Below are 71,907 nucleotides of genomic sequence, written 5' to 3' on the forward strand. Positions count from 1 at the left end.
TAAAAAAATCAGCGCCGTCTGTCTGTTTCACCTTGTCCTTTGTCCGTGTTCGTAAGCGCTGGTTTTTGTACGATGGATCACCACCAACTCGCCCAATCCTCAGTTCTTCTGTAGTTCATTTCTTTTACCTGGGCTTCTTTTATGTGTTGCAACCTGAACTTTTCAAACCCAGCTGTGATGTCTCCACTCATAGCCGTATGCATATGCAGAGCGCGCACTGCTTCTTGGCACTGCCGCTATAAAAAATCAGCGCCGTCAGTCTGTTTCACCTTGTCCTCTGTCCGTGTTCGTAAGCGCTGGTTTTTTACAATGGATCACCACCAACTCGCCCAATCCTCAGTGTTTCTGTAGTTCATTTCTTGTACCTGGGCTTCTTTTATGTGTTGCAACCTGAACCTTTCAAACCCAGCTCTGCTGTCTCCACTCATAGCCGCATGCATATGCAGAGCGCGCACTGCTTCTTGGCATTGACGCTGTAAAAAAATCAGCGCCGTCTGTCTGTTTCACCTTGTCGTCTGTCCGTGCTCGTAAGCGCTGGTTTTTGTACGATGGATTACCACCAACTCGCCCAATCCTCAGTTCTTCTGTAGTTCATTTCTTTTACCCGGGCTTCTTTTATGTGTTGCAATCTGAACCTTTCAAACCCAGCTGTGCTGTCTCCACTCATAGCCGCATGCATATGCAGAGCGCGCACTGCTTCTTGGCATTGCCGCTATAAAAAAATCAGCGCCGTCAGTCTGTTTCTCCTTGTCCTCTGTCCGTGTTTGTAAGCGCTGGTTTTTGTACGATGGATTACCACCAACTCGCCCAATCCTCAGTTCTTCTGTAGTTCATTTCTTGTACCTGGGCTTCTTTTATGTGTTGCAACCTCAACCTTTCAAACCCAGCTGTGCTGTCTCCACTCATAGCTGTATGCATATGCAGAACGCGCACTGCTTGGCGTTGCCGCAATAAAACTTCAGCGCCGTCTGTTTAATCTTGTCCTCTGTCCGTGTTCGTAAGCGCTGGTTTTTGTACGATGGATCACCACCAACTCGCCCAATCCTCAGTGCTTCTGTAGTTCATTTCTTGTACCTGGGCTTCTTTTATGTGTTGCAATCTGAACCTTTCAAACCCAGCAGTGCTGTCTCCACTCATAGCCGCATGCATATGCAGAGCGCGCACTGCTTCTTGGCATTGCCGCTATAAAAAAATCAGCGCCGTCAGTCTGTTTCACCTTGTCCTCTGTCCGTGTTCGTAAGCGCTGGTTTTTGTACGATGGATCACCACCAACTCGCCCAATCTTCAGTTCTTCTGTAGTTCTTTTCTTGTACCTGGGCTTCTTTTATGTGTTGCAACCTGAACCTTTCAAACCCAGCTGTGCTGTCTCCACTCATAGCCGTATGCATATGCAGAGGGCGCACTGCTTCTTGGCACTTCGGCTATAAAAAAATCAGCGCCGTCAGTCTGTTTCACCTTGTCCTCTGTCCGTGTTCGTAAGCGCTGGTTTTTTACGATGGATCACCACCAACTCGCCCAATCCTCAGCGCTTCTGTAGTTAATTTCTTGTACCTGGGCTTCTTTTATGTGTTGCAAACTGAACCTTTCAATCCCAGCTGTGATGTCTCCACTCATAGCCGTATGCATATGTAGAGCGCGCACTGCTTCTTGGTATTGCCGCTATAAAAAAATCAGCGCCGTCAGTATGTTTCACCTTGTCCTCTGTCCGTGTTCGTAAGCGCTGGTTTTTTTACGATGGATCACCACCAACTCGCCCAATCCTCAGTGTTTCTGTAGTTCATTTCTTGTACCTGGGCTTCTTTTATGTGTTGCAACCTGAACCTTTGAAACCCAGCTGTGCTGTCTCCACTCATAGCCGTATGCATATGCAGAGCGCGCACTGCTTCTTGGCATTGCCGCTATAAAAAATCAGCGCCGTCTGTCTGTTTCACCTCGTCCTCTGTCCGTGTTCGTAAGCGCTGGTTTTTGTACGATGGATCCCCACCAACTCGCCCAATCCTCAATGTTTCTGCAGTTCATTTCTTGTACCTGGGCTTCTTTTATGTGTTGCAACCTGAACCTTTCAAACCCAGCTGTGCTGTCTCCACTCATAGCCGTATGCATATGCAGAGCGCGCACTGCTTCTTGGCATTGCCGCTATAAAAAAATCAGCGCCGTCTGTCTGTTTCACCTTGTCTTCTGTCCGTGTTCGTAAGCGCTGGTTTTTGTACGATGGATCACAACCAACTCGCCCAATCCTCAATGTTTCTGTAGTTCATTTCTTGTACCTGGGCTTCTTTTATGTGTTGCAACCTGAACCTTTCAAACCCAGCTGTGCTGTCTCCACTCATAGCCGTATGCATATGCAGAGCGCGCACTGCTTCTTGGCATTGCCGCTATGAAAAAATCAGCGCCGTCTGTCTGTTTCACCTTGTCCTCAGTCCGTGTTCGTAAGCGCTGGTATTTGTACGATGGATCACCACCAACTCGCCCAATCATCAGTTCTTCTGTAGTTCATTTCTTGTACCTGGGCTTTCTTTATGTGTTGCAAACTGAACCTTTCAATCCCAGCTGTGATGTCTCCACTCATAGCCGTATGCATATGCAGAGCGCGCACTGGTTCTTGGCATTGCCGCTATAAAAAAATCAGCGCCGTCAGTCTGTTTCACCTTGTCCTCTGCCCGTGTTCGTAAGCGCTGGTTTTTGTACGATGGATCACCACCAACTCGCCCAATCCTCAATGTTTCTGTAGTTCATTTCTTGTACCTGGGCTTCTTTTATGTGTTGCAAACTGAACCTTTCAATCCCAGCTGTGATGTCTCCACTCATAGCCGTATGCATATGCAGAGCGCGCACTGCTTCTTGGCATTGCCGCTATAAAAAATCAGCGCCGTCAGTCTGTTTCACCTTGTCCTCTGCCCGTGTTCGTAAGCGCTGGTTTTTGTACGATGGATCACCACCAACTCGCCCAATCCTCAATGTTTCTGTAGTTCATTTCTTGTACCTGGGCTTCTTTTATGTGTTGCAACCTGAACCTTTCAAACCCAGCTGTGCTGTCTCCACTCATAGCCGTAGGCATATGCTGAGCGCGCACTGCTTCTTGGCATTGCCGCTATAAAAAAATCAGCGCCGTCTGTCTGTTTCACCTTGTCCTCTGTCCGTGTTCGTAAGCGCTGGTATTTGTACGGTGGATCACCACCAACTCGCCCAATCATCAGTTCTTCTGTAGTTCATTTCTTGTACCTGGGCTTCTTTATTGTGTTGCAACCTGAACCTTTCAATCCTAGCTGTGATGTCTCCACTCATAGTCGCATGCATATGCAGAGCGCGCACTGCTTCTTGGCACTGCGGCTATAAAAAAATCAGCGCCGTCAGTCTGTTTCACCTTGTCCTCTGTCCGTGTTCGTAAGCGCTGGTATTTGTACGATGGATCACCACCAACTCGCCCAATCATCAGTTCTTCTGTAGTTCATTTCTAGTACCTGGGCTTCTTTTATGTGTTGCAACCTGAACCTTTCAAACCCAGCTGTGCTGTCTCCACTCATAGCCGTATGCATATGCAGAGCGCGCACTGCTTCTTGGCACTGCGGCTATAAAAAAATCAGCGCCGTCAGTCTGTTTCACCTTGTCCTCTGTCCGTGTTCGTAAGCGCTGGTATTTGTGCGATGGATCACCACCAACTCGCCCAATCCTCAGCTCTTCTGTAGTTAATTTCTTGTACGTTGGCTTCTTTTATGTGTTGCAACCTGAACCTTTCAATCCCAGCTGTGATGTCTCCACTCATAGCCGTATGCATATGCAGAGCGCGCACTGCTTCTTGGCATTGCCGCTATAAAAAAATCAGCGCCGTCTGTCTGTTTCACCTTGTCCTGTGTCCGTGTTCTTAAGCGCTGGTATTTGTACGATGGATCACCACCAACTCGCCCAATCATCAGTTCTTCTGTAGTTCATTTCTTGTACCTGGGCTTTTTTTATGTGTTGCAACCTGAACCTTTCAAACCCAGCTGTGCTGTCTCCACTCATAGCCGTATGCATATGCAGAGCGCGCACTGCTTCTTGGAATTGCCGCTATAAAAAAATCAGCGCCGTCAGTCTGTTTCACCTTGTCCTCTGCCCGTGTTCGTAAGCGCTGGTTTTTGTACGATGGATCACCACCAACTCGCCAAATCCTCAATGTTTCTGTAGTTCATTTCTTGTACCTGGGCTTCTTTTATGTGTTGCAACCTGAACCTTTCAAACCCAGCTGTGCTGTCTCCACTCATAGCCGTATGCATATGCAGAGCGCGCACTGCTTCTTGGCATTGCCGCTATAAAAAAAATCAGCGCCGTCTGTCTGTTTCACCTTGTCTTCTGTCCGTGTTCGTAAGCGCTGGTATTTGTACGATGGATCACCACCAACTCGCACAATCATCAGTTCTTCTGTAGTTCAGTTCTTGTACCTGAGCTTTTTTTATGTGTTGCAACCTGAACCTTTCAAACCCAGCTGTGCTGTCTCCACTCATAGCCGTATGCATATGCAGAGCGCGCACTGCTTCTTGGCATTGCCGCAATGAAAAAATCAGCGCCGTCTGTCTGTTTCACCTTGTCCTCTGTCCGTGTTCGTAAGCGCTGGTATTTGTACGATGGATCACCACCAACTCGCACAATCATCAGTTCTTCTGTAGTTCATTTCTTGTACCTGGGCTTTTTTTATGTGTTGCAACCTGAACCTTTCAAACCCAGCTGTGCTGTCTCCACTCATAGCCGTATGCATATGCAGAGCGCGCACTGCTTCTTGGCATTGCCGCTATGAAAAAATCAGCGCCGTCTGTCTGTTTCACCTTGTCCTCTGTCCGTGTTCGTAAGCGCTGGTATTTGTACGATGGATCACCACCAACTCGCCCAATCATCAGTTCTTCTGTAGTTCATTTCTTGTACCTGGGCTTCCTTTATGTGTTGCAAACTGAACCTTTCAATCCCAGCTGTGATGTCTCCACTCATAGCCGTATGCATATGCAGAGCGCGCACTGCTTCTTGGCATTGCCGCTATAAAAAAATCAGCGCCGTCAGTCTGTTTCACCTTGTCCTCTGCCCGTGTTCGTAAGCGCTGGTTTTTGTACGATGGATCACCACCAACTCGCCCAATCCTCAATGTTTCTGTAGTTCATTTCTTGTACCTGGGCTTCTTTTATGTGTTGCAAACTGAACCTTTCAATCCCAGCTGTGATGTCTCCACTCATAGCCGTATGCATATGCAGAGCGCGCACTGCTTCTTGGCATTGCCGCTATAAAAAATCAGCGCCGTCAGTCTGTTTCACCTTGTCCTCTGCCCGTGTTCGTAAGCGCTGGTGTTTGTACGATGGATCACCACCAACTCGCCCAATCCTCAATGTTTCTGTAGTTCATTTCTTGTACCTGGGCTTCTTTTATGTGTTGCAACCTGAACCTTTCAAACACAGCTGTGCTGTCTCCACTCATAGCCGTAGGCATATGCAGAGCGCGCACTGCTTCTTGGCATTGCCGCTATAAAAAAATCAGCGCCGTCTGTCTGTTTCACCTTGTCCTCTGTCCGTGTTCGTAAGCGCTGGTATTTGTACGATGGATCACCACCAACTCGCCCAATCCTCAGCTCTTCTGTAGTTAATTTCTTGTACCTGGGCTTCTTTTATGTGTTGCAACCTGAACCTTTCAATCCCAGCTGTGATGTCTCCACTCATAGCCGTATGCATATGCAGAGCGCGCACTGCTTCTTGGCATTGCCGCAATAAAAAAATCAGCGCCGTCTGTCTGTTTCACCTTGTCCTCTGTCCGTGTTCGTAAGCGCTGGTATTTGTACGATGGATCACCACCAACTCGCCCAATCATCAGTTCTTCTGTAGTTCATTTCTTGTACCTGGGCTTTTTTTATGTGTTGCAACCTGAACCTTTCAAACCCAGCTGTGCTGTCTCCACTCATAGCCGTATGCATATGCAGAGCGCGCACTGCTTCTTGGCATTATCGCTATAAAAAAATCAGCGCCGTCTGTCTGTTTCACCTTGTCCTCTGTCCGTGTTCGTAAGCGCTGGTTTTTGTACGATGGATCACCACCAACTCGCCCAATCCTCAGTGTTTCTGTAGTTCATTTCTTGTACCTGGGCTTCTTTTATGTGTTGCAACCTGAACCTTTGAAACCCAGCTGTGCTGTCTCCACTCATAGCCGTATGCATATGCAGAGCGCGCACTGCTTCTTGGCATTGCCGCTATAAAAAAAATCAGCGCCGTCTGTCTGTTTCACCTTGTCTTCTGTCCGTGTTCGTAAGCGCTGGTATTTGTACGATGGATCACCACCAACTCGCACAATCATCAGTTCTTCTGTAGTTCATTTCTTGTACCTGGGCTTTTTTATGTGTTGCAACCTGAACCTTTCAAATCCAGCTGTGCTGTCTCCACTCATAGCCGTATGCATATGCAGAGCGCGCACTGCTTCTTGGCATTGCCGCTATGAAAAAATCAGCGCCGTCTGTCTGTTTCACCTTGTCCTCTGTCCGTGTTCGTAAGCGCTGGTATTTGTACGATGGATCACCACCAACTCGCCCAATCATCAGTTCTTCTGTAGTTCATTTCTTGTACCTGGGCTTTCTTTATGTGTTGCAACCTGAACCTTTAAATCCCAGCTGTGATGTCTCCACTCATAGTCGCATGCATATGCAGAGCGCGCACTGCTTCTTGGCACTGCGGCTATAAAAAAATCAGCGCCGTCAGTCTGTTTCACCTTGTCCTCTGTCCGTGTTCGTAAGCGCTGGTATTTGTACGATGGATCACCACCAACTCGCCCAATCATCAGTTCTTCTGTAGTTCATTTCTAGTACCTGGGCTTCTTTTATGTGTTGCAACCTGAACCTTTCAAACCCAGCTGTGCTGTCTCCACTCATAGCCGTATGCATATGCAGAGCGCGCACTGCTTCTTGGCACTGAGGCTATAAAAAAATCAGCGCCGTCAGTCTGTTTCACCTTGTCCTCTGTCCGTGTTCGTAAGCGCTGGTATTTGTACGATGGATCACCACCAACTCGCCCAATCCTCAGCTCTTCTGTAGTTAATTTCTTGTACCTGGGCTTCTTTTATGTGTTGCAACCTGAACCTTTCAATCCCAGCTGTGATGTCTCCACTCATAGCCGTATGCATATGCAGAGCGCGCACTGCTTCTTGGCATTGCCGCTATAAAAAAATCAGCGCCGTCTGTCTGTTTCACCTTGTCCTCTGTCCGTGTTCTTAAGCGCTGGTATTTGTACGATGGATCACCACCAACTCGCCCAATCATCAGTTCTTCTGTAGTTCATTTCTTGTACCTGGGCTTTTTTTATGTGTTGCAACCTGAACCTTTCAAACCCAGCTGTGCTGTCTCCACTCATAGCCGTATGCATATGCAGAGCGCGCACTGCTTCTTGGAATTGCCGCTATAAAAAAATCAGCGCCGTCAGTCTGTTTCACCTTGTCCTCTGCCCGTGTTCGTAAGCGCTGGTTTTTGTACGATGGATCACCACCAACTCGCCCAATCATCAGTTCTTCTGTAGTTCATTTCTAGTACCTGGGCTTCTTTTATGTGTTGCAACCTGAACCTTTCAAACCCAGCTGTGCTGTCTCCACTCATAGCCGTATGCATATGCAGAGCGCGCACTGCTTCTTGGCATTGCCGCTATAAAAAAAATCAGCGCCGTCTGTCTGTTTCACCTTGTCTTCTGTCCGTGTTCGTAAGCGCTGGTATTTGTACGATGGATCACCACCAACTCGCACAATCATCAGTTCTTCTGTAGTTCAGTTCTTGTACCTGAGCTTTTTTTATGTGTTGCAACCTGAACCTTTCAAACCCAGCTGTGCTGTCTCCACTCATAGCCGTATGCATATGCAGAGCGCGCACTGCTTCTTGGCATTGCCGCAATGAAAAAATCAGTGCCGTCTGTCTGTTTCACCTTGTCCTCTGTCCGTGTTCGTAAGCGCTGGTATTTGTACGATGGATCACCACCAACTCACACAATCATCAGTTCTTCTGTAGTTCATTTCTTGTACCTGGGCTTTTTTTATGTGTTGCAACCGGAACCTTTCAAACCCAGCTGTGCTGTCTCCACTCATAGCCGTATGCATATGCAGAGCGCGCACTGCTTCTTGGCATTGCCGCTATGAAAAAATCAGCGCCGTCTGTCTGTTTCACCTTGTCCTCTGTCCGTGTTCGTAAGCGCTGGTATTTGTACGATGGATCACCACCAACTCGCCCAATCATCAGTTCTTCTGTAGTTCATTTCTTGTACCTGGGCTTCCTTTATGTGTTGCAAACTGAACCTTTCAATCCCAGCTGTGATGTCTCCACTCATAGCCGTATGCATATGCAGAGCGCGCACTGCTTCTTGGAATTGCCGCTATAAAAAAATCAGCGCCGTCAGTCTGTTTCACCTTGTCCTCTGCCCGTGTTCGTAAGCGCTGGTTTTTGTACGATGGATCACCACCAACTCGCCAAATCCTCAATGTTTCTGTAGTTCATTTCTTGTACCTGGGCTTCTTTTATGTGTTGCAACCTGAACCTTTCAAACCCAGCTGTGCTGTCTCCACTCATAGCCGTATGCATATGCAGAGCGCGCACTGCTTCTTGGCATTGCCGCTATAAAAAAAATCAGCGCCGTCTGTCTGTTTCAACTTGTCTTCTGTCCGTGTTCGTAAGCGCTGGTATTTGTACGATGGATCACCACCAACTCGCACAATCATCAGTTCTTCTGTAGTTCATTTCTTGTACCTGGGCTTTTTTTATGTGTTGCAACCTGAACCTTTCAAACCCAGCTGTGCTGTCTCCACTCATAGCCGTATGCATATGCAGAGCGCGCACTGCTTCTTGGCATTGCCGCTATGAAAAAATCAGCGCCGTCTGTCTGTTTCACCTTGTCCTCTGTCCGTGTTCGTAAGCGCTGGTATTTGTACGATGGATCACCACCAACTCGCCCAATCATCAGTTCTTCTGTAGTTCATTTCTTGTACCTGGGCTTCCTTTATGTGTTGCAAACTGAACCTTTCAATCCCAGCTGTGATGTCTCCACTCATAGCCGTATGCATATGCAGAGCGCGCACTGCTTCTTGGCATTGCCGCTATAAAAAAATCAGCGCCGTCAGTCTGTTTCACCTTGTCCTCTGCCCGTGTTCGTAAGCGCTGGTTTTTGTACGATGGATCACCACCAACTCGCCCAATCCTCAATGTTTCTGTAGTTCATTTCTTGTACCTGGGCTTCTTTTATGTGTTGCAAACTGAACCTTTCAATCCCAGCTGTGATGTCTCCACTCATAACCGTATGCATATGCAGAGCGCGCACTGCTTCTTGGCATTGCCGCTATAAAAAATCAGCGCCGTCACTCTGTTTCACCTTGTCCTCTGCCCGTGTTCGTAAGCGCTGGTGTTTGTACGATGGATCACCACCAACTCGCCCAATCCTCAATGTTTCTGTAGTTCATTTCTTGTACCTGGGCTTCTTTTATGTGTTGCAACCTGAACCTTTCAAACACAGCTGTGCTGTCTCCACTCATAGCCGTAGGCATATGCATAGCGCGCACTGCTTCTTGGCATTGCCGCTATAAAAAAATCAGCGCCGTCTGTCTGTTTCACCTTGTCCTCTGTCCGTGTTCGTAAGCGCTGGTATTTGTACGATGGATCACCACCAACTCGCCCAATCCTCAGCTCTTCTGTAGTTAATTTCTTGTACCTGGGCTTCTTTTATGTGTTGCAACCTGAACCTTTCAATCCCAGCTGTGATGTCTCCACTCATAGCCGTATGCATATGCAGAGCGCGCACTGCTTCTTGGCATTGCCGCTATAAAAAAATCAGCGCCGTCTGTCTGTTTCACCTTGTCCTCTGTCCGTGTTCGTAAGCGCTGGTATTTGTACGATGGATCACCACCAACTCGCCCAATCATCAGTTCTTCTGTAGTTCATTTCTTGTACCTGGGCTTTTTTTATGTGTTGCAACCTGAACCTTTCAAACCCAGCTGTGCTGTCTCCACTCATAGCCGTATGCATATGCAGAGCGCGCACTGCTTCTTGGCATTATCGCTATAAAAAAATCAGCGCCGTCTGTCTGTTTCACCTTGTCCTCTGTCCGTGTTCGTAAGCGCTGGTTTTTGTACGATGGATCACCACCAACTCGCCCAATCGTCAGTGTTTCTGTAGTTCATTTCTTGTACCTGGGCTTCTTTTATGTGTTGCAACCTGAACCTTTGAAACCCAGCTGTGCTGTCTCCACTCATAGCCGTATGCATATGCAGAGCGCGCACTGCTTCTTGGCATTGCCGCTATAAAAAAAATCAGCGCCGTCTGTCTGTTTCACCTTGTCTTCTGTCCGTGTTCGTAAGCGCTGGTATTTGTACGATGGATCACCACCAACTCGCACAATCATCAGTTCTTCTGTAGTTCATTTCTTGTACCTGGGCTTTTTTATGTGTTGCAACCTGAACCTTTCAAATCCAGCTGTGCTGTCTCCACTCATAGCCGTATGCATATGCAGAGCGCGCACTGCTTCTTGGCATTGCCGCTATGAAAAAATCAGCGCCGTCTGTCTGTTTCACCTTGTCCTCTGTCCGTGTTCGTAAGCGCTGGTATTTGTACGATGGATCACCACCAACTCGCCCAATCATCAGTTCTTCTGTAGTTCATTTCTTGTACCTGGGCTTTCTTTATGTGTTGCAACCTGAACCTTTAAATCCCAGCTGTGATGTCTCCACTCATAGTCGCATGCATATGCAGAGCGCGCACTGCTTCTTGGCACTGCGGCTATAAAAAAATCAGCGCCGTCAGTCTGTTTCACCTTGTCCTCTGTCCGTGTTCGTAAGCGCTGGTATTTGTACGATGGATCACCACCAACTCGCCCAATCATCAGTTCTTCTGTAGTTCATTTCTAGTACCTGGGCTTCTTTTATGTGTTGCAACCTGAACCTTTCAAACCCAGCTGCGCTGTCTCCACTCATAGCCGTATGCATATGCAGAGCGCGCACTGCTTCTTGGCACTGAGGTTATAAAAAAATCAGCGCCGTCAGTCTGTTTCACCTTGTCCTCTGTCCGTGTTCGTAAGCGCTGGTATTTGTACGATGGATCACCACCAACTCGCCCAATCCTCAGCTCTTCTGTAGTTAATTTGTTGTACCTGGGCTTCTTTTATGTGTTGCAACCTGAACCTTTCAATCCCAGCTGTGATGTCTCCACTCATAGCCGTATGCATATGCAGAGCGCGCACTGCTTCTTGGCATTGCCGCTATAAAAAAATCAGCGCCGTCTGTCTGTTTCACCTTGTCCTCTGTCCGCGTTCTTAAGCGCTGGTATTTGTACGATGGATCACCACCAACTCGCCCAATCATCAGTTCTTCTGTAGTTCATTTCTTGTACCTGGGCTTTTTTTATGTGTTGCAACCTGAACCTTTCAAACCCAGCTGTGCTGTCTCCACTCATAGCCGTATGCATATGCAGAGCGCGCACTGCTTCTTGGAATTGCCGCTATAAAAAAATCAGCGCCGTCAGTCTGTTTCACCTTGTCCTCTGCCCGTGTTCGTAAGCGCTGGTTTTTGTACGATGGATCACCACCAACTCGCCAAATCCTCAATGTTTCTGTAGTTCATTTCTTGTACCTGGGCTTCTTTTATGTGTTGCAACCTGAACCTTTCAAACCCAGCTGTGCTGTTTCCACTCATAGCCGTATGCATATGCAGAGCGCGCACTGCTTCTTGGCATTGCCGCTATAAAAAAAATCAGCGCCGTCTGTCTGTTTCACCTTGTCTTCTGTCCGTGTTCGTAAGCGCTGGTATTTGTACGATGGATCACCACCAACTCGCACAATCATCAGTTCTTCTGTAGTTCAGTTCTTGTACCTGAGCTTTTTTTATGTGTTGCAACCTGAACCTTTCAAACCCAGCTGTGCTGTCTCCACTCATAGCCGTATGCATATGCAGAGCGCGCACTGCTTCTTGGCATTGCCGCAATGAAAAAATCAGCGCCGTCTGTCTGTTTCACCTTGTCCTCTGTCCGTGTTCGTAAGCGCTGGTATTTGTACGATGGATCACCACCAACTCACACAATCATCAGTTCTTCTGTAGTTCATTTCTTGTACCTGGGCTTTTTTTATGTGTTGCAACCTGAACCTTTCAAACCCAGCTGTGCTGTCTCCACTCATAGCCGTATGCATATGCAGAGCGCGCACTGCTTCTTGGCATTGCCGCTATGAAAAAATCAGCGCCGTCTGTCTGTTTCACCTTGTCCTCTGTCCGTGTTCGTAAGCGCTGGTATTTGTACGATGGATCACCACCAACTCGCCCAATCATCAGTTCTTCTGTAGTTCATTTCTTGTACCTGGGCTTCCTTTATGTGTTGCAAACTGAACCTTTCAATCCCAGCTGTGATGTCTCCACTCATAGCCGTATGCATATGCAGAGCGCGCACTGCTTCTTGGCATTGCCGCTATAAAAAATTCAGCGCCGTCAGTCTGTTTCACCTTGTCCTCTGCCCGTGTTCGTAAGCACTGGTTTTTGTACGATGGATCACCACCAACTCGCCCAATCCTCAATGTTTCTGTAGTTCATTTCTTGTACCTGGGCTTCTTTTATGTGTTGCAAACTGAACCTTTCAATCCCAGCTGTGATGTCTCCACTCATAGCCGTATGCATATGCAGAGCGCGCACTGCTTCTTGGCATTGCCGCTATAAAAAAATCAGCGCCGTCTGTCTGTTTCACCTTGTCCTCTGTCCGTGTTCGTAAGCGCTGGTATTTGTACGATGGATCACCACCAACTCGCCCAATCCTCAGCTCTTCTGTAGTTAATTTCTTGTACCTGGGCTTCTTTTATGTGTTGCAACCTGAACCTTTCAATCCCAGCTGTGATGTCTCCACTCATAGCCGTATGCATATGCAGAGCGCGCACTGCTTCTTGGCATTGCCGCTATAAAAAAATCAGCGCCGTCTGTCTGTTTCACCTTGTCCTCTGTCCGTGTTCGTAAGCGCTGGTATTTGTACGATGGATCACCACCAACTCGCCCAATCATCAGTTCTTCTGTAGTTCATTTCTTGTACCTGGGCTTTTTTTATGTGTTGCAACCTGAACCTTTCAAACCCAGCTGTGCTGTCGCCACTCATAGCCGTATGCATATGCAGAGCGCGCACTGCTTCTTGGCATAGCCGCTATAAAAAAAATCAGCGCCGTCTGTCTGTTTCACCTTGTCTTCTGTCCGTGTTCGTAAGCGCTGGTATTTGTACGATGGATCACCACCAACTCGCACAATCATCAGTTCTTCTGTACTTCATTTCTTGTACCTGAGCTTTTTTTATGTGTTGCAACCTGAACCTTTCAAACCCAGCTGTGCTGTCTCCACTCATAGCCGTATGCATATGCAGAGCGCGCACTGCTTCTTGGCATTGCCGCAATGAAAAAATCAGCGCCGTCTGTCTGTTTCACCTTGTCCTCTGTCCGTGTTCGTAAGCGCTGGTATTTGTACGATGGATGACCACCAACTCGCACAATCATCAGTTCTTCTGTAGTTCATTTCTTGTACCTGGGCTTTTTTTATGTGTTGCAACCTGAACCTTTCAAACCCAGCTGTGCTGTCTCCACTCATAGCCGTATGCATATGCAGAGCGCGCACTGCTTCTTGGCATTGCCGCTATGAAAAAATCAGCGCCGTCTGTCTGTTTCACCTTGTCCTCTGTCCGTGTTCGTAAGCGCTGGTATTTGTACGATGGATCACCACCAACTCGCCCAATCATCAGTTCTTCTGTAGTTCATTTCTTGTACCTGGGCTTTCTTTATGTGTTGCAAACTGAACCTTTCAATCCCAGCTGTGATGTCTCCACTCATAGCCGTATGCATATGCAGAGCGCGCACTGCTTCTTGGCATTGCCGCTATAAAAAAATCAGCGCCGTCAGTCTGTTTCACCTTGTCCTCTGCCCGTGTTCGTAAGCGCTGGTTTTTGTACGATGGATCACCACCAACTCGCCCAATCCTCAATGTTTCTGTAGTTCATTTCTTGTACCTGGGCTTCTTTTATGTGTTGCAAACTGAACCTTTCAATCCCAGCTGTGATGTCTCCACTCATAGCCGTATGCATATGCAGAGCGCGCACTGCTTCTTGGCATTGCCGCTATAAAAAATCAGCGCCGTCAGTCTGTTTCACCTTGTCCTCTGCCCGTGTTCGTAAGCGCTGGTTTTTGTACGATGGATCACCACCAACTCGCCCAATCCTCAATGTTTCTGTAGTTCATTTCTTGTACCTGGGCTTCTTTTATGTGTTGCAACCTGAACCTTTCAAACCCAGCTGTGTTGTCTCCACTCATAGCCGTAGGCATATGCAGAGCGCGCACTGCTTCTTGGCATTGCCGCTATAAAAAAATCAGCGCCGTCTGTCTGTTTCACCTTGTCCTCTGTCCGTGTTCGTAAGCGCTGGTATTTGTACGGTGGATCACCACCAACTCGCCCAATCATCAGTTCTTCTGTAGTTCATTTCTTGTACCTGGGCTTCTTTTATGTGTTGCAACCTGAACCTTTCAATCCCAGCTGTGATGTCTCCACTCATAGTCGCATGCATATGCAGAGCGCGCACTGCTTCTTGGCACTGCGGCTATAAAAAAATCAGCGCCGTCAGTCTGTTTCACCTTGTCCTCTGTCCGTGTTCGTAAGCGCTGGTATTTGTACGATGGATCACCACCAACTCGCCCAATCATCAGTTCTTCTGTAGTTCATTTCTAGTACCTGGGCTTCTTTTATGTGTTGCAACCTGAACCTTTCAAACCCAGCTGTGCTGTCTCCACTCATAGCCGTATGCATATGCAGAGCGCGCACTGCTTCTTGGCACTGCGGCTATAAAAAAATCAGCGCCGTCAGTCTGTTTCACCTTGTCCTCTGTCCGTGTTCGTAAGCGCTGGTATTTGTACGATGGATCACCACCAACTCGCCCAATCCTCAGCTCTTCTGTAGTTAATTTCTTGTACCTGGGCTTCTTTTATGTGTTGCAACCTGAACCTTTCAATCCCAGCTGTGATGTCTCCACTCATAGCCGTATGCATATGCAGAGCGCGCACTGCTTCTTGGCATTGCCGCTATAAAAAAATCAGCGCCGTCTGTCTGTTTCACCTTGTCCTCTGTCCGTGTTCTTAAGCGCTGGTATTTGTACGATGGATCACCACCAACTCGCCCAATCATCAGTTCTTCTGTAGTTCATTTCTTGTACCTGGGCTTTTTTTATGTGTTGCAACCTGAACCTTTCAAACCCAGCTGTGCTGTCTCCACTCATAGCCGTATGCATATGCAGAGCGCGCACTGCTTCTTGGAATTGCCGCTATAAAAAAATCAGCGCCGTCAGTCTGTTTCACCTTGTCCTCTGCCCGTGTTCGTAAGCGCTGGTTTTTGTACGATGGATCACCACCAACTCGCCAAATCCTCAATGTTTCTGTAGTTCATTTCTTGTACCTGGGCTTCTTTTATGTGTTGCAACCTGAACCTTTCAAACCCAGCTGTGCTGTCTCCACTCATAGCCGTATGCATATGCAGAGCGCGCACTGCTTCTTGGCATTGCCGCTATAAAAAAAATCAGCGCCGTCTGTCTGTTTCACCTTGTCTTCTGTCCGTGTTCGTAAGCGCTGGTATTTGTACGATGGATCACCACCAACTCGCACAATCATCAGTTCTTCTGTAGTTCAGTTCTTGTACCTGAGCTTTTTTTATGTGTTGCAACCTGAACCTTTCAAACCCAGCTGTGCTGTCTCCACTCATAGCCGTATGCATATGCAGAGCGCGCACTGCTTCTTGGCATTGCCGCAATGAAAAAATCAGCGCCGTCTGTCTGTTGAACCTTGTCCTCTGTCCGTGTTCGTAAGCGCTGGTATTTGTACGATGGATCACCACCAACTCGCACAATCATCAGTTCTTCTGTAGTTCATTTCTTGTACCTGGGCTTTTTTTATGTGTTGCAACCTGAACCTTTCAAACCCAGCTGTGCTGTCTCCACTCATAGCCGTAGGCATATGCAGAGCGCGCACTGCTTCTTGGCATTGCCGCTATAAAAAAATCAGCGCCGTCTGTCTGTTTCACCTTGTCCTCTGTCCGTGTTCGTAAGCGCTGGTATTTGTACGATGGATCACCACCAACTCGCCCAATCATCAGTTCTTCTGTAGTTCATTTCTTGTACCTGGGCTTTTTTTATGTGTTGCAACCTGAACCTTTCAAACCCAGCTGTGCTGTCTCCACTCATAGCCGTACGCATATGCAGAGCGCGCACTGCTTCTTGGCATTGCCGCTATAAAAAAATCAGCGCCGTCTGTCTGTTTCACCTTGTCTTCTGTCCGTGTTCGTAAGCGCTGGTATTTGTACGATGGATCACCACCAACTCGCACAATCATCAGTTCTTCTGTACTTCATTTCTTGTACCTGAGCTTTTTTTATGTGTTGCAACCTGAACCTTTCAAACCCAGCTGTGCTGTCTCCACTCATAGCCGTATGCATATGCAGAGCGCGCACTGCTTCTTGGCATTGCCGCAATGAAAAAATCAGCGCCGTCTGTCTGTTTCACCTTGTCCTCTGTCCGTGTTCGTAAGCGCTGGTATTTGTACGATGGATCACCACCAACTCGCACAATCATCAGTTCTTCTGTAGTTCATTTCTTGTACCTGGGCTTTTTTATGTGTTGCAACCTGAACCTTTCAAACCCAGCTGTGCTGTCTCCACTCATAGCCGTATGCATATGCAGAGCGCGCACTGCTTCTTGGCATTGCCGCTATGAAAAAATCAGCGCCGTCTGTCTGTTTCACCTTGTCCTCTGTCCGTGTTCGTAAGCGCTGGTATTTGTACGATGGATCACCACCAACTCGCCCAATCATCAGTTCTTCTGTAGTTCATTTCTTGTACCTGGGCTTTCTTTATGTGTTGCAAACTGAACCTTTCAATCCCAGCTGTGATGTCTCCACTCATAGCCGTATGCATATGCAGAGCGCGCACTGCTTCTTGGCATTGCCGCTATAAAAAAATCAGCGCCGTCAGTCTGTTTCACCTTGTCCTCTGCCCGTGTTCGTAAGCGCTGGTTTTTGTACGATGGATCACCACCAACTCGCCCAATCCTCAATGTTTCTGTAGTTCATTTCTTGTACCTGGGCTTCTTTTATGTGTTGCAAACTGAACCTTTCAATCCCAGCTGTGATGTCTCCACTCATAGCCGTATGCATATGCAGAGCGCGCACTGCTTCTTGGCATTGCCGCTATAAAAAATCAGCGCCGTCAGTCTGTTTCACCTTGTCCTCTGCCCGTGTTCGTAAGCGCTGGTTTTTGTACGATGGATCACCACCAAGTCGCCCAATCCTCAATGTTTCTGTAGTTCATTTCTTGTACCTGGGCTTCTTTTATGTGTTGCAACCTGAACCTTTCAAACCCAGCTGTGCTGTCTCCACTCATAGCCGTAGGCATATGCAGAGCGCGCACTGCTTCTTGGCATTATCGCTATAAAAAAATCAGCGCCGTCTGTCTGTTTCACCTTGTCCTCTGTCCGTGTTCGTAAGCGCTGGTTTTTGTACGATGGATCACCACCAACTCGCCCAATCCTCAGTATTTCTGTAGTTCATTTCTTGTACCTGGGCTTCTTTTATGTGTTGCAACCTGAACCTTTGAAACCCAGCTGTGCTGTCTCCACTCATAGCCGTATGCATATGCAGAGCGCGCACTGCTTCTTGGCATTGCCGCTATAAAAAAATCAGCGCCGTCTGTCTGTTTCACCTTGTCTTCTGTCCGTGTTCGTAAGCGCTGGTATTTGTACGATGGATCACCACCAACTCGCACAATCATCAGTTCTTCTGTACTTCATTTCTTGTACCTGAGCTTTTTTTATGTGTTGCAACCTGAACCTTTCAAACCCAGCTGTGCTGTCTCCACTCATAGCCGTATGCATATGCAGAGCGCGCACTGCTTCTTGGCATTGCCGCAATGAAAAAATCAGCGCCGTCTGTCTGTTTCACCTTGTCCTCTGTCCGTGTTCGTAAGCGCTGGTATTTGTACGATGGATCACCACCAACTCGCACAATCATCAGTTCTTCTGTAGTTCATTTCTTGTACCTGGGCTTTTTTATGTGTTGCAACCTGAACCTTTCAAACCCAGCTGTGCTGTCTCCACTCATAGCCGTATGCATATGCAGAGCGCGCACTGCTTCTTGGCATTGCCGCTATGAAAAAATCAGCGCCGTCTGTCTGTTTCACCTTGTCCTCTGTCCGTGTTCGTAAGCGCTGGTATTTGTACGATGGATCACCACCAACTCGCCCAATCATCAGTTCTTCTGTAGTTCATTTCTTGTACCTGGGCTTTCTTTATGTGTTGCAAACTGAACCTTTCAATCCCAGCTGTGATGTCTCCACTCATAGCCGTATGCATATGCAGAGCGCGCACTGCTTCTTGGCATTGCCGCTATAAAAAAATCAGCGCCGTCAGTCTGTTTCACCTTGTCCTCTGCCCGTGTTCGTAAGCGCTGGTTTTTGTACGATGGATCACCACCAACTCGCCCAATCCTCAATGTTTCTGTAGTTCATTTCTTGTACCTGGGCTTCTTTTATGTGTTGCAAACTGAACCTTTCAATCCCAGCTGTGATGTCTCCACTCATAGCCGTATGCATATGCAGAGCGCGCACTGCTTCTTGGCATTGCCGCTATAAAAAATCAGCGCCGTCAGTCTGTTTCACCTTGTCCTCTGCCCGTGTTCGTAAGCGCTGGTTTTTGTACGATGGATCACCACCAACTCGCCCAATCCTCAATGTTTCTGTAGTTCATTTCTTGTACCTGGGCTTCTTTTATGTGTTGCAACCTGAACCTTTCAAACCCAGCTGTGCTGTCTCCACTCATAGCCGTAGGCATATGCAGAGCGCGCACTGCTTCTTGGCATTGCCGCTATAAAAAAATCAGCGCCGTCTGTCTGTTTCACCTTGTCCTCTGTCCGTGTTCGTAAGCGCTGGTATTTGTACGGTGGATCACCACCAACTCGCCCAATCATCAGTTCTTCTGTAGTTCATTTCTTGTACCTGGGCTTCTTTTATGTGTTGCAACCTGAACCTTTCAATCCCAGCTGTGATGTCTCCACTCATAGTCGCATGCATATGCAGAGCGCGCACTGCTTCTTGGCACTGCGGCTATAAAAAAATCAGCGCCGTCAGTCTGTTTCACCTTGTCCTCTGTCCGTGTTCGTAAGCGCTGGTATTTGTACGATGGATCACCACCAACTCGCCCAATCCTCAGCTCTTCTGTAGTTAATTTCTTGTACCTGTGCTTCTTTTATGTGTTGCAACCTGAACCTTTCAATCCCAGCTGTGATGTCTCCACTCATAGCCGTATGCATATGCAGAGCGCGCACTGCTTCTTGGCATTGCCGCTATAAAAAAATCAGCGCCGTCTGTCTGTTTCACCTTGTCCTCTGTCCGTGTTCTTAAGCGCTGGTATTTGTACGATGGATCACCACCAACTCGCCCAATCATCAGTTTTTCTGTAGTTCATTTCTTGTACCTGGGCTTTTTTTATGTGTTGCAACCTGAACCTTTCAAACCCAGCTGTGCTGTCTCCACTCATAGCCGTATGCATATGCAGAGCGCGCACTGCTTCTTGGAATTGCCGCTATAAAAAAATCAGCGCCGTCAGTCTGTTTCACCTTGTCCTCTGCCCGTGTTCGTAAGCGCTGGTTTTTGTACGATGGATCACCACCAACTCGCCAAATCCTCAATGTTTCTGTAGTTCATTTCTTGTACCTGGGCTTCTTTTATGTGTTGCAACCTGAACCTTTCAAACCCAGCTGTGCTGTTTCCACTCATAGCCGTATGCATATGCAGAGCGCGCACTGCTTCTTGGCATTGCCGCTATAAAAAAAATCAGCGCCGTCTGTCTGTTTCACCTTGTCTTCTGTCCGTGTTCGTAAGCGCTGGTATTTGTACGATGGATCACCACCAACTCGCACAATCATCAGTTCTTCTGTAGTTCATTTCTTGTACCTGGGCTTCTTTTATGTGTTGCAAACTGAACCTTTCAATCCCAGCTGTGATGTCTCCACTCATAGCCGTATGCATATGCAGAGCGCGCACTGCTTCTTGGCATTGCCGCTATAAAAAATCAGCGCCGTCAGTCTGTTTCACCTTGTCCTCTGCCCGTGTTCGTAAGCGCTGGTTTTTGTACGATGGATCACCACCAAGTCGCCCAATCCTCAATGTTTCTGTAGTTCATTTCTTGTACCTGGGCTTCTTTTATGTGTTGCAACCTGAACCTTTCAAACCCAGCTGTGCTGTCTCCACTCATAGCCGTAGGCATATGCAGAGCGCGCACTGCTTCTTGGCATTATCGCTATAAAAAAATCAGCGCCGTCTGTCTGTTTCACCTTGTCCTCTGTCCGTGTTCGTAAGCGCTGGTTTTTGTACGATGGATCACCACCAACTCGCCCAATCCTCAGTATTTCTGTAGTTCATTTCTTGTACCTGGGCTTCTTTTATGTGTTGCAACCTGAACCTTTGAAACCCAGCTGTGCTGTCTCCACTCATAGCCGTATGCATATGCAGAGCGCGCACTGCTTCTTGGCATTGCCGCTATAAAAAAATCAGCGCCGTCTGTCTGTTTCACCTTGTCTTCTGTCCGTGTTCGTAAGCGCTGGTATTTGTACGATGGATCACCACCAACTCGCACAATCATCAGTTCTTCTGTACTTCATTTCTTGTACCTGAGCTTTTTTTATGTGTTGCAACCTGAACCTTTCAAACCCAGCTGTGCTGTCTCCACTCATAGCCGTATGCATATGCAGAGCGCGCACTGCTTCTTGGCATTGCCGCAATGAAAAAATCAGCGCCGTCTGTCTGTTTCACCTTGTCCTCTGTCCGTGTTCGTAAGCGCTGGTATTTGTACGATGGATCACCACCAACTCGCACAATCATCAGTTCTTCTGTAGTTCATTTCTTGTACCTGGGCTTTTTTATGTGTTGCAACCTGAACCTTTCAAACCCAGCTGTGCTGTCTCCACTCATAGCCGTATGCATATGCAGAGCGCGCACTGCTTCTTGGCATTGCCGCTATAAAAAAATCAGCGCCGTCTGTCTGTTTCACCTTGTCTTCTGTCCGTGTTCGTAAGCGCTGGTATTTGTACGATGGATCACCACCAACTCGCACAATCATCAGTTCTTCTGTAGTTCATTTCTTGTACCTGGGCTTCTTTTATGTGTTGCAACCTGAACCTTTCAAACCCAGCTGTGCTGTTTCCACTCATAGCCGTATGCATATGCAGAGCGCGCACTGCTTCTTGGCATTGCCGCTATAAAAAAAATCAGCGCCGTCTGTCTGTTTCACCTTGTCTTCTGTCCGTGTTCGTAAGCGCTGGTATTTGTACGATGGATCACCACCAACTCGCACAATCATCAGTTCTTCTGTAGTTCAGTTCTTGTACCTGAGCTTTTTTTATGTGTTGCAACCTGAACCTTTCAAACCCAGCTGTGCTGTCTCCACTCATAGCCGTATGCATATGCAGAGCGCGCACTGCTTCTTGGCATTGCCGCAATGAAAAAATCAGCGCCGTCTGTCTGTTTCACCTTGTCCTCTGTCCGTGTTCGTAAGCGCTGGTATTTGTACGATGGATCACCACCAACTCGCACAATCATCAGTTCTTCTGTAGTTCATTTCTTGTACCTGGGCTTTTTTTATGTGTTGCAAACTGAACCTTTCAATCCCAGCTGTGACGTCTCCACTCATAGCCGTATGCATATGCAGAGCGCGCACTGCTTCTTGGCATTGCCGCTATAAAAAAATCAGCGCCGTCAGTCTGTTTCACCTTGTCCTCTGCCCGTGTTCGTAAGCGCTGGTTTTTGTACGATGGATCACCACCAACTCGCCCAATCCTCAATGTTTCTGTAGTTCATTTCTTGTACCTGGGCTTCTTTTATGTGTTGCAAACTGAACCTTTCAATCCCAGCTGTGATGTCTCCACTCATTGCCGTATGCATATGCAGAGCGCGCACTGCTTCTTGGCATTGCCGCTATAAAAAATCAGCGCCGTCAGTCTGTTTCACCTTGTCCTCTGCCCGTGTTCGTAAGCGCTGGTTTTTGTACGATGGATCACCACCAACTCGCCCAATCCTCAATGTTTCTGTAGTTCATTTCTTGTACCTGGGCTTCTTTTATGTGTTGCAACCTGAACCTTTCAAACCCAGCTGTGCTGTCTCCACTCATAGCCGTAGGCATATGCAGAGCGCGCACTGCTTCTTGGCATTGCCGCTATAAAAAAATCAGCGCCGTCTGTCTGTTTCACCTTGTCCTCTGTCCGTGTTCGTAAGCGCTGGTATTTGTACGATGGATCACCACCAACTCGCCCAATCCTCAGCTCTTCTGTAGTTAATTTCTTGTACCTGGGCTTCTTTTATGTGTTGCAACCTGAACCTTTCAATCCCAGCTGTGATGTCTCCACTCATAGCCGTATGCATATGCAGAGCGCGCACTGCTTCTTGGCATTGCCGCTATAAAAAAATCAGCGCCGTCTGTCTGTTTCACCTTGTCCTCTGTCCGTGTTCGTAAGCGCTGGTATTTGTACGATGGATCACCACCAACTCGCCCAATCATCAGTTCTTCTGTAGTTCATTTCTTGTACCTGGGCTTTTTTTATGTGTTGCAACCTGAACCTTTCAAACCCAGCTGTGCTGTCGCCACTCATAGCCGTATGCATATGCAGAGCGCGCACTGCTTCTTGGCATTGCCGCTATAAAAAAATCAGCGCCGTCTGTCTGTTTCACCTTGTCCTCTGTCCGTGTTCGTAAGCGCTGGTTTTTGTACGATGGATCACCACCAACTCGCCCAATCCTCAGTGTTTCTGTAGTTCATTTCTTGTACCTGGGCTTCTTTTATGTGTTGCAACCTGAACCTTTGAAACCCAGCTGTGCTGTCTCCACTCATAGCCGTATGCATATGCAGAGCGCGCACTGCGTCTTGGCATTGCCGCTATAAAAAAATCAGCGCCGTCTGTCTGTTTCACCTCGTCCTCTGTCCGTGTTCGTAAGCGCTGGTTTTTGTACGATGAATCACCACCAACTCGCCAAATCCTCAATGTTTCTGTAGTTCATTTCTTGTACCTGGGCTTCTTTTATGTGTTGCAACCTGAACCTTTCAAACCCAGCTGTGCTGTCTCCACTCATAGCCGTATGCATATGCAGAGCGCGCACTGCTTCTTGGCATTGCCGCTATAAAAAAATCAGCGCCGTCTGTCTGTTTCACCTTGTCTTCTGTCCGTGTTCGTAAGCGCTGGTTTTTGTACGATGGATCACCACCAACTCGCCCAATCCTCAGTTCTTCTGTAGTTCGTTTCTTGTACCTGGGCTTCTTTTATGTGTTGCAACCTGAACCTTTGAAACCCAGCTGTGCTGTCTCCACTCATAGCCGTATGCATATCCAGAGCGCGCACTGCTTCTTGGCACTGCGGCTATAAAAAAATCAGCGCCGTCAGTCTGTTTCACCTTGTCCTCTGTCCGTGTTCGTAAGCGCTGGTTTTTTACGATGGATCACAACCAACTCGCCCAATCCTCAGCTCTTCTGTAGTTCATTTCTTGTACCTGGGCTTCTTTTATGTGTTGCAACCTGAACCTTTCAATCCCAGCTGTGATGTCTCCACTCATAGCCGTATGCATATGCAGAGCGCGCACTGCTTCTTGGCATTGCCGCTATAAAAAAATCAGCGCCGTCAGTCTGTTTCACCTTGTCCTCTGCCCGTGTTCGTAAGCGCTGGTTTTTGTACGATGGATCACCACCAACTCGCCCAATCCTCAATGTTTCTGTAGTTCATTTCTTGTACCTGGGCTTCTTTTATGTGTTGCAACCTGAACCTTTCAAACCCAGCTGTGCTGTCTCCACTCATAGCCGTATGCATATGCAGAGCGCGCACTGCTTCTTGGCATTGCCGCTATAAAAAAATCAGCGCCGTCTGTCTGTTTCACCTTGTCTTCTGTCCGTGTTCGTAAGCGCTGGTATTTGTACGATGGATCGCCACCAACTCGCCCAATCATCAGTTCTTCTGTAGTTCATTTCTTGTACCTGGGCTTTCTTTATGTGTTGCAACCTGAACCTTTCAAACCCAGCTGTGCTGTCTCCACTCATAGCCGTATGCATATGCAGAGCGCGCACTGCTTCTTGGCATTGCCGCTATAAAAAAATCAGCGCCGTCTGTCTGTTTCACCTTGTCCTCTGTCCGTGTTCGTAAGCGCTGGTATTTGTACGATGGATCACCACCAACTCGCCCAATCATCAGTTCTTCTGTAGTTCATTTCTTGTACCTGGGCTTCCTTTATGTGTTGCAAACTGATCCTTTCAATCCCAGCTGTGACGTCTCCACTCATAGCCGTATGCATATGCAGAGCGCGCACTGCTTCTTGGCATTGCCGCTATAAAAAAATCAGCGCCGTCAGTCTGTTTCACCTTGTCCTCTGCCCGTGTTCGTAAGCGCTGGTTTTTGTACGATGGATTACCACCAACTCGCCCAATCCTCAATGTTTCTGTAGTTCATTTCTTGTACCTGGGCTTCTTTTATGTGTTGCAAACTGAACCTTTCAATCCCAGCTGTGATGTCTCCACTCATAGCCGTATGCATATGCAGAGCGCGCACTGCTTCTTGGCATTGCCGCTATGCGCCGTCAGTCTGTTTCACCTTGTCCTCTGCCCGTGTTCGTAAGCGCTGGTTTTTGTACGATGGATCACCACCAACTCGCCCAATCCTCAATGTTTCTGTAGTTCATTTCTTGTACCTGGGCTTATTTTATGTGTTGCAACCTGAACCTTTCAAACCCAGCTGTGCTGTCTCCACTCATAGCCGTATGCATATGCAGAGCGCGCACTGCTTCTTGGCATTGCCGCTATAAAAAAATCAGCGCCGTCTGTCTGTTTCACCTTGTCCTCTGTCCGTGTTCGTAAGCGCTGGTATTTGTACGATGGATCACCACCAACTCGCCCAATCATCAGTTCTTCTGTAGTTCATTTCTTGTACCTGGGCTTCTTTTATGTGTTGCAACCTGAACCTTTCAATCCCAGCTGTGATGTCTCCACTCATAGTCGTATGCATATGCAGAGCGCGCACTGCTTCTTGGCACTGCGGCTATAAAAAAATCAGCGCCGTCAGTCTGTTTCACCTTGTCCTCTGTCCGTGTTCGTAAGCGCTGGTATTTGTACGATGGATCACCACCAACTCGCCCAATCATCAGTTCTTCTGTAGTTCATTTCTTGTACCTGGGCTTCTTTTATGTGTTGCAACCTGAACCTTTCAAACCCAGCTGTGCTGTCTCCACTCATAGCCGTATGCATATGCAGAGCGCGCACTGCTTCTTGGCACTGCGGCTATAAAAAAATCAGCGCCGTCAGTCTGTTTCACCTTGTCCTCTGTCCGTGTTCGTAAGCGCTGGTATTTGTACGATGGATGACCACCAACTCGCCCAATCCTCAGCTCTTCTGTAGTTAATTTCTTGTACCTGGGCTTCTTTTATGTGTTGCAACCTGAACCTTTCAATCCCAGCTGTGCTGTCTCCACTCATAGCCGTATGCATATGCAGAGCGCGCACTGCTTCTTGGCATTGCCGCTATAAAAAAATCAGCGCCGCCTGTCTGTTTCACCTTGTCCTCTGTCCGTGTTCGTAAGCGCTGGTATTTGTACGATGGATCACCACCAACTCGCCCAATCATCAGTTCTTCTGTAGTTCATTTCTTGTACCTGGGCTTTTTTTATGTGTTGCAACCTGAACCTTTCAAACCCAGCTGTGCTGTCTCCACTCATAGCCGTATGCATATGCAGAGCGCGCACTGCTTCTTGGCATTGCCGCTATAAAAAATCAGCGCCGTCTGTCTGTTTCACCTTGTCCTCTGTCCGTGTTCGTAAGCGCTGGTATTTGTACGATGGATCACCACCAACTCGCCCAATCATCAGTTCTTCTGTAGTTCATTTCTTGTACCTGGGCTTCTTTTATGTGTTGCAACCTGAACCTTTCAAACCCAGCTGTGCTGTCTCCACTCATAGCCGTATGCATATGCAGAGCGCGCACTGCTTCTTGGCATTGCCGCTATAAAAAATCAGCGCCGTCAGTCTGTTTCACCTTGTCCTCTGCCCGTGTTCGTAAGCGCTGGTTTTTGTACGATGGATCACCACCAACTCGCCCAATCCTCAATGTTTCTGTAGTTCATTTCTTGTACCTGGGCTTCTTTTATGTGTTGCAACCTGAACCTTTCAAACCCAGCTGTGCTGTCTCCACTCATAGCCGTAGGCATATGCAGAGCGCGCACTGCTTCTTGGCATTGCCGCTATAAAAAAATCAGCGCCGTCTGTCTGTTTCACCTTGTCTTCTGTCCGTGTTCGTAAGCGCTGGTATTTGTACGGTGGATCACCACCAACTCGCCCAATCATCAGTTCTTCTGTAGTTCATTTCTTGTACCTGGGCTTCTTTCATGTGTTGCAACCTGAACCTTTCAATCCCAGCTGTGATGTCTCCACTCATAGTCGCATGCATATGCAGAGCGCGCACTGCTTCTTGGCACTGCGGCTATAAAAAAATCAGCGCCGTCAGTCTGTTTCACCTTGTCCTCTGTCCGTGTTCGTAAGCGCTGGTATTTGTACGGTGGATCACCACCAACTCGCCCAATCATCAGTTCTTCTGTAGTTCATTTCTTGTACCTGGGCTTCTTTCATGTGTTGCAACCTGAACCTTTCAATCCCAGCTGTGATGTCTCCACTCATAGTCGCATGCATATGCAGAGCGCGCACTGCTTCTTGGCACTGCGGCTATAAAAAAATCAGCGCCGTCAGTCTGTTTCACCTTGTCCTCTGTCCGTGTTCGTAAGCGCTGGTATTTGTACGATGGATCACCACCAACTCGCCCAATCATCAGTTCTTCTGTAGTTCATTTCTAGTACCTGGGCTTCTTTTATGTGTTGCAACCTGAACCTTTCAAACCCAGCTGTGCTGTCTCCACTCATAGCCGTATGCATATGCAGAGCGCGCACTGCTTCTTGGCACTGCGGCTATAAAAAAATCAGCGCCGTCAGTCTGTTTCACCTTGTCCTCTGTCCGTGTTCGTAAGCGCTGGTATTTGTACGATGGATCACCACCAACTCGCCCAATCCTCAGCTCTTCTGTAGTTAATTTCTTGTACCTGGGCTTCTTTTATGTGTTGCAACCTGAACCTTTCAATCCCAGCTGTGATGTCTCCACTCATAGCCGTATGCATATGCAGAGCGCGCACTGCTTCTTGGCATTGCCGCTATAAAAAAATCAGCGCCGTCTGTCTGTTTCACCTTGTCCTCTGTCCGTGTTCTTAAGCGCTGGTATTTGTACGATGGATCACCACCAACTCGCCCAATCATCAGTTCTTCTGTAGTTCATTTCTTGTACCTGGGCTTTTTTTATGTGTTGCAACCTGAACCTTTCAAACCCAGCTGTGCTGTCTCCACTCATAGCCGTATGCATATGCAGAGCGCGCACTGCTTCTTGGAATTGCCGCTATAAAAAAATCAGCGCCGTCAGTCTGTTTCACCTTGTCCTCTGCCCGTGTTCGTAAGCGCTCGTTTTTGTACGATGGATCACCACCAACTCGCCAAATCCTCAATGTTTCTGTAGTTCATTTCTTGTACCTGGGCTTCTTTTATGTGTTGCAACCTGAACCTTTCAAACCCAGCTGTGCTGTCTCCACTCATAGCCGTATGCATATGCAGAGCGCGCACTGCTTCTTGGCATTGCCGCTATAAAAAATCAGCGCCGTCAGTCTGTTTCACCTTGTCCTCTGCCCGTGTTCGTAAGCGCTCGTTTTTGTACGATGGATCACCACCAACTCGCCAAATCCTCAATGTTTCTGTAGTTCATTTCTTGTACCTGGGCTTCTTTTATGTGTTGCAACCTGAACCTTTCAAACCCAGCTGTGCTGTCTCCACTCATAGCCGTATGCATATGCAGAGCGCGCACTGCTTCTTGGCATTGCCGCTATAAAAAATCAGCGCCGTCTGTCTGTTTCACCTTGTCCTCTGTCCGTGTTCGTAAGCGCTGGTATTTGTACGGTGGATCACCACCAACTCGCCCAATCATCAGTTCTTCTGTAGTTCATTTCTTGTACCTGGGCTTCTTTTATGTGTTGCAACCTGAACCTTTCAATCCCAGCTGTGATGTCTCCACTCATAGTCGCATGCATATGCAGAGCGCGCACTGCTTCTTGGCACTGCGGCTATAAAAAAATCAGCGCCGTCAGTCTGTTTCACCTTGTCCTCTGTCCGTGTTCGTAAGCTCTGGTATTTGTACGATGGATCACCACCAACTCGCCCAATCATCAGTTCTTCTGTAGTTCATTTCTAGTACCTGGGCTTCTTTTATGTGTTGCAACCTGAACCTTTCAAACCCAGCTGTGCTGTCTCCACTCATAGCCGTATGCATATGCAGAGCGCGCACTGCTTCTTGGCACTACGGCTATAAAAAAATCAGCGCCGTCAGTCTGTTTCACCTTGTCCTCTGTCCGTGTTCGTAAGCGCTGGTATTTGTACGATGGATCACCACCAACTCGCCCAATCCTCAGCTCTTCTGTAGTTAATTTCTTGTACCTGGGCTTCTTTTATGTGTTGCAACCTGAACCTTTCAATCCCAGCTGTGATGTCTCCACTCATAGCCGTATGCATATGCAGAGCGCGCACTGCTTCTTGGCATTGCCGCTATAAAAAAATCAGCGCCGTCTGTCTGTTTCACCTTGTCCTCTGTCCGTGTTCTTAAGCGCTGGTATTTGTACGATGGATCACCACCAACTCGCCCAATCATCAGTTCTTCTGTAGTTCATTTCTTGTACCTGGGCTTTTTTTATGTGTTGCAACCTGAACCTTTCAAACCCAGCTGTGCTGTCTCCACTCATAGCCGTATGCATATGCAGAGCGCACTGCTTCTTGGAATTGCCGCTATAAAAAAATCAGCGCCGTCAGTCTGTTTCACCTTGTCCTCTGCCCGTGTTCGTAAGCGCTGGTTTTTGTACGATGGATCACCACCAACTCGCCAAATCCTCAATGTTTCTGTAGTTCATTTCTTGTACCTGGGCTTCTTTTATGTGTTGCAACCTGAACCTTTCAAACCCAGCTGTGCTGTTTCCACTCATAGCCGTATGCATATGCAGAGCGCGCACTGCTTCTTGGCATTGCCGCTATAAAAAAAATCAGCGCCGTCTGTCTGTTTCACCTTGTCTTCTGTCCGTGTTCGTAAGCGCTGGTATTTGTACGATGGATCACCACCAACTCGCACAATCATCAGTTCTTCTGTAGTTCAGTTCTTGTACCTGAGCTTTTTTTATGTGTTGCAACCTGAACCTTTCAAACCCAGCTGTGCTGTCTCCACTCATAGCCGTATGCATATGTAGAGCGCGCACTGCTTCTTGGCATTGCCGCAATGAAAAAATCAGCGCCGTCTGTCTGTTTCACCTTGTCCTCTGTCCGTGTTCGTAAGCGCTGGTATTTGTACGATGGATCACCACCAACTCGCACAATCATCAGTTCTTCTGTAGTTCATTTCTTGTACCTGGGCTTTTTTTATGTGTTGCAACCTGAACCTTTCAAACCCAGCTGTGCTGTCTCCACTCATAGCCGTATGCATATGCAGAGCGCGCACTGCTTCTTGGCATTGCCGCTATGAAAAAATCAGCGCCGTCTGTCTGTTTCACCTTGTCCTCTGTCCGTGTTCGTAAGCGCTGGTATTTGTACGATGGATCACCACCAACTCGCCCAATCATCAGTTCTTCTGTAGTTCATTTCTTGTACCTGGGCTTCCTTTATGTGTTGCAAACTGAACCTTTCAATCCCAGCTGTGATGTCTCCACTCATAGCCGTATGCATATGCAGAGCGCGCACTGCTTCTTGGCATTGCCGCTATAAAAAAATCAGCGCCGTCAGTCTGTTTCACCTTGTCCTCTGCCCGTGTTCGTAAGCGCTGGTTTTTGTACGATGGATCACCACCAACTCGCCCAATCCTCAATGTTTCTGTAGTTCATTTCTTGTACCTGGGCTTCTTTTATGTGTTGCAAACTGAACCTTTCAATCCCAGCTGTGATGTCTCCACTCATAGCCGTATGCATATGCAGAGCGCGCACTGCTTCTTGGCATTGCCGCTATAAAAAATCAGCGCCGTCAGTCTGTTTCACCTTGTCCTCTGCCCGTGTTCGTAAGCGCTGGTTTTTGTACGATGGATCACCACCAACTCGCCCAATCCTCAATGTTTCTGTAGTTCATTTCTTGTACCTGGGCTTCTTTTATGTGTTGCAACATGAACCTTTCAAACCCAGCTGTGCTGTCTCCACTCATAGCCGTAGGCATATGCAGAGCGCGCACTGCTTCTTGGCATTGCCGCTATAAAAAAATCAGCGCCGTCTGTCTGTTTCACCTTGTCCTCTGTCCGTGTTCGTAAGCGCTGGTATTTGTACGATGGATCACCACCAACTCGCCCAATCCTCAGCTCTTCTGTAGTTAATTTCTTGTACCTGGGCTTCTTTTATGTGTTGCAACCTGAACCTTTCAATCCCAGCTGTGATGTCTCCACTCATAGCCGTATGCATATGCAGAGCGCGCACTGCTTCTTGGCATTGCCGCTATAAAAAAATCAGCGCCGTCTGTCTGTTTCACCTTGTCCTCTGTCCGTGTTCGTAAGCGCTGGTATTTGTACGATGGATCACCACCAACTCGCCCAATCATCAGTTCTTCTGTAGTTCATTTCTTGTACCTGGGCTTTTTTTATGTGTTGCAACCTGAACCTTTCAAACCCAGCTGTGCTGTCGCCACTCATAGCCGTATGCATATGCAGAGCGCGCACTGCTTCTTGGCATTGCCGCTATAAAAAAATCAGCGCCGTCTGTCTGTTTCACCTTGTCCTCTGTCCGTGTTCGTAAGCGCTGGTTTTTGTACGATGGATCACCACCAACTCGCCCAATCCTCAGTGTTTCTGTAGTTCATTTCTTGTACCTGGGCTTCTTTTATGTGTTGCAACCTGAACCTTTGAAACCCAGCTGTGCTGTCTCCACTCATAGCCGTATGCATATGCAGAGCGCGCACTGCTTCTTGGCATTGCCGCTATAAAAAAATCAGCGCCGTCTGTCTGTTTCACCTCGTCCTCTGTCCGTGTTCGTAAGCGCTGGTTTTTGTACGATGAATCACCACCAACTCGCCAAATCCTCAATGTTTCTGTAGTTCATTTCTTGTACCTGGGCTTCTTTTATGTGTTGCAACCTGAACCTTTCAAACCCAGCTGTGCTGTCTCCACTCATAGCCGTATGCATATGCAGAGCGCGCACTGCTTCTTGGCATTGCCGCTATAAAAAAATCAGCGCCGTCTGTCTGTTTCACCTTGTCTTCTGTCCGTGTTCGTAAGCGCTGGTTTTTGTACGATGGATCACCACCAACTCGCCCAATCCTCAGTTCTTCTGTAGTTCGTTTCTTGTACCTGGGCTTCTTTTATGTGTTGCAACCTGAACCTTTGAAACCCAGCTGTGCTGTCTCCACTCATAGCCGTATGCATATCCAGAGCGCGCACTGCTTCTTGGCACTGCGGCTATAAAAAAATCAGCGCCGTCAGTCTGTTTCACCTTGTCCTCTGTCCGTGTTCGTAAGCGCTGGTTTTTTACGATGGATCACAACCAACTCGCCCAATCCTCAGCTCTTCTGTAGTTCATTTCTTGTACCTGGGCTTCTTTTATGTGTTGCAACCTGAACCTTTCAATCCCAGCTGTGATGTCTCCACTCATAGCCGTATGCATATGCAGAGCGCGCACTGCTTCTTGGCATTGCCGCTATAAAAAAATCAGCGCCGTCAGTCTGTTTCACCTTGTCCTCTGCCCGTGTTCGTAAGCGCTGGTTTTTGTACGATGGATCACCACCAACTCGCCCAATCCTCAATGTTTCTGTAGTTCATTTCTTGTACCTGGGCTTCTTTTATGTGTTGCAACCTGAACCTTTCAAACCCAGCTGTGCTGTCTCCACTCATAGCCGTATGCATATGCAGAGCGCGCACTGCTTCTTGGCATTGCCGCTATAAAAAAATCAGCGCCGTCTGTCTGTTTCACCTTGTCTTCTGTCCGTGTTCGTAAGCGCTGGTATTTGTACGATGGATCACCACCAACTCGCCCAATCATCAGTTCTTCTGTAGTTCATTTCTTGTACCTGGGCTTCTTTTATGTGTTGCAACCTGAACCTTTCAATCCCAGCTGTGATGTCTCCACTCATAGTCGTATGCATATGCAGAGCGCGCACTGCTTCTTGGCACTGCGGCTATAAAAAAATCAGCGCCGTCAGTCTGTTTCACCTTGTCCTCTGTCCGTGTTCGTAAGCGCTGGTATTTGTACGATGGATCACCACCAACTCGCCCAATCATCAGTTCTTCTGTAGTTCATTTCTTGTACCTGGGCTTCTTTTATGTGTTGCAACCTGAACCTTTCAAACCCAGCTGTGCTGTCTCCACTCATAGCCGTATGCATATGCAGAGCGCGCACTGCTTCTTGGCACTGCGGCTATAAAAAAATCAGCGCCGTCAGTCTGTTTCACCTTGTCCTCTGTCCGTGTTCGTAAGCGCTGGTATTTTCACGATGGATGACCACCAACTCGCCCAATCCTCAGCTCTTCTGTAGTTAATTTCTTGTACCTGGGCTTCTTTTATGTGTTGCAACCTGAACCTTTCAATCCCAGCTGTGCTGTCTCCACTCATAGCCGTATGCATATGCAGAGCGCGCACTGCTTCTTGGCATTGCCGCTATGAAAAAATCAGCGCCGTCTGTCTGTTTCACCTTGTCCTCTGTCCGTGTTCGTAAGCGCTGGTATTTGTACGATGGATCACCACCAACTCGCCCAATCATCAGTTCTTCTGTAGTTCATTTCTTGTACCTGGGCTTCCTTTATGTGTTGCAAACTGAACCTTTCAATCCCAGCTGTGATGTCTCCACTCATAGCCGTATGCATATGCAGAGCGCGCACTGCTTCTTGGCATTGCCGCTATAAAAAATCAGCGCCGTCAGTCTGTTTCACCTTGTCCTCTGCCCGTGTTCGTAAGCGCTGGTTTTTGTACGATGGATCACCACCAACTCGCCCAATCCTCAATGTTTCTGTAGTTCATTTCTTGTACCTGGGCTTCTTTTATGTGTTGCAACCTGAACCTTTCAAACCCAGCTGTGCTGTCTCCACTCATAGCCGTAGGCATATGCAGAGCGCGCACTGCTTCTTGGCATTGCCGCTATAAAAAAATCAGCGCCGTCTGTCTGTTTCACCTTGTCCTCTGTCCGTGTTCGTAAGCGCTGGTATTTGTACGATGGATCACCACCAACTCGCCCAATCATCAGTTCTTCTGTAGTTCATTTCTAGTACCTGGGCTTCTTTTATGTGTTGCAACCTGAACCTTTCAAACCCAGCTGTGCTGTCTCCACTCATAGCCGTATGCATATGCAGAGCGCGCACTGCTTCTTGGCACTGCGGCTATAAAAAAATCAGCGCCGTCTGTCTGTTTCACCTTGTCTTCTGTCCGTGTTCGTAAGCGCTGGTATTTGTACGATGGATCACCACCAACTCGCACAATCATCAGTTCTTCTGTAGTTCAGTTCTTGTACCTGAGCTTTTTTTATGTGTTGCAACCTGAACCTTTCAAACCCAGCTGTGCTGTCTCCACTCATAGCCGTATGCATATGCAGAGCGCGCACTGCTTCTTGGCATTGCCGCAATGAAAAAATCAGCGCCGTCTGTCTGTTTCACCTTGTCCTCTGTCCGTGTTCGTAAGCGCTGGTATTTGTACGATGGATCACCACCAACTCACACAATCATCAGTTCTTCTGTAGTTCATTTCTTGTACCTGGGCTTTTTTTATGTGTTGCAACCTGAACCTTTCAAACCCAGCTGTGCTGTCTCCACTCATAGCCGTATGCATATGCAGAGCGCGCACTGCTTCTTGGCATTGCCGCTATGAAAAAATCAGCGCCGTCTGTCTGTTTCACCTTGTCCTCTGTCCGTGTTCGTAAGCGCTGGTATTTGTACGATGGATCACCACCAACTCGCCCAATCATCAGTTCTTCTGTAGTTCATTTCTTGTACCTGGGCTTCCTTTATGTGTTGCAAACTGAACCTTTCAATCCCAGCTGTGATGTCTCCACTCATAGCCGTATGCATATGCAGAGCGCGCACTGCTTCTTGGCATTGCCGCTATAAAAAATTCAGCGCCGTCAGTCTGTTTCACCTTGTCCTCTGCCCGTGTTCGTAAGCACTGGTTTTTGTACGATGGATCACCACCAACTCGCCCAATCCTCAATGTTTCTGTAGTTCATTTCTTGTACCTGGGCTTCTTTTATGTGTTGCAAACTGAACCTTTCAATCCCAGCTGTGATGTCTCCACTCATAGCCGTATGCATATGCAGAGCGCGCACTGCTTCTTGGCATTGCCGCTATAAAAAAATCAGCGCCGTCTGTCTGTTTCACCTTGTCCTCTGTCCGTGTTCGTAAGCGCTGGTATTTGTACGATGGATCACCACCAACTCGCCCAATCCTCAGCTCTTCTGTAGTTAATTTCTTGTACCTGGGCTTCTTTTATGTGTTGCAACCTGAACCTTTCAATCCCAGCTGTGATGTCTCCACTCATAGCCGTATGCATATGCAGAGCGCGCACTGCTTCTTGGCATTGCCGCTATAAAAAAATCAGCGCCGTCTGTCTGTTTCACCTTGTCCTCTGTCCGTGTTCGTAAGCGCTGGTATTTGTACGATGGATCACCACCAACTCGCCCAATCCTCAGTGTTTCTGTAGTTCATTTCTTGTACCTGGGCTTCTTTTATGTGTTGCAACCTGAACCTTTGAAACCCAGCTGTGCTGTCTCCACTCATAGCCGTATGCATATGCAGAGCGCGCACTGCTTCTTGGCATTGCCGCTATAAAAAAATCAGCGCCGTCTGTCTGTTTCACCTCGTCCTCTGTCCGTGTTCGTAAGCGCTGGTTTTTGTACGATGAATCACCACCAACTCGCCAAATCCTCAATGTTTCTGTAGTTCATTTCTTGTACCTGGGCTTCTTTTATGTGTTGCAACCTGAACCTTTCAAACCCAGCTGTGCTGTTTCCACTCATAGCCGTATGCATATGCAGAGCGCGCACTGCTTCTTGGCATTGCCGCTATAAAAAAAATCAGCGCCGTCTGTCTGTTTCACCTTGTCTTCTGTCCGTGTTCGTAAGCGCTGGTATTTGTACGATGGATCACCACCAACTCGCACAATCATCAGTTCTTCTGTAGTTCAGTTCTTGTACCTGAGCTTTTTTTATGTGTTGCAACCTGAACCTTTCAAACCCAGCTGTGCTGTCTCCACTCATAGCCGTATGCATATGCAGAGCGCGCACTGCTTCTTGGCATTGCCGCAATGAAAAAATCAGCGCCGTCTGTCTGTTTCACCTTGTCCTCTGTCCGTGTTCGTAAGCGCTGGTATTTGTACGATGGATCACCACCAACTCGCACAATCATCAGTTCTTCTGTAGTTCATTTCTTGTACCTGGGCTTTTTTTATGTGTTGCAACCTGAACCTTTCAAACCCAGCTGTGCTGTCTCCACTCATAGCCGTATGCATATGCAGAGCGCGCACTGCTTCTTGGCATTGCCGCTATGAAAAAATCAGCGCCGTCTGTCTGTTTCACCTTGTCCTCTGTCCGTGTTCGTAAGCGCTGGTATTTGTACGATGGATCACCACCAACTCGCCCAATCATCAGTTCTTCTGTAGTTCATTTCTTGTACCTGGGCTTCCTTTATGTGTTGCAAACTGAACCTTTCAATCCCAGCTGTGATGTCTCCACTCATAGCCGTATGCATATGCAGAGCGCGCACTGCTTCTTGGCATTGCCGCTATAAAAAAATCAGCGCCGTCAGTCTGTTTCACCTTGTCCTCTGCCCGTGTTCGTAAGCGCTGGTTTTTGTACGATGGATCACCACCAACTCGCCCAATCCTCAATGTTTCTGTAGTTCATTTCTTGTACCTGGGCTTCTTTTATGTGTTGCAAACTGAACCTTTCAATCCCAGCTGTGATGTCTCCACTCATAGCCGTATGCATATGCAGAGCGCGCACTGCTTCTTGGCATTGCCGCTATAAAAAATCAGCGCCGTCAGTCTGTTTCACCTTGTCCTCTGCCCGTGTTCGTAAGCGCTGGTTTTTGTACGATGGATCACCACCAACTCGCCCAATCCTCAATGTTTCTGTAGTTCATTTCTTGTACCTGGGCTTCTTTTATGTGTTGCAACCTGAACCTTTCAAACCCAGCTGTGCTGTCTCCACTCATAGCCGTAGGCATATGCAGAGCGCGCACTGCTTCTTGGCATTGCCGCTATAAAAAAATCAGCGCCGTCTGTCTGTTTCACCTTGTCCTCTGTCCGTGTTCGTAAGCGCTGGTATTTGTACGATGGATCACCACCAACTCGCCCAATCCTCAGCTCTTCTGTAGTTAATTTCTTGTACCTGGGCTTCTTTTATGTGTTGCAACCTGAACCTTTCAATCCCAGCTGTGATGTCTCCACTCATAGCCGTATGCATATGCAGAGCGCGCACTGCTTCTTGGCATTGCCGCTATAAAAAAATCAGCGCCGTCTGTCTGTTTCACCTTGTCCTCTGTCCGTGTTCGTAAGCGCTGGTATTTGTACGATGGATCACCACCAACTCGCCCAATCATCAGTTCTTCTGTAGTTCATTTCTTGTACCTGGGCTTTTTTTATGTGTTGCAACCTGAACCTTTCAAACCCAGCTGTGCTGTCGCCACTCATAGCCGTATGCATATGCAGAGCGCGCACTGCTTCTTGGCATTGCCGCTATAAAAAAATCAGCGCCGTCTGTCTGTTTCACCTTGTCCTCTGTCCGTGTTCGTAAGCGCTGGTTTTTGTACGATGGATCACCACCAACTCGCCCAATCCTCAGTGTTTCTGTAGTTCATTTCTTGTACCTGGGCTTCTTTTATGTGTTGCAACCTGAACCTTTGAAACCCAGCTGTGCTGTCTCCACTCATAGCCGTATGCATATGCAGAGCGCGCACTGCTTCTTGGCATTGCCGCTATAAAAAAATCAGCGCCGTCTGTCTGTTTCACCTCGTCCTCTGTCCGTGTTCGTAAGCGCTGGTTTTTGTACGATGAATCACCACCAACTCGCCAAATCCTCAATGTTTCTGTAGTTCATTTCTTGTACCTGGGCTTCTTTTATGTGTTGCAACCTGAACCTTTCAAACCCAGCTGTGCTGTCTCCACTCATAGCCGTATGCATATGCAGAGCGCGCACTGCTTCTTGGCATTGCCGCTATAAAAAAATCAGCGCCGTCTGTCTGTTTCACCTTGTCTTCTGTCCGTGTTCGTAAGCGCTGGTTTTTGTACGATGGATCACCACCAACTCGCCCAATCCTCAGTTCTTCTGTAGTTCGTTTCTTGTACCTGGGCTTCTTTTATGTGTTGCAACCTGAACCTTTGAAACCCAGCTGTGCTGTCTCCACTCATAGCCGTATGCATATCCAGAGCGCGCACTGCTTCTTGGCACTGCGGCTATAAAAAAATCAGCGCCGTCAGTCTGTTTCACCTTGTCCTCTGTCCGTGTTCGTAAGCGCTGGTTTTTTACGATGGATCACAACCAACTCGCCCAATCCTCAGCTCTTCTGTAGTTCATTTCTTGTACCTGGGCTTCTTTTATGTGTTGCAACCTGAACCTTTCAATCCCAGCTGTGATGTCTCCACTCATAGCCGTATGCATATGCAGAGCGCGCACTGCTTCTTGGCATTGCCGCTATAAAAAAATCAGCGCCGTCAGTCTGTTTCACCTTGTCCTCTGCCCGTGTTCGTAAGCGCTGGTTTTTGTACGATGGATCACCACCAACTCGCCCAATCCTCAATGTTTCTGTAGTTCATTTCTTGTACCTGGGCTTCTTTTATGTGTTGCAACCTGAACCTTTCAAACCCAGCTGTGCTGTCTCCACTCATAGCCGTATGCATATGCAGAGCGCGCACTGCTTCTTGGCATTGCCGCTATAAAAAAATCAGCGCCGTCTGTCTGTTTCACCTTGTCTTCTGTCCGTGTTCGTAAGCGCTGGTATTTGTACGATGGATCACCACCAACTCGCCCAATCATCAGTTCTTCTGTAGTTCATTTCTTGTACCTGGGCTTTCTTTATGTGTTGCAACCTGAACCTTTCAAACCCAGCTGTGCTGTCTCCACTCATAGCCGTATGCATATGCAGAGCGCGCACTGCTTCTTGGCATTGCCGCTATAAAAAAATCAGCGCCGTCTGTCTGTTTCACCTTGTCCTCTGTCCGTGTTCGTAAGCGCTGGTATTTGTACGATGGATCACCACCAACTCGCCCAATCATCAGTTCTTCTGTAGTTCATTTCTTGTACCTGGGCTTCCTTTATGTGTTGCAAACTGATCCTTTCAATCCCAGCTGTGACGTCTCCACTCATAGCCGTATGCATATGCAGAGCGCGCACTGCTTCTTGGCATTGCCGCTATAAAAAAATCAGCGCCGTCAGTCTGTTTCACCTTGTCCTCTGCCCGTGTTCGTAAGCGCTGGTTTTTGTACGATGGATCACCACCAACTCGCCCAATCCTCAATGTTTCTGTAGTTCATTTCTTGTACCTGGGCTTCTTTTATGTGTTGCAAACTGAACCTTTCAATCCCAGCTGTGATGTCTCCACTCATAGCCGTATGCATATGCAGAGCGCGCACTGCTTCTTGGCATTGCCGCTATAAAAAATCAGCGCCGTCAGTCTGTTTCACCTTGTCCTCTGCCCGTGTTCGTAAGCGCTGGTTTTTGTACGATGGATCACCACCAACTCGCCCAATCCTCAATGTTTCTGTAGTTCATTTCTTGTACCTGGGCTTATTTTATGTGTTGCAACCTGAACCTTTCAAACCCAGCTGTGCTGTCTCCACTCATAGCCGTATGCATATGCAGAGCGCGCACTGCTTCTTGGCATTGCCGCTATAAAAAAATCAGCGCCGTCTGTCTGTTTCACCTTGTCCTCTGTCCGTGTTCGTAAGCGCTGGTATTTGTACGATGGATCACCACCAACTCGCCATATCATCAGTTCTTCTGTAGTTCATTTCTTGTACCTGGGCTTCTTTTATGTGTTGCAACCTGAACCTTTCAATCCCAGCTGTGATGTCTCCACTCATAGTCGTATGCATATGCAGAGCGCGCACTGCTTCTTGGCACTGCGGCTATAAAAAAATCAGCGCCGTCAGTCTGTTTCACCTTGTCCTCTGTCCGTGTTCGTAAGCGCTGGTATTTGTACGATGGATCACCACCAACTCGCCCAATCATCAGTTCTTCTGTAGTTCATTTCTTGTACCTGGGCTTTTTTTATGTGTTGCAACCTGAACCTTTCAAACCCAGCTGTGCTGTCGCCACTCATAGCCGTATGCATATGCAGAGCGCGCACTGCTTCTTGGCATTGCCGCTATAAAAAAATCAGCGCCGTCTGTCTGTTTCACCTTGTCCTCTGTCCGTGTTCGTAAGCGCTGGTTTTTGTACGATGGATCACCACCAACTCGCCCAATCCTCAGTGTTTCTGTAGTTCATTTCTTGTACCTGGGCTTCTTTTATGTGTTGCAACCTGAACCTTTGAAACCCAGCTGTGCTGTCTCCACTCATAGCCGTATGCATATGCAGAGCGCGCACTGCTTCTTGGCATTGCCGCTATAAAAAAATCAGCGCCGTCTGTCTGTTTCACCTCGTCCTCTGTCCGTGTTCGTAAGCGCTGGTGTTTGTACGACGGATCACCACCAACTCGCCCAATCCTCAATGTTTCTGTAGTTCATTTCTTGTACCTGGGCTTCTTTTATGTGTTGCAACCTGAACCTTTCAAACACAGCTGTGCTGTCTCCACTCATAGCCGTAGGCATATGCAGAGCGCGCACTGCTTCTTGGCATTGCCGCTATAAAAAAATCAGCGCCGTCTGTCTGTTTCACCTTGTCCTCTGTCCGTGTTCGTAAGCGCTGGTATTTGTACGATGGATCACCACCAACTCGCCCAATCATCAGTTCTTCTGTAGTTCATTTCTTGTACCTGGGCTTTTTTTATGTGTTGCAACCTGAACCTTTCAAACCCAGCTGTGCTGTCTCCACTCATAGCCGTATGCATATGCAGAGCGCGCACTGCTTCTTGGCATTATCGCTATAAAAAAATCAGCGCCGTCTGTCTGTTTCACCTTGTCCTCTGTCCGTGTTCGTAAGCGCTGGTTTTTGTACGATGGATCACCACCAACTCGCCCAATCAGTGTTTCTGTAGTTCATTTCTTGTACCTGGGCTTCTTTTATGTGTTGCAACCTGAACCTTTGAAACCCAGCTGTGCTGTCTCCACTCATAGCCGTATGCATATGCAGAGCGCGCACTGCTTCTTGGCATTGCCGCTATAAAAAAAATCAGCGCCGTCTGTCTGTTTCACCTTGTCTTCTGTCCGTGTTCGTAAGCGCTGGTATTTGTACGATGGATCACCACCAACTCGCACAATCATCAGTTCTTCTGTACTTCATTTCTTGTACCTGAGCTTTTTTTATGTGTTGCAACCTGAACCTTTCAAACCCAGCTGTGCTGTCTCCACTCATAGCCGTATGCATATGCAGAGCGCGCACTGCTTCTTGGCATTGCCGCAATGAAAAAATCAGCGCCGTCTGTCTGTTTCACCTTGTCCTCTGTCCGTGTTCGTAAGCGCTGGTATTTGTACGATGGATCACCACCAACTCGCACAATCATCAGTTCTTCTGTAGTTCATTTCTTGTACCTGGGCTTTTTTATGTGTTGCAACCTGAACCTTTCAAACCCAGCTGTGCTGTCTCCACTCATAGCCGTATGCATATGCAGAGCGCGCACTGCTTCTTGGCATTGCCGCTATGAAAAAATCAGCGCCGTCTGTCTGTTTCACCTTGTCCTCTGTCCGTGTTCGTAAGCGCTGGTATTTGTACGATGGATCACCACCAACTCGCCCAATCATCAGTTCTTCTGTAGTTCATTTCTTGTACCTGGGCTTTCTTTATGTGTTGCAAACTGAACCTTTCAATCCCAGCTGTGATGTCTCCACTCATAGCCGTATGCATATGCAGAGCGCGCACTGCTTCTTGGCATTGCCGCTATAAAAAAATCAGCGCCGTCAGTCTGTTTCACCTTGTCCTCTGCCCGTGTTCGTAAGCGCTGGTTTTTGTACGATGGATCACCACCAACTCGCCCAATCCTCAATGTTTCTGTAGTTCATTTCTTGTACCTGGGCTTCTTTTATGTGTTGCAAACTGAACCTTTCAATCCCAGCTGTGATGTCTCCACTCATAGCCGTATGCATATGCAGAGCGCGCACTGCTTCTTGGCATTGCCGCTATAAAAAATCAGCGCCGTCAGTCTGTTTCACCTTGTCCTCTGCCCGTGTTCGTAAGCGCTGGTTTTTGTACGATGGATCACCACCAACTCGCCCAATCCTCAATGTTTCTGTAGTTCATTTCTTGTACCTGGGCTTCTTTTATGTGTTGCAACCTGAACCTTTCAAACCCAGCTGTGCTGTCTCCACTCATAGCCGTAGGCATATGCAGAGCGCGCACTGCTTCTTGGCATTGCCGCTATAAAAAAATCAGCGCCGTCTGTCTGTTTCACCTTGTCCTCTGTCCGTGTTCGTAAGCGCTGGTATTTGTACGGTGGATGACCACCAACTCGCCCAATCATCAGTTCTTCTGTAGTTCATTTCTTGTACCTGGGCTTCTTTTATGTGTTGCAACCTGAACCTTTCAATCCCAGCTGTGATGTCTCCACTCATAGTCGCATGCATATGCAGAGCGCGCACTGCTTCTTGGCACTGCGGCTATAAAAAAATCAGCGCCGTCAGTCTGTTTCACCTTGTCCTCTGTCCGTGTTCGTAAGCGCTGGTATTTGTACGATGGATCACCACCAACTCGCCCAATCATCAGTTCTTCTGTAGTTCATTTCTAGTACCTGGGCTTCTTTTATGTGTTGCAACCTGAACCTTTCAAACCCAGCTGTGCTGTCTCCACTCATAGCCGTATGCATATGCAGAGCGCGCACTGCTTCTTGGCACTGCGGCTATAAAAAAATCAGTGCCGTCAGTCTGTTTCACCTTGTCCTCTGTCCGTGTTCGTAAGCGCTGGTATTTGTACGATGGATCACCACCAACTCGCCCAATCCTCAGCTCTTCTGTAGTTAATTTCTTGTACCTGGGCTTCTTTTATGTGTTGCAACCTGAACCTTTCAATCCCAGCTGTGATGTCTCCACTCATAGCCGTACGCATATGCAGAGCGCGCACTGCTTCTTGGCATTGCCGCTATAAAAAAATCAGCGCCGTCTGTCTGTTTCACCTTGTCCTCTGTCCGTGTTCTTAAGCGCTGGTATTTGTACGATGGATCACCACCAACTCGCCCAATCATCAGTTTTTCTGTAGTTCATTTCTTGTACCTGGGCTTTTTTTATGTGTTGCAACCTGAACCTTTCAAACCCAGCTGTGCTGTCTCCACTCATAGCCGTATGCATATGCAGAGCGCGCACTGCTTCTTGGAATTGCCGCTATAAAAAAATCAGCGCCGTCAGTCTGTTTCACCTTGTCCTCTGCCCGTGTTCGTAAGCGCTGGTTTTTGTACGATGGATCACCACCAACTCGCCAAATCCTCAATGTTTCTGTAGTTCATTTCTTGTACCTGGGCTTCTTTTATGTGTTGCAACCTGAACCTTTCAAACCCAGCTGTGCTGTTTCCACTCATAGCCGTATGCATATGCAGAGCGCGCACTGCTTCTTGGCATTGCCGCTATAAAAAAAATCAGCGCCGTCTGTCTGTTTCACCTTGTCTTCTGTCCGTGTTCGTAAGCGCTGGTATTTGTACGATGGATCACCACCAACTCGCACAATCATCAGTTCTTCTGTAGTTCAGTTCTTGTACCTGAGCTTTTTTTATGTGTTGCAACCTGAACCTTTCAAACCCAGCTGTGCTGTCTCCACTCATAGCCGTATGCATATGCAGAGCGCGCACTGCTTCTTGGCATTGCCGCAATGAAAAAATCAGCGCCGTCTGTCTGTTTCACCTTGTCCTCTGTCCGTGTTCGTAAGCGCTGGTATTTGTACGATGGATCACCACCAACTCGCACAATCATCAGTTCTTCTGTAGTTCATTTCTTGTACCTGGGCTTTTTTTATGTGTTGCAACCTGAACCTTTCAAACCCAGCTGTGCTGTCTCCACTCATAGCCGTATGCATATGCAGAGCGCGCACTGCTTCTTGGCATTGCCGCTATTAAAAAATCAGCGCCGTCTGTCTGTTTCACCTTGTCCTCTGCCCGTGTTCGTAAGCGCTGGTTTTTGTACGATGGATCACCACCAACTCGCCCAATCCTCAATGTTTCTGTAGTTCATTTCTTGTACCTGGGCTTCTTTTATGTGTTGCAAACTGAACCTTTCAATCCCAGCTGTGATGTCTCCACTCATAGCAGTATGCATATGCAGAGCGCGCACTGCTTCTTGGCATTGCCGCTATAAAAAATCAGCGCCGTCAGTCTGTTTCACCTGGTCCTCTGCCCGTGTTCGTAAGCGCTGGTTTTTGTACGATGGATCACCACCAACTCGCCCAATCCTCAATGTTTCTGTAGTTCATTTCTTGTACCTGGGCTTCTTTTATGTGTTGCAACCTGAACCTTTCAAACCCAGCTGTGCTGTCTCCACTCATAGCCGTAGGCATATGCAGAGCGCGCACTGCTTCTTGGCATTGCCGCTATAAAAAAATCAGCGCCGTCTGTCTGTTTCACCTTGTCCTCTGTCCGTGTTCGTAAGCGCTGGTATTTGTACGATGGATCACCACCAACTCGCCCAATCCTCAGCTCTTCTGTAGTTAATTTCTTGTACCTGGGCTTCTTTTATGTGTTGCAACCTGAACCTTTCAATCCCAGCTGTGATGTCTCCACTCATAGCCGTATGCATATGCAGAGCGCGCACTGCTTCTTGGCATTGCCGCTATAAAAAAATCAGCGCCGTCTGTCTGTTTCACCTTGTCCTCTGTCCGTGTTCGTAAGCGCTGGTATTTGTACGATGGATCACCACCAACTCGCCCAATCATCAGTTCTTCTGTAGTTCATTTCTTGTACCTGGGCTTTTTTTATGTGTAGCAACCTGAACCTTTCAAACCCAGCTGTGCTGTCGCCACTCATAGCCGTATGCATATGCAGAGCGCGCACTGCTTCTTGGCATTGCCGCTATAAAAAAATCAGCGCCGTCTGTCTGTTTCACCTTGTCCTCTGTCCGTGTTCGTAAGCGCTGGTTTTTGTACGATGGATCACCACCAACTCGCCCAATCCTCAGTGTTTCTGTAGTTCATTTCTTGTACCTGGGCTTCTTTTATGTGTTGCAACCTGAACCTTTGAAACCCAGCTGTGCTGTCTCCACTCATAGCCGTGTGCATATGCAGAGCGCGCACTGCTTCTTGGCATTGCCGCTATAAAAAAATCAGCGCCGTCTGTCTGTTTCACCTCGTCCTCTGTCCGTGTTCGTAAGCGCTGGTTTTTGTACGATGAATCACCACCAACTCGCCAAATCCTCAATGTTTCTGTAGTTCATTTCTTGTACCTGGGCTTCTTTTATGTGTTGCAACCTGAACCTTTCAAACCCAGCTGTGCTGTCTCCACTCATAGCCGTATGCATATGCAGAGCGCGCACTGCTTCTTGGCATTGCCGCTATAAAAAAATCAGCGCCGTCTGTCTGTTTCACCTTGTCTTCTGTCCGTGTTCGTAAGCGCTGGTTTTTGTACGATGGATCACCACCAACTCGCCCAATCCTCAGTTCTTCTGTAGTTCGTTTCTTGTACCTGGGCTTCTTTTATGTGTTGCAACCTGAACCTTTGAAACCCAGCTGTGCTGTCTCCACTCATAGCCGTATGCATATCCAGAGCGCGCACTGCTTCTTGGCACTGCGGCTATAAAAAAATCAGCGCCGTCAGTCTGTTTCACCTTGTCCTCTGTCCGTGTTCGTAAGCGCTGGTTTTTTACGATGGATCACAACCAACTCGCCCAATCCTCAGCTCTTCTGTAGTTCATTTCTTGTACCTGGGCTTCTTTTATGTGTTGCAACCTGAACCTTTCAATCCCAGCTGTGATGTCTCCACTCATAGCCGTATGCATATGCAGAGCGCGCACTGCTTCTTGGCATTGCCGCTATAAAAAAATCAGCGCCGTCAGTCTGTTTCACCTTGTCCTCTGCCCGTGTTCGTAAGCGCTGGTTTTTGTACGATGGATCACCACCAACTCGCCCAATCCTCAATGTTTCTGTAGTTCATTTCTTGTACCTGGGCTTCTTTTATGTGTTGCAACCTGAACCTTTCAAACCCAGCTGTGCTGTCTCCACTCATAGCCGTATGCATATGCAGAGCGCGCACTGCTTCTTGGCATTGCCGCTATAAAAAAATCAGCGCCGTCTGTCTGTTTCACCTTGTCTTCTGTCCGTGTTCGTAAGCGCTGGTATTTGTACGATGGATCACCACCAACTCGCCCAATCATCAGTTCTTCTGTAGTTCATTTCTTGTACCTGGGCTTTCTTTATGTGTTGCAACCTGAACCTTTCAAACCCAGCTGTGCTGTCTCCACTCATAGCCGTATGCATATGCAGAGCGCGCACTGCTTCTTGGCATTGCCGCTATAAAAAAATCAGCGCCGTCTGTCTGTTTCACCTTGTCCTCTGTCCGTGTTCGTAAGCGCTGGTATTTGTACGATGGATCACCACCAACTCGCCCAATCATCAGTTCTTCTGTAGTTCATTTCTTGTACCTGGGCTTCCTTTATGTGTTGCAAACTGATCCTTTCAATCCCAGCTGTGACGTCTCCACTCATAGCCGTATGCATATGCAGAGCGCGCACTGCTTCTTGGCATTGCCGCTATAAAAAAATCAGCGCCGTCAGTCTGTTTCACCTTGTCCTCTGCCCGTGTTCGTAAGCGCTGGTTTTTGTACGATGGATCACCACCAACTCGCCCAATCCTCAATGTTTCTGTAGTTCATTTCTTGTACCTGGGCTTCTTTTATGTGTTGCAAACTGAACCTTTCAATCCCAGCTGTGATGTCTCCACTCATAGCCGTATGCATATGCAGAGCGCGCACTGCTTCTTGGCATTGCCGCTATAAAAAATCAGCGCCGTCAGTCTGTTTCACCTTGTCCTCTGCCCGTGTTCGTAAGCGCTGGTTTTTGTACGATGGATCACCACCAACTCGCCCAATCCTCAATGTTTCTGTAGTTCATTTCTTGTACCTGGGCTTAATTTATGTGTTGCAACCTGAACCTTTCAAACCCAGCTGTGCTGTCTCCACTCATAGCCGTATGCATATGCAGAGCGCGCACTGCTTCTTGGCATTGCCGCTATAAAAAAATCAGCGCCGTCTGTCTGTTTCACCTTGTCCTCTGTCCGTGTTCGTAAGCGCTGGTATTTGTACGATGGATCACCACCAACTCGCCCAATCATCAGTTCTTCTGTAGTTCATTTCTTGTACCTGGGCTTCTTTTATGTGTTGCAACCTGAACCTTTCAATCCCAGCTGTGATGTCTCCACTCATAGTCGTATGCATATGCAGAGCGCGCACTGCTTCTTGGCACTGCGGCTATAAAAAAATCAGCGCCGTCAGTCTGTTTCACCTTGTCCTCTGTCCGTGTTCGTAAGCGCTGGTATTTGTACGATGGATCACCACCAACTCGCCCAATCATCAGTTCTTCTGTAGTTCATTTCTTGTACCTGGGCTTCTTTTATGTGTTGCAACCTGAACCTTTCAAACCCAGCTGTGCTGTCTCCACTCATAGCCGTATGCATATGCAGAGCGCGCACTGCTTCTTGGCACTGCGGCTATAAAAAAATCAGCGCCGTCAGTCTGTTTCACCTTGTCCTCTGTCCGTGTTCGTAAGCGCTGGTATTTGTACGATGGATGACCACCAACTCGCCCAATCCTCAGCTCTTCTGTAGTTAATTTCTTGTACCTGGGCTTCTTTTATGTGTTGCAACCTGAACCTTTCAATCCCAGCTGTGCTGTCTCCACTCATAGCCGTATGCATATGCAGAGCGCGCACTGCTTCTTGGCATTGCCGCTATAAAAAAATCAGCGCCGCCTGTCTGTTTCACCTTGTCCTCTGTCCGTGTTCGTAAGCGCTGGTATTTGTACGATGGATCACCACCAACTCGCCCAATCATCAGTTCTTCTGTAGTTCATTTCTTGTACCTGGGCTTTTTTTATGTGTTGCAACCTGAACCTTTCAAACCCAGCTGTGCTGTCTCCACTCATAGCCGTATGCATATGCAGAGCGCGCACTGCTTCTTGGCATTGCCGCTATAAAAAATCAGCGCCGTCTGTCTGTTTCACCTTGTCCTCTGTCCGTGTTCGTAAGCGCTGGTATTTGTACGATGGATCACCACCAACTCGCCCAGTCATCAGTTCTTCTGTAGTTCATTTCTTGTACCTGGGCTTCTTTTATGTGTTGCAACCTGAACCTTTCAAACCCAGCTGTGATGTCTCCACTCATAGCCGTATGCATATGCAGAGCGCGCACTGCTTCTTGGCATTGCCGCTATAAAAAATCAGCGCCGTCAGTCTGTTTCACCTTGTCCTCTGCCCGTGTTCGTAAGCGCTGGTTTTTGTACGATGGATCACCACCAACTCGCCCAATCCTCAATGTTTCTGTAGTTCATTTCTTGTACCTGGGCTTCTTTTATGTGTCGCAACCTGAACCTTTCAAACCCAGCTGTGCTGTCTCCACTCATAGCCGTAGGCATATGCAGAGCGCGCACAGCTTCTTGGCATTGCCGCTATAAAAAAATCAGCGCCGTCTGTCTGTTTCACCTTGTCCTCTGTCCGTGTTCGTAAGCGCTGGTATTTGTACGGTGGATCACCACCAACTCGCCCAATCATCAGTTCTTCTGTAGTTCATTTCTTGTACCTGGGCTTCTTTTATGTGTTGCAACCTGAACCTTTCAATCCCAGCTGTGATGTCTCCACTCATAGTCGCATGCATATGCAGAGCGCGCACTGCTTCTTGGCACTGCGGCTATAAAAAAATCAGCGCCGTCAGTCTGTTTCACCTTGTCCTCTGCCCGTGTTCGTAAGCGCTGGTTTTTGTACGATGGATCACCACCAACTCGCCCAATCCTCAATGTTTCTGTAGTTCATTTCTTGTACCTGGGCTTCTTTTATGTGTTGCAACCTGAACCTTTCAAACCCAGCTGTGCTGTCTCCACTCATAGCCGTAGGCATATGCAGAGCGCGCACTGCTTCTTGGCATTGCCGCTATAAAAAAATCAGCGCCGTCTGTCTGTTTCACCTTGTCCTCTGTCCGTGTTCGTAAGCGCTGGTATTTGTACGGTGGATCACCACCAACTCGCCCAATCATCAGTTCTTCTGTAGTTCATTTCTTGTACCTGGGCTTCTTTTATGTGTTGCAACCTGAACCTTTCAATCCCAGCTGTGATGTCTCCACTCATAGTCGCATGCATATGCAGAGCGCGCACTGCTTCTTGGCACTGCGGCTATAAAAAAATTAGCGCCGTCAGTCTGTTTCACCTTGTCCTCTGTCCGTGTTCGTAAGCGCTGGTATTTGTACGATGGATCACCACCAACTCGCCCAATCATCAGTTCTTCTGTAGTTCATTTCTAGTACCTGGGCTTCTTTTATGTGTTGCAACCTGAACCTTTCAAACCCAGCTGTGCTGTCTCCACTCATAGCCGTATGCATATGCAGAGCGCGCACTGCTTCTTGGCACTGCGGCTATAAAAAAATCAGCGCCGTCAGTCTGTTTCACCTTGTCCTCTGTCCGTGTTCGTAAGCGCTGGTATTTGTACGATGGATCACCACCAACTCGCCCAATCCTCAGCTCTTCTGTAGTTAATTTCTTGTACCTGGGCTTCTTTTATGTGTTGCAACCTGAACCTTTCAATCCCAGCTGTGATGTCTCCACTCATAGCCGTATGCATATGCAGAGCGCGCACTGCTTCTTGGCATTGCCGCTATAAAAAAATCAGCGCCGTCTGTCTGTTTCACCTTGTCCTCTGTCCGTGTTCTTAAGCGCTGGTATTTGTACGATGGATCACCACCAACTCGCCCAATCATCAGTTCTTCTGTAGTTCATTTCTTGTACCTGGGCTTTTTTTATGTGTTGCAACCTGAACCTTTCAAACCCTGCTGTGCTGTCTCCACTCATAGCCGTATGCATATGCAGAGCGCGCACTGCTTCTTGGAATTGCCGCTATAAAAAAATCAGCGCCGTCAGTCTGTTTCACCTTGTCCTCTGCCCGTGTTCGTAAGCGCTGGTTTTTGTACGATGGATCACCACCAACTCGCCAAATCCTCAATGTTTCTGTAGTTCATTTCTTGTACCTGGGCTTCTTTTATGTGTTGCAACCTGAACCTTTCAAACCCAGCTGTGCTGTTTCCACTCATAGCCGTATGCATATGCAGAGCGCGCACTGCTTCTTGGCATTGCCGCTATAAAAAAAATCAGCGCCGTCTGTCTGTTTCACCTTGTCTTCTGTCCGTGTTCGTAAGCGCTGGTATTTGTACGATGGATCACCACCAACTCGCACAATCATCAGTTCTTCTGTAGTTCAGTTCTTGTACCTGAGCTTTTTTAATGTGTTGCAACCTGAACCTTTCAAACCCAGCTGTGCTGTCTCCACTCATAGCCGTATGCATATGCAGAGCGCGCACTGCTTCTTGGCATTGCCGCAATGAAAAAATCAGCGCCGTCTGTCTGTTTCACCTTGTCCTCTGTCCGTGTTCGTAAGCGCTGGTATTTGTACGATGGATCACCACCAACTCGCACAATCATCAGTTCTTCTGTAGTTCATTTCTTGTACCTGGGCTTTTTTTATGTGTTGCAACCTGAACCTTTCAAACCCAGCTGTGCTGTCTCCACTCATAGCCGTATGCATATGCAGAGCGCGCACTGCTTCTTGGCATTGCCGCTATGAAAAAATCAGCGCCGTCTGTCTGTTTCACCTTGTCCTCTGTCCGTGTTCGTAAGCGCTGGTATTTGTACGATGGATCACCACCAACTCGCCCAATCATCAGTTCTTCTGTAGTTCATTTCTTGTACCTGGGCTTCCTTTATGTGTTGCAAACTGAACCTTTCAATCCCAGCTGTGATGTCTCCACTCATAGCCGTATGCATATGCAGAGCGCGCACTGCTTCTTGGCATTGCCGCTATAAAAAAATCAGCGCCGTCAGTCTGTTTCACCTTGTCCTCTGCCCGTGTTCGTAAGCGCTGGTTTTTGTACGATGGATCACCACCAACTCGCCCAATCCTCAATGTTTCTGTAGTTCATTTCTTGTACCTGGGCTTCTTTTATGTGTTGCAAACTGAACCTTTCAATCCCAGCTGTGATGTCTCCACTCATAGCCGTATGCATATGCAGAGCGCGCACTGCTTCTTGGCATTGCCGCTATAAAAAATCAGCGCCGTCAGTCTGTTTCACCTTGTCCTCTGCCCGTGTTCGTAAGCGCTGGTTTTTGTACGATGGATCACCACCAACTCGCCCAATCCTCAATGTTTCTGTAGTTCATTTCTTGTACCTGGGCTTCTTTTATGTGTTGCAACCTGAACCTTTCAAACCCAGCTGTGCTGTCTCCACTCATAGCCGTAGGCATATGCAGAGCGCGCACTGCTTCTTGGCATTGCCGCTATAAAAAAATCAGCGCCGTCTGTCTGTTTCACCTTGTCCTCTGTCCGTGTTCGTAAGCGCTGGTATTTGTACGATGGATCACCACCAACTCGCCCAATCCTCAGCTCTTCTGTAGTTAATTTCTTGTACCTGGGCTTCTTTTATGTGTTGCAACCTGAACCTTTCAATCCCAGCTGTGATGTCTCCACTCATAGCCGTATGCATATGCAGAGCGCGCACTGCTTCTTGGCATTGCCGCTATAAAAAAATCAGCGCCGTCTGTCTGTTTCACCTTGTCCTCTGTCCGTGTTCGTAAGCGCTGGTATTTGTACGATGGATCACCACCAACTCGCCCAATCATCAGTTCTTCTGTAGTTCATTTCTTGTACCTGGGCTTTTTTTATGTGTTGCAACCTGAACCTTTCAAACCCAGCTGTGCTGTCGCCACTCATAGCCGTATGCATATGCAGAGCGCGCACTGCTTCTTGGCATTGCCGCTATAAAAAAATCAGCGCCGTCTGTCTGTTTCACCTTGTCCTCTGTCCGTGTTCGTAAGCGCTGGTTTTTGTACGATGGATCACCACCAACTCGCCCAATCCTCAGTGTTTCTGTAGTTCATTTCTTGTACCTGGGCTTCTTTTATGTGTTGCAACCTGAACCTTTGAAACCCAGCTGTGCTGTCTCCACTCATAGCCGTATGCATATGCAGAGCGCGCACTGCTTCTTGGCATTGCCGCTATAAAAAAATCAGCGCCGTCTGTCTGTTTCACCTCGTCCTCTGTCCGTGTTCGTAAGCGCTGGTTTTTGTACGATGAATCACCACCAACTCGCCAAATCCTCAATGTTTCTGTAGTTCATTTCTTGTACCTGGGCTTCTTTTATGTGTTGCAACCTGAACCTTTCAAACCCAGCTGTGCTGTCTCCACTCATAGCCGTATGCATATGCAGAGCGCGCACTGCTTCTTGGCATTGCCGCTATAAAAAAATCAGCGCCGTCTGTCTGTTTCACCTTGTCTTCTGTCCGTGTTCGTAAGCGCTGGTTTTTGTACGATGGATCACCACCAACTCGCCCAATCCTCAGTTCTTCTGTAGTTCGTTTCTTGTACCTGGGCTTCTTTTATGTGTTGCAACCTGAACCTTTGAAACCCAGCTGTGCTGTCTCCACTCATAGCCGTATGCATATCCAGAGCGCGCACTGCTTCTTGGCACTGCGGCTATAAAAAAATCAGCGCCGTCAGTCTGTTTCACCTTGTCCTCTGTCCGTGTTCGTAAGCGCTGGTTTTTTACGATGGATCACAACCAACTCGCCCAATCCTCAGCTCTTCTGTAGTTCATTTCTTGTACCTGGGCTTCTTTTATGTGTTGCAACCTGAACCTTTCAATCCCAGCTGTGATGTCTCCACTCATAGCCGTATGCATATGCAGAGCGCGCACTGCTTCTTGGCATTGCCGCTATAAAAAAATCAGCGCCGTCAGTCTGTTTCACCTTGTCCTCTGCCCGTGTTCGTAAGCGCTGGTTTTTGTACGATGGATCACCACCAACTCGCCCAATCCTCAATGTTTCTGTAGTTCATTTCTTGTACCTGGGCTTCTTTTATGTGTTGCAACCTGAACCTTTCAAACCCAGCTGTGCTGTCTCCACTCATAGCCGTATGCATATGCAGAGCGCGCACTGCTTCTTGGCATTGCCGCTATAAAAAAATCAGCGCCGTCTGTCTGTTTCACCTTGTCTTCTGTCCGTGTTCGTAAGCGCTGGTATTTGTACGATGGATCACCACCAACTCGCCCAATCATCAGTTCTTCTGTAGTTCATTTCTTGTACCTGGGCTTTCTTTATGTGTTGCAACCTGAACCTTTCAAACCCAGCTGTGCTGTCTCCACTCATAGCCGTATGCATATGCAGAGCGCGCACTGCTTCTTGGCATTGCCGCTATAAAAAAATCAGCGCCGTCTGTCTGTTTCACCTTGTCCTCTGTCCGTGTTCGTAAGCGCTGGTATTTGTACGATGGATCACCACCAACTCGCCCAATCATCAGTTCTTCTGTAGTTCATTTCTTGTACCTGGGCTTCCTTTATGTGTTGCAAACTGATCCTTTCAATCCCAGCTGTGACGTCTCCACTCATAGCCGTATGCATATGCAGAGCGCGCACTGCTTCTTGGCATTGCCGCTATAAAAAAATCAGCGCCGTCAGTCTGTTTCACCTTGTCCTCTGCCCGTGTTCGTAAGCGCTGGTTTTTGTACGATGGATCACCACCAACTCGCCCAATCCTCAATGTTTCTGTAGTTCATTTCTTGTACCTGGGCTTCTTTTATGTGTTGCAAACTGAACCTTTCAATCCCAGCTGTGATGTCTCCACTCATAGCCGTATGCATATGCAGAGCGCGCACTGCTTCTTGGCATTGCCGCTATAAAAAATCAGCGCCGTCAGTCTGTTTCACCTTGTCCTCTGCCCGTGTTCGTAAGCGCTGGTTTTTGTACGATGGATCACCACCAACTCGCCCAATCCTCAATGTTTCTGTAGTTCATTTCTTGTACCTGGGCTTATTTTATGTGTTGCAACCTGAACCTTTCAAACCCAGCTGTGCTGTCTCCACTCATAGCCGTATGCATATGCAGAGCGCGCACTGCTTCTTGGCATTGCCGCTATAAAAAAATCAGCGCCGTCTGTCTGTTTCACCTTGTCCTCTGTCCGTGTTCGTAAGCGCTGGTATTTGTACGATGGATCACCACCAACTCGCCCAATCATCAGTTCTTCTGTAGTTCATTTCTTGTACCTGGGCTTCTTTTATGTGTTGCAACCTGAACCTTTCAATCCCAGCTGTGATGTCTCCACTCATAGTCGTATGCATATGCAGAGCGCGCACTGCTTCTTGGCACTGCGGCTATAAAAAAATCAGCGCCGTCAGTCTGTTTCACCTTGTCCTCTGTCCGTGTTCGTAAGCGCTGGTATTTGTACGATGGATCACCACCAACTCGCCCAATCATCAGTTCTTCTGTAGTTCATTTCTTGTACCTGGGCTTTTTTTATGTGTTGCAACCTGAACCTTTCAAACCCAGCTGTGCTGTCGCCACTCATAGCCGTATGCATATGCAGAGCGCGCACTGCTTCTTGGCATTGCCGCTATAAAAAAATCAGCGCCGTCTGTCTGTTTCACCTTGTCCTCTGTCCGTGTTCGTAAGCGCTGGTTTTTGTACGATGGATCACCACCAACTCGCCCAATCCTCAGTGTTTCTGTAGTTCATTTCTTGTACCTGGGCTTCTTTTATGTGTTGCAACCTGAACCTTTGAAACCCAGCTGTGCTGTCTCCACTCATAGCCGTATGCATATGCAGAGCGCGCACTGCTTCTTGGCATTGCCGCTATAAAAAAATCAGCGCCGTCTGTCTGTTTCACCTCGTCCTCTGTCCGTGTTCGTAAGCGCTGGTTTTTGTACGAAGAATCACCACCAACTCGCCAAATCCTCAATGTTTCTGTAGTTCATTTCTTGTACCTGGGCTTCTTTTATGTGTTGCAACCTGAACCTTTCAAACCCAGCTGTGCTGTCTCCACTCATAGCCGTATGCATATCCAGAGCGCGCACTGCTTCTTGGCACTGCGGCTATAAAAAAATCAGCGCCGTCAGTCTGTTTCACCTTGTCCTCTGTCCGTGTTCGTAAGCGCTGGTTTTTTACGATGGATCACAACCAACTCGCCCAATCCTCAGCTCTTCTGTAGTTCATTTCTTGTACCTGGGCTTCTTTTATGTGTTGCAACCTGAACCTTTCAATCCCAGCTGTGATGTCTCCACTCATAGCCGTATGCATATGCAGAGCGCGCACTGCTTCTTGGCATTGCCGCTATAAAAAAATCAGCGCCGTCAGTCTGTTTCACCTTGTCCTCTGCCCGTGTTCGTAAGCGCTGGTTTTTGTACGATGGATCACCACCAACTCGCCCAATCCTCAATGTTTCTGTAGTTCATTTCTTGTACCTGGGCTTCTTTTATGTGTTGCAACCTGAACCTTTCAAACCCAGCTGTGCTGTCTCCACTCATAGCCGTATGCATATGCAGAGCGCGCACTGCTTCTTGGCATTGCCGCTATAAAAAAATCAGCGCCGTCTGTCTGTTTCACCTTGTCTTCTGTCCGTGTTCGTAAGCGCTGGTATTTGTACGATGGATCACCACCAACTCGCCCAATCATCAGTTCTTCTCTAGTTCATTTCTTGTACCTGGGCTTTCTTTATGTGTTGCAACCTGAACCTTTCAAACCCAGCTGTGCTGTCTCCACTCATAGCCGTATGCATATGCAGAGCGCGCACTGCTTCTTGGCATTGCCGCTATAAAAAAATCAGCGCCGTCTGTCTGTTTCACCTTGTCCTCTGTCCGTGTTCGTAAGCGCTGGTATTTGTACGATGGATCACCACCAACTCGCCCAATCATCAGTTCTTCTGTAGTTCATTTCTTGTACCTGGGCTTCCTTTATGTGTTGCAAACTGATCCTTTCAATCCCAGCTGTGACGTCTCCACTCATAGCCGTATGCATATGCAGAGCGCGCACTGCTTCTTGGCATTGCCGCTATAAAAAAATCAGCGCCGTCAGTCTGTTTCACCTTGTCCTCTGCCCGTGTTCGTAAGCGCTGGTTTTTGTACGATGGATCACCACCAACTCGCCCAATCCTCAATGTTTCTGTAGTTCATTTCTTGTACCTGGGCTTCTTTTATGTGTTGCAAACTGAACCTTTCAATCCCAGCTGTGTTGTCTCCACTCATAGCCGTATGCATATGCAGAGCGCGCACTGCTTCTTGGCATTGCCGCTATAAAAAATCAGCGCCGTCAGTCTGTTTCACCTTGTCCTCTGCCCGTGTTCGTAAGCGCTGGTTTTTGTACGATGGATCACCACCAACTCGCCCAATCCTCAATGTTTCTGTAGTTCATTTCTTGTACCTGGGCTTATTTTATGTGTTGCAACCTGAACCTTTCAAACCCAGCTGTGCTGTCTCCACTCATAGCCGTATGCATATGCAGAGCGCGCACTGCTTCTTGGCATTGCCGCTATAAAAAAATCAGCGCCGTCTGTCTGTTTCACCTTGTCCTCTGTCCGTGTTCGTAAGCGCTGGTATTTGTACGATGGATCACCACCAACTCGCCCAATCATCAGTTCTTCTGTAGTTCATTTCTTGTACCTGGGCTTCTTTTATGTGTTGCAACCTGAACCTTTCAAACCCAGCTGTGCTGTCTCCACTCATAGCCGTATGCATATGCAGAGCGCGCACTGCTTCTTGGCACTGCGGCTATAAAAAAATCAGCGCCGTCAGTCTGTTTCACCTTGTCCTCTGTCCGTGTTCGTAAGCGCTGGTATTTGTACGATGGATCACCACCAACTCGCCCAATCCTCAGCTCTTCTGTAGTTAATTTCTTGTACCTGGGCTTCTTTTATGTGTTGCAACCTGAACCTTTCAATCCCAGCTGTGATGTCTCCACTCATAGCCGTATGCATATGCAGAGCGCGCACTGCTTCTTGGCATTGCCGCTATAAAAAAATCAGCGCCGTCTGTCTGTTTCACCTTGTCCTCTGTCCGTGTTCTTAAGCGCTGGTATTTGTACGATGGATCACCACCAACTCGCCCAATCATCAGTTCTTCTGTAGTTCATTTCTTGTACCTGGGCTTTTTTTATGTGTTGCAACCTGAACCTTTCAAACCCAGCTGTGCTGTCTCCACTCATAGCCGTATGCATATGCAGAGCGCGCACTGCTTCTTGGAATTGCCGCTATAAAAAAATCAGCGCCGTCAGTCTGTTTCACCTTGTCCTCTGCCCGTGTTCGTAAGCGCTGGTTTTTGTACGATGGATCACCACCAACTCGCCAAATCCTCAATGTTTCTGTAGTTCATTTCTTGTACCTGGGCTTCTTTTATGTGTTGCAACCTGAACCTTTCAAACCCAGCTGTGCTGTTTCCACTCATAGCCGTATGCATATGCAGAGCGCGCACTGCTTCTTGGCATTGCCGCTATAAAAAAAATCAGCGCCGTCTGTCTGTTTCACCTTGTCTTCTGTCCGTGTTCGTAAGCGCTGGTATTTGTACGATGGATCACCACCAACTCGCACAATCATCAGTTCTTCTGTAGTTCAGTTCTTGTACCTGAGCTTTTTTTATGTGTTGCAACCTGAACCTTTCAAACCCAGCTGTGCTGTCTCCACTCATAGCCGTATGCATATGCAGAGCGCGCACTGCTTCTTGGCATTGCCGCAATGAAAAAATCAGCGCCGTCTGTCTGTTTCACCCTGTCCTCTGTCCGTGTTCGTAAGCGCTGGAATTTGTACGATGGATCACCACCAACTCGCACAATCATCAGTTCTTCTGTAGTTCATTTCTTGTACCTGGGCTTTTTTTATGTGTTGCAACCTGAACCTTTCAAACCCAGGTGTGCTGTCTCCACTCATAGCCGTATGCATATGCAGAGCGCGCACTGCTTCTTGGCATTGCCGCTATGAAAAAATCAGCGCCGTCTGTCTGTTTCACCTTGTCCTCTGTCCGCGTTCGTAAGCGCTGGTATTTGTACGATGGATCACCACCAACTCGCCCAATCATCAGTTCTTCTGTAGTTCATTTCTTGTACCTGGGCTTCCTTTATGTGTTGCAAACTGAACCTTTCAATCCCAGCTGTGATGTCTCCACTCATAGCCGTATGCATATGCAGAGCGCGCACTGCTTCTTGGCATTGCCGCTATAAAAAAATCAGCGCCGTCAGTCTGTTTCACCTTGTCCTCTGCCCGTGTTCGTAAGCGCTGGTTTTTGTACGATGGATCACCACCAACTCGCCCAATCCTCAATGTTTCTGTAGTTCATTTCTTGTACCTGGGCTTCTTTTATGTGTTGCAAACTGAACCTTTCAATCCCAGCTGTGATGTCTCCACTCATAGCCGTATGCATATGCAGAGCGCGCACTGCTTCTTGGCATTGCCGCTATAAAAAATCAGCGCCGTCAGTCTGTTTCACCTTGTCCTCTGTCCGTGTTCGTAAGCGCTGGTTTTTTACGATGGATCACAACCAACTCGCCCAATCCTCAGCTCTTCTGTAGTTCATATCTTGTACCTGGGCTTCTTTTATGTGTTGCAACCTGAACCTTTCAATCCCAGCTGTGATGTCTCCACTCATAGCCGTATGCATATGCAGAGCGCGCACTGCTTCTTGGCATTGCCGCTATAAAAAAATCAGCGCCGTCAGTCTGTTTCACCTTGTCCTCTGCCCGTGTTCGTAAGCGCTGGTTTTTGTACGATGGATCACCACCAACTCGCCCAATCCTCAATGTTTCTGTAGTTCATTTCTTGTACCTGGGCTTCTTTTATGTGTTGCAACCTGAACCCTTCAAACCCAGCTGTGCTGTCTCCACTCATAGCCGTAGGCATATGCAGAGCGCGCACTGCTTCTTGGCATTGCCGCTATAAAAAAATCAGCGCCGTCTGTCTGTTTCACCTTGTCCTCTGTCCGTGTTCGTAAGCGCTGGTATTTGTACGATGGATCACCACCAACTCGCCCAATCCTCAGTTCTTCTGTAGTTCGTTTCTTGTACCTGGGCTTCTTTTATGTGTTGCAACCTGAACCTTTGAAACCCAGCTGTGCTGTCTCCACTCATAGCCGTATGCATATCCAGAGCGCGCACTGCTTCTTGGCACTGCGGCTATAAAAAAATCAGCGCCGTCAGTCTGTTTCACCTTGTCCTCTGTCCGTGTTCGTAAGCGCTGGTTTTTTACGATGGATCACAACCAACTCGCCCAATCCTCAGCTCTTCTGTAGTTCATTTCTTGTACCTGGGCTTCTTTTATGTGTTGCAACCTGAACCTTTCAATCCCAGCTGTGATGTCTCCACTCATAGCCGTATGCATATGCAGAGCGCGCACTGCTTCTTGGCATTGCCGCTATAAAAAAATCAGCGCCGTCAGTCTGTTTCACCTTGTCCTCTGCCCGTGTTCGTAAGCGCTGGTTTTTGTACGATGGATCACCACCAACTCGCCCAATCCTCAATGTTTCTGTAGTTCATTTCTTGTACCTGGGCTTCTTTTATGTGTTGCAACCTGAACCTTTCAAACCCAGCTGTGCTGTCTCCACTCATAGCCGTATGCATATGCAGAGCGCGCACTGCTTCTTGGCATTGCCGCTATAAAAAAATCAGCGCCGTCTGTCTGTTTCACCTTGTCTTCTGTCCGTGTTCGTAAGCGCTGGTATTTGTACGATGGATCACCACCAACTCGCCCAATCATCAGTTCTTCTGTAGTTCATTTCTTGTACCTGGGCTTTCTTTATGTGTTGCAACCTGAACCTTTCAAACCCAGCTGTGCTGTCTCCACTCATAGCCGTATGCATATGCAGAGCGCGCACTGCTTCTTGGCATTGCCGCTATAAAAAAATCAGCGCCGTCAGTCTGTTTCACCTTGTCCTCTGCCCGTGTTCGTAAGCGCTGGTTTTTGTACGATGGATCACCACCAACTCGCCCAATCCTCAATGTTTCTGTAGTTCATTTCTTGTACCTGGGCTTCTTTTATGTGTTGCAAACTGAACCTTTCAATCCCAGCTGTGATGTCTCCACTCATAGCCGTATGCATATGCAGAGCGCGCACTGCTTCTTGGCATTGCCGCTATAAAAAATCAGCGCCGTCAGTCTGTTTCACCTTGTCCTCTGCCCGTGTTCGTAAGCGCTGGTTTTTGTACGATGGATCACCACCAACTGGCCCAATCCTCAATGTTTCTGTAGTTCATTTCTTGTACCTGGGCTTATTTTATGTGTTGCAACCTGAACCTTTCAAACCCAGCTGTGCTGTCTCCACTCATAGCCGTATGCATATGCAGAGCGCGCACTGCTTCTTGGCATTGCCGCTATAAAAAAATCAGCGCCGTCTGTCTGTTTCACCTTGTCCTCTGTCCGTGTTCGTAAGCGCTGGTATTTGTACGATGGATCACCACCAACTCGCCCAATCATCAGTTCTTCTGTAGTTCATTTCTTGTACCTGGGCTTCTTTTATGTGTTGCAACCTGAACCTTTCAATCCCAGCTGTGATGTCTCCACTCATAGTCGTATGCATATGCAGAGCGCGCACTGCTTCTTGGCACTGCGGCTATAAAAAAATCAGCGCCGTCAGTCTGTTTCACCTTGTCCTCTGTCCGTGTTCGTAAGCGCTGGTAATTGTACGATGGATCACCACCAACTCGCCCAATCATCAGTTCTTCTGTAGTTCATTTCTTGTACCTGGGCTTCTTTTATGTGTTGCAACCTGAACCTTTCAAACCCAGCTGTGCTGTCTCCACTCATAGCCGTATGCATATGCAGAGCGCGCACTGCTTCTTGGCACTGCGGCTATAAAAAAATCAGCGCCGTCAGTCTGTTTCACCTTGTCCTCTGTCCGTGTTCGTAAGCGCTGGTATTTGTACGATGGATGACCACCAATTCGCCCAATCCTCAGCTCTTCTGTAGTTAATTTCTTGTACCTGGGCTTCTTTTATGTGTTGCAACCTGAACCTTTCAATCCCAGCTGTGCTGTCTCCACTCATAGCCGTATGCATATGCAGAGCGCGCACTGCTTCTTGGCATTGCCGCTATAAAAAAATCAGCGCCGCCTGTCTGTTTCACCTTGTCCTCTGTCCGTGTTCGTAAGCGCTGGTATTTGTACGATGGATCACCACCAACTCGCCCAATCATCAGTTCTTCTGTAGTTCATTTCTTGTACCTGGGCTTTTTTTATGTGTTGCAACCTGAACCTTTCAAACCCAGCTGTGCTGTCTCCACTCATAGCCGTATGCATATGCAGAGCGCGCACTGCTTCTTGGCATTGCCGCTATAAAAAATCAGCGCCGTCTGTCTGTTTCACCTTGTCCTCTGTCCGTGTTCGTAAGCGCTGGTATTTGTACGATGGATCACCACCAACTCGCCCAATCATCAGTTCTTCTGTAGTTCATTTCTTGTACCTGGGCTTCTTTTATGTGTTGCAACCTGAACCTTTCAAACCCAGCTGTGCTGTCTCCACTCATAGCCGTATGCATATGCAGAGCGCGCACTGCTTCTTGGCATTGCCGCTATAAACAAATCAGCGCCGTCAGTCTGTTTCACCTTGTCCTCTGTCCGTGTTCGTAAGCGCTGGTTTTTTACGATGGATCACCACCAACTCGCCCAATCCTCAGCTCTTCTGTAGTTCATTTCTTGTACCTGGGCTTCTTTTATGTGTTGCAACCTGAACCTTTCAAACCCAGCTGTGCTGTCTCCACTCATAGCCGTATGCATATGCAGAGCGCGCACTGCTTCTTGGCCTTGCCGCTATAAAAAGATCAGCGCCGTCAGTCTGTTTCACCTTGTCCTCTGTCCGTGTTCGTAAGCGCTGTTTTTTGTACGATGGATCACCACCAACTCGCCCAATCCTCAGTGTTTCTGTAGTTCATTTCTTGTACCTGGGCTTCTTTTATGTGTTGCAACCTGAACCTTTCAAACCCAGCTGTGCTGTCTCCACTCATAGCCGTATGCATATGCAGAGCGCGCACTGCTTCTTGGCATTGCCGCTATAAAAAAATCAGCGCCGTCTGTCTGTTTCACCTTGTCCTTTGTCCGTGTTCGTAAGCGCTGGTTTTTGTACGATGGATCACCACCAACTCGCCCAATCCTCAGTTCTTCTGTAGTTCATTTCTTTTACCTGGGCTTCTTTTATGTGTTGCAACCTGAACTTTTCAAACCCAGCTGTGATGTCTCCACTCATAGCCGTATGCATATGCAGAGCGCGCATTGCTTCTTGGCATTGCCGCAATAAAAAAATCAGCGCCGTCAGTCTGTTTCACCTTGTCCTCTGTCCGTGTTCTTAAGCGCTGGTTTTTGTACGATGGATCACCACCAACTCGCGCAATCCTCAGTTATTCTGTAGTTCGTTTCTTGTACCTGGGCTTCTTTTATGTGTTGCAACCTGAACCTTTCAAACCCAGCTGTGCTGTCTCCACTCATAGCCGTATGCATATGCAGAGCGCGCACTGCTTCTTGGCACTGCCGCAATAAAAAATCAGCGCCGTCAGTCTGTTTCACCTTGTCCTCTGTCCGTGTTCGTAAGCGCTGGTTTTTTACGATGGATCACCACCAACTCGCCCAATCCTCAGTGTTTCTGTAGTTCATTTCTTGTACCTGGGCTTCTTTTATGTGTTGCAACCTGAACCTTTCAAACCCAGCTCTGCTGTCTCCACTAATAGCCGCATGCATATGCAGAGCGCGCACTGCTTCTTGGCATTGACGCTGTAAAAAAATCAGCGCCGTCTGTCTGTTTCACCTCGTCGTCTGTCCGTGTTTGTAAGCGCTGGTTTTTGTGCGATGGATTACCACCAACTCGCCCAATCCTCAGTTCTTCTGTAGTTCATTTCTTGTACCTGGGCTTCTTTTATGTGTTGCAATCTGAACCTTTCAAACCCAGCTGTGCTGTCTCCACTCATAGCCGCATGCATATGCAGAGCGCGCACTGCTTCTTGGCATTGCCGCTATAAAAAAATCAGCGCCGTCAGTCTGTTTCTCCTTGTCCTCTGTCCGTGTTCGTAAGCGCTGGTTTTTGTACGATGGATTACCACCAACTCGCCCAATCCTCAGTTCTTCTGTAGTTCATTTCTTGTACCTGGGCTTCTTTTATGTGTTGCAACCTGAACCTTTCAAACCCAGCTGTGATTTCTCCACTCGAAGCCGTATGCATATGCAGAGCGCGCCCTGCTTCTTGGCATTGCCGCAATAAAAAAATCAGCGCCGTCAGTCTGTTTCACCTTGTCCTCTGTCCGTGTTCGTAAGCGCTGGTTTTTGTACGATGGATCACCACCAACTCGCCCAATCTTCAGTTCTTCTGTAGTTCTTTTCTTGTACCTGGGCTTCTTTTATGTGTTGCAACCTGAACCTTTCAAACCCAGCTGTGCTGTCTCCACTCATAGCCGTATGCATATGCAGAGCGCGCACTGCTTCTTGGCATTGCCGCTATAAAAAAATCAGCGCCGTCTGTCTGTTTCACCTTGTCTTCTGTCCGTGTTCGTAAGCGCTGGTATTTGTACGATGGATCACCACCAACTCGCCCAATCATCAGTTCTTCTGTAGTTCATTTCGTGTACCTGGGCTTTTTTATGTGTTGCAACCTGAACCTTTCAAACCCAGCTGTGCTGTCTCCACTCATAGCCGTATGCATATGCAGAGCGCGCACTGCTTCTTGGCATTGCCGCTATAAAAAAATCAGCGCCGTCTGTCTGTTTCACCTTGTCCTCTGTCCGTGTTCGTAAGCGCTGGTATTTGTACGATGGACAACCACCAACTCGCCCAATCCTCAGTTCTTCAGTAGTTCGTTTCTTGTACCTGGGCTTCTTTTATGTGTTGCAACCTGAACCTTTGAAACCCAGCTGTGCTGTCTCCACTCATAGCCGTATGCATATCCAGAGCGTGGACTGCTTCTTGGCACTGCGGCTATAAAAAAATCAGCGCTGTCAGTCTGTTTCACCTTGTCCTCTGCCCGTGTTCGTAAGCACTGGTTTTTGTACGATGGATCACCACCAACTCGCCCAATCCTCAATGTTTCTGTAGTTCATTTCTTGTACCTGGGCTTCTTTTATGTGTTGCAACCTGAACCTTTCAAACCCAGCTGTGCTGTCTCCACTCATAGCCGTATGCATATGCAGAGCGCGCACTGCTTCTTGGCATTGCCGCTATAAAAAAATCAGCGCCGTCTGTCTGTTTCACCTTGTCTTCTGTCCGTGTTCGTAAGCGCTGGTATTTGTACGATCGATCACCACCAACTCGCCCAATCATCAGTTCTTCTGTAGTTCATTTCTTGTACCTGGGCTTTTTTATGTGTTGCAACCTGAACCTTTCAAACCCAGCTGTGCTGTCTCCACTCATAGCCGTATGCATATGCAGAGCGCGCACTGCTTCTTGGCATTGCCGCTATAAAAAAATCAGCGCCGTCTGTCTGTTTCACCTTGTCCTCTGTCCGTGTTCGTAAGCGCTGGTATTTGTACGATGGATCACCACCAACTCGCCCAATCATCAGTTCTTCTGTAGTTCATTTCTTGTACCTGGGCTTTTTTTATGTGTTGCAACCTGAACCTTTCAAACCCAGCTGTGCTGTCTCCACTCATAGCCGTATGCATATGCAGAGCGCGCACTGCTTCTTGGCATTGCCGCTATAAAAAAATCAGCGCCGTCAGTCTGTTTCACCTTGTCCTCTGTCCGTGTTCGTAAGCGCTGGTTTTTGTACGATGGATCACCACCAACTCGTCCAATCCTCAGTGTTTCTGTAGTTCATTTCTTGTACCTGGGCTTCTTTTATGTGTTGCAACCTGAACCTTTGAAACCCAGCTGTGCTGTCTCCACTCATAGCCGTATGCATATGCAGAGCGCGCACTGCTTCTTGGCATTGCCGCTATAAAAAAATCAGCGCCGTCTGTCTGTTTCACCTTGTCTTCTGTCCGTGTTCGTAAGCGCTGGTTTTTGTACGATGGATCACCACCAACTCGCCCAATCCTCAGTTCTTCTGTAGTTCGTTTCTTGTACCTGGGCTTCTTTTATGTGTTGCAACCTGAACCTTTGAAACCCAGCTGTGCTGTCTCCACTCATAGCCGTATGCATATCCAGAGCGCGCACTGCTTCTTGGCACTGCGGCTATAAAAAAATCAGCGCCGTCAGTCTGTTTCACCTTGTCCTCTGTCCGTGTTCGTAAGCGCTGGTTTTTTACGATGGATCACAACCAACTCGCCCAATCCTCAGCTCTTCTGTAGTTCATTTCTTGTACCTGGGCTTCTTTTATGTGTTGCAACCTGAACCTTTCAATCCCAGCTGTGATGTCTCCACTCATAGCCGTATGCATATGCAGAGCGCGCACTGCTTCTTGGCATTGCCGCTATAAAAAAATCAGCGCCGTCAGTCTGTTTCACCTTGTCCTCTGCCCGTGTTCGTAAGCGCTGGTTTTTGTACGATGGATCACCACCAACTCGCCCAATCCTCAATGTTTCTGTAGTTCATTTCTTGTACCTGGGCTTCTTTTATGTGTTGCAACCTGAACCTTTCAAACCCAGCTGTGCTGTCTCCACTCATAGCCGTATGCATATGCAGAGCGCGCACTGCTTCTTGGCATTGCCGCTATAAAAAAATCAGCGCCGTCTGTCTGTTTCACCTTGTCTTCTGTCCGTGTTCGTAAGCGCTGGTATTTGTACGATGGATCACCACCAACTCGCCCAATCATCAGTTCTTCTGTAGTTCATTTCTTGTACCTGGGCTTTCTTTATGTGTTGCAACCTGAACCTTTCAAACCCAGCTGTGCTGTCTCCACTCATAGCCGTATGCATATGCAGAGCGCGCACTGCTTCTTGGCATTGCCGCTATAAAAAAATCAGCGCCGTCTGTCTGTTTCACCTTGTCCTCTGTCCGTGTTCGTAAGCGCTGGTATTTGTACGATGGATCACCACCAACTCGCCCAATCATCAGTTCTTCTGTAGTTCATTTCTTGTACCTGGGCTTCCTTTATGTGTTGCAAACTGATCCTTTCAATCCCAGCTGTGACGTCTCCACTCATAGCCGTATGCATATGCAGAGCGCGCACTGCTTCTTGGCATTGTCGCTATAAAAAAATCAGCGCCGTCAGTCTGTTTCACCTTGTCCTCTGCCCGTGTTCGTAAGCGCTGGTTTTTGTACGATGGATCACCACCAACTCGCCCAATCCTCAATGTTTCTGTAGTTCATTTCTTGTACCTGGGCTTCTTTTATGTGTTGCAAACTGAACCTTTCAATCCCAGCTGTGATGTCTCCACTCATAGCCGTATGCATATGCAGAGCGCGCACTGCTTCTTGGCATTGCCGCTATAAAAAATCAGCGCCGTCAGTCTGTTTCACCTTGTCCTCTGCCCGTGTTCGTAAGCGCTGGTTTTTGTACGATGGATCACCACCAACTCGCCCAATCCTCAATGTTTCTGTAGTTCATTTCTTGTACCTGGGCTTATTTTATGTGTTGCAACCTGAACCTTTCAAACCCAGCTGTGCTGTCTCCACTCATAGCCGTATGCATATGCAGAGCGCGCACTGCTTCTTGGCATTGCCGCTATAAAAAAATCAGCGCCGTCAGTCTGTTTCACCTTGTCCTCTGTCCGTGTTCGTAAGCGCTGGTATTTGTACGATGGATGACCACCAACTCGCCCAATCCTCAGCTCTTCTGTAGTTAATTTCTTGTACCTGGGCTTCTTTTATGTGTTGCAACCTGAACCTTTCAATCCCAGCTGTGCTGTCTCCACTCATAGCCGTATGCATATGCAGAGCGCGCACTGCTTCTTGGCATTGCCGCTATAAAAAAATCAGCGCCGCCTGTCTGTTTCACCTTGTCCTCTGCCCGTGTTCGTAAGCGCTGGTATTTGTACGATGGATCACCACCAACTCGCCCAATCATCAGTTCTTCTGTAGTTCATTTCTTGTACCTGGGCTTTTTTATGTGTTGCAACCTGAACCTTTCAAACCCAGCTGTGCTGTCTCCACTCATAGCCGTATGCATATGCAGAGCGCGCACTGCTTCTTGGCATTGCCGCTATAAAAAATCAGCGCCGTCTGTCTGTTTCACCTTGTCCTCTGTCCGTGTTCGTAAGCGCTGGTATTTGTACGATGGATCACCACCAACTCGCCCAATCATCAGTTCTTCTGTAGTTCATTTCTTGTACCTGGGCTTCTTTTATGTGTTGCAACCTGAACCTTTCAAACCCAGCTGTGCTGTCTCCACTCATAGCCGTATGCATATGCAGAGCGCGCACTGCTTCTTGGCATTGCCGCTATAAACAAATCAGCGCCGTCAGTTTGTTTCACCTTGTCCTCTGTCCGTGTTCGTAAGCGCTGGTTTTTTACGATGGATCACCACCAACTCGCCCAATCCTCAGCTCTTCTGTAGTTCATTTCTTGTACCTGGGCTTCTTTTATGTGTTGCAACCTGAACCTTTCAAACCCAGCTGTGCTGTCTCCACTCATAGCCGTATGCATATGCAGAGCGCGCACTGCTTCTTGGCATTGCCGCTATAAAAAGATCAGCGCCGTCAGTCTGTTTCACCTTGTCCTCTGTCCGTGTTCGTAAGCGCTGTTTTTTGTACGATGGATCACCACCAACTCGCCCAATCCTCAGTGTTTCTGTAGTTCATTTCTTGTACCTGGGCTTCTTTTATGTGTTGCAACCTGAACCTTTCAAACCCAGCTGTGCTGTCTCCACTCATAGCCGTATGCATATGCAGAGCGCGCACTGCTTCTTGGCATTGCCGCTATAAAAAAATCAGCGCCGTCTGTCTGTTTCACCTTGTCCTTTGTCCGTGTTCGTAAGCGCTGGTTTTTGTACGATGGATCACCACCAACTCGCCCAATCCTCAGTTCTTCTGTAGTTCATTTCTTTTACCTGGGCTTCTTTTATGTGTTGCAACCTGAACTTTTCAAACCCAGCTGTGATGTCTCCACTCATAGCCGTATGCTTATGCAGAGCGCGCACTGCTTCTTGGCATTGCCGCAATAAAAAAATCAGCGCCGTCAGTCTGTTTCACCTTGTCCTCTGTCCGTGTTCGTAAGCGCTGGTTTTTGTACGATGGATCACCACCAACTCGCGCAATCCTCAGTTATTCTGTAGTTCGTTTCTTGTATCTGGGCTTCTTTTATGTGTTGCAACCTGAACCTTTCAAACCCAGCTGTGCTGTCTCCACTCATAGCCGTATGCATATGCAGAGCGCGCACTGCTTCTTGGCACTGCCGCAATAAAAAATCAGCGCCGTCAGTCTGTTTCACCTTGTCCTCTGTCCGTGTTCGTAAGCGCTGGTTTTTTACGATGGATCACCACCAACTCGCCCAATCCTCAGTGTTTCTGTAGTTCATTTCTTGTACCTGGGCTTCTTTTATGTGTTGCAACCTGAACCTTTCAAACCCAGCTCTGCTGTCTCCACTAATAGCCGCATGCATATGCAGAGCGCGCACTGCTTCTTGGCATTGACGCTGTAAAAAAATCAGCGCCGTCTGTCTGTTTCACCTCGTCGTCTGTCCGTGTTCGTAAGCGCTGGTTTTTGTGCGATGGATTACCACCAACTCGCCCAATCCTCAGTTCTTCTGTAGTTCATTTCTTGTACCTGGGCTTCTTTTATGTGTTGCAATCTGAACCTTTCAAACCCAGCTGTGCTGTCTCCACTCATAGCCGCATGCATATGCAGAGCGCGCACTGCTTCTTGGCATTGCCGCTATAAAAAAATCAGCGCCGTCAGTCTGTTTCTCCTTGTCCTCTGTCCGTGTTCGTAAGCGCTGGTATTTGTACGATGGATCACCACCAACTCGCCCAATCATCAGTTCTTCTGTAGTTCATTTCTTGTACCTGGGCTTTTTTATGTGTTGCAACCTGAACATTTCAAACCCAGCTGTGCTGTCTCCACTCATAGCCGTATGCATATGCAGAGCGCGCACTGCTTCTTGGCATTGCCGCTATAAAAAAATCAGCGCCGTCTGTCTGTTTCACCTTGTCCTCTGTCCGTGTTCGTAAGCGCTGGTATTTGTACGATGGACAACCACCAACTCGCCCAATCCTCAGTTCTTCAGTAGTTCGTTTCTTGTACCTGGGCTTCTTTTATGTGTTGCAACCTGAACCTTTGAAACCCAGCTGTGCTGTCTCCACTCATAGCCGTATGCATATCCAGACCGTGCACTGCTTCTTGGCACTGCGGCTATAAAAAAATCAGCGCTGTCAGTCTGTTTCACCTTGTCCTCTGCCCGTGTTCGTAAGCACTGGTTTTTGTACGATGGATCACCACCAACTCGCCCAATCCTCAATGTTTCTGTAGTTCATTTCTTGTACCTGGGCTTCTTTTATGTGTTGCAACCTGAACCTTTCAAACCCAGCTGTGCTGTCTCCACTCATAGCCGTATGCATATGCAGAGCGCGCACTGCTTCTTGGTATTGCCGCTATAAAAAAATCAGCGCCGTCTGTCTGTTTCACCTTGTCTTCTGTCCGTGTTCGTAAGCGCTGGTATTTGTACGATGGATCACCACCAACTCGCCCAATCATCAGTTCTTCTGTAGTTCATTTCTTGTACCTGGGCTTTTTTATGTGTTGCAACCTGAACCTTTCAAACCCAGCTGTGCTGTCTCCACTCATAGCCGTATGCATATGCAGAGCGCGCACTGCTTCTTGGCATTGCCGCTATAAAAAAATCAGCGCCGTCTGTCTGTTTCACCTTGTCCTCTGTCCGTGTTCGTAAGCGCTGGTATTTGTACGATGGATCACCACCAACTCGCCCAATCATCAGTTCTTCAGTAGTTCGTTTCTTGTACCTGGGCTTCTTTTATGTGTGGCAACCTGAACCTTTGAAACCCAGCTGTGCTGTCTCCACTCATAGCCGTATGCATATCCAGAGCGTGCACTGCTTCTTGGCACTGCGGCTATAAAAAAATCAGCGCCGTCAGTCTGTTTTACCTTGTCCTCTGCCCGTGTTCGTAAGCGCTGGTTTTTGTACGATGGATCACCACTAACTCGCCCAATCCTCAATGTTTCTGTAGTTCATTTCTTGTACCTGGGCTTCTTTTATGTGTTGCAACCTGAACCTTTCAAACCCAGCTGTGCTGTCTCCACTCATAGCCGTATGCATATGCAGAGCGCGCACTGCTTCTTGGCATTGCCGCTATAAAAAAATCAGCGCCGTCTGTCTGTTTCACCTTGTCTTCTGTCCGTGTTCTTAAGCGCTGGTATTTGTACGATGGATCACCACCAACTCGCCCAATCATCAGTTCTTCTGTAGTTCATTTCTTGTACCTGTCTTTTTTATGTGTTGCAACCTGAACCTTTCAAACCCAGCTGTGCTGTCTCCGCTCATAGCCGTATGCATATGCAGAGCGCGCACTGCTTCTTGGCATTGCCGCTATAAAAAAATCAGCGCCGTCTGTCTGTTTCACCTTGTCCTCTGTCCGTGTTCGTAAGCGCTGGTATTTGTACGATGGATCACCACCAACTCGCCCAATCATCAGTTCTTCTGTAGTTCATTTCTTGTACCTGGGCTTCCTTTATGTGTTGCAAACTGAACCTTTCAATCCCAGCTGTGATGTCTCCACTCATAGCCGTATGCATATGCAGAGCGCGCACTGCTTCTTGGCATTGCCGCTACAAAAAAATCAGCGCCGTCAGTCTGTTTCACCTTGTCCTCTGCCCGTGTTCGTAAGCGCTGGTTTTTGTACGATGGATCACCACCAACTCGCCCAATCCTCAATGTTTCTGTAGTTCATTTCTTGTACCTGGGCTTCTTTTATGTGTTGCAAACTGAACCTTTCAATCCCAGCTGTGATGTCTCCACTCATAGCCGTATGCATATGCAGAGCGCGCACTGCCTCTTGGCATTGCCGCTATAAAAAATCAGCGCCGTCAGTCTGTTTCACCTTGTCCTCTGCCCGTGTTCCTAAGCGCTGGTTTTTGTACGATGGATCACCACCAACTCGCCCAATCCTCAATGTTTCTGTAATTCATTTCTTGTACCTGGGCTTATTTTATGTGTTGCAACCTGAACCTTTCAAACCCAGCTGTGCTGTCTCCACTCATAGCCGTATGCATATGCAGAGCGCGCACTGCTTCTTGGCATTGCCGCTATAAAAAAATCAGCGCCGTCTGTCTGTTTCACCTTGTCCTCTGTCCGTGTTCGTAAGCGCTGGTATTTGTACGATGGATCACCACCAACTCGCCCAATCATCAGTTCTTCTGTAGTTCATTACTCTTACCTGGGCTTTTTTATGTGTTGCAACCTGAACCTTTCAAACCCAGCTGTGCTGTCTCCACTCATAGCTGTATGCATATGCAGAGCGCGCACTGCTTCTTGGCATTGCCGCTATAAAAAAATCAGCGCCGTCTGTCTGTTTCACCTTGTCCTCTGTCCGTGTTCGTAAGCGCTGGTATTTGTACGATGGATCACCACCAACTCGCCCAATCATCAGTTCTTCTGTAGTTCATTTCTTGTACCTGGGCTTCTTTTATGTGTTGCAACCTGAACCTTTCAATCCCAGCTGTGATGTCTCCACTCATAGTCGTATGCATATGCAGAGCGCGCACTGCTTCTTGGCACTGCGGCTATAAAAAAATCAGCGCCGTCAGTCTGTTTCACCTTGTCCTCTGTCCGTGTTCGTAAGCGCTGGTATTTGTACGATGGATCACCACCAACTCGCCCAATCATCAGTTCTTCTGTAGTTCATTTCTTGTACCTGGGCTTCTTTTATGTGTTGCAACCTGAACCTTTCAAACCCAGCTGTGCTGTCTCCACTCATAGCCGTATGCATATGCAGAGCGCGCACTGCTTCTTGGCACTGCGGCTATAAAAAAATCAGCGCCGAGAGTCTGTTTCACCTTGTCCTCTGTCTGTGTTCGTAAGCGCTGGTATTTGTACGATGGATGACCACCAACTCGCCCAATCCTTAGCTCTTCTGTAGTTAATTTCTTGTACCTGGGCTTCTTTTATGTGTTGCAACCTGAACCTTTCAATCCCAGCTGTGATGTCTCCACTCATAGCCGTATGCATATGCAGAGCGCGCACTGCTTCTTGGCATTGCCGGTATAAAAAAATCAGCGCCGTCTGTCTGTTTCACCTTGTCCTCTGTCCGTGTTCGTAAGCGCTGGTATTTGTACGATGGATCACCACCAACTCGCCCAATCATCAGTTCTTCTGTAGTTCATTTCTTGTACCTGGGCTTTTTTTATGTGTTGCAACCTGAACCTTTCAAACCCAGCTGTGATGTCTCCACTCATAGTCGTATGCATATGCAGAGCGCGCAATGCTTCTTGGCATTGCCGCTATAAAAAAATCAGCGCCGTCTGTCTGTTTCACCTTGTCCTCTTTCCGTGTTCGTAAGCGCTGGTATTTGTACGATGGATCACCACCAACTCGCCCAATCATCAGTTCTTCTGTAGTTCATTTCTTGTACCTGGGCTTTTTTTATGTGTTGCAACCTGAACCTTTCAAACCCAGCTGTGATGTCTCCACTCATAGCCGTATGCATATGCAGAGCGCGCACTGCTACTTGGCATTGCCGCTATAAAAAAATCAGCGCCGTCTGTCTGTTTCACCTTGTCCTCTGTCCGTGTTCGTAAGCGCTGGTTTTTGTACGATGGATCACCACCAACTCGCCCAATCCTCAGTTCTTCTGTAGTTCATTTCTTTTACCTGGGCTTCTTTTATGTGTTGCAACCTGAACTTTTCAAACCCAGCTGTGATGTCTCCACTCATAGCCGTATGCATATGCAGAGCGCGCACTGCTTCTTCGCATTGCCGCTATAAAAAATCAGCGCCGTCTGTCTGTTTCACCTTGTCCT

Source organism: Amblyomma mixtum, chromosome 1, assembly GCF_055824585.1.
Source record: "Amblyomma mixtum isolate Tamu chromosome 1, ASM5582458v1, whole genome shotgun sequence".
Lineage (NCBI taxonomy): Eukaryota > Metazoa > Arthropoda > Arachnida > Ixodida > Ixodidae > Amblyomma > Amblyomma mixtum.